The 62,945-nt window shown below is 37.7% G+C and overlaps 2 protein-coding genes and 1 non-coding gene across 6 annotated transcripts; 1 reads left to right on the plus strand and 2 right to left on the minus strand.

Moving 5' to 3' along the window:
• Positions 1 to 4,807: 4,807 nt before the first annotated feature.
• On the minus strand, positions 4,808 to 4,914 carry LOC131224552 (small nucleolar RNA R71). Its single transcript, XR_009161026.1, has one exon. It is a non-coding gene; the product is annotated as a small nucleolar RNA R71 (small nucleolar RNA).
• Positions 4,915 to 19,880: 14,966 nt separating this feature from the next.
• Positions 19,881 to 30,286, plus strand: LOC131223263 (uncharacterized). Of its 3 annotated transcripts, XM_058218605.1 has the most exons (7): positions 19,881 to 20,031; positions 21,270 to 21,462; positions 23,581 to 23,666; positions 24,850 to 24,996; positions 27,087 to 27,210; positions 28,024 to 28,310; positions 29,759 to 30,286. In XM_058218605.1, the coding sequence occupies exons 2-7, from the start codon at positions 21,279 to 21,281 to the stop codon at positions 29,849 to 29,851; spliced, it is 921 nt and encodes a 306-aa protein (XP_058074588.1). In that variant the 5' UTR covers positions 19,881 to 20,031; positions 21,270 to 21,278; the 3' UTR covers positions 29,852 to 30,286. The 3 variants fall into 3 exon arrangements, with proteins under 3 accessions (XP_058074588.1, XP_058074590.1, XP_058074589.1); XM_058218607.1 differs by lacking the exon at positions 24,850 to 24,996; XM_058218606.1 differs by lacking the exons at positions 19,881 to 20,031; positions 21,270 to 21,462; positions 23,581 to 23,666 and adding an exon at positions 21,882 to 22,666 and having other exon boundaries at positions 24,822 to 24,996.
• A 4,474-nt stretch (positions 30,287 to 34,760) lies between these two features.
• On the minus strand, positions 34,761 to 49,747 carry LOC131223264 (26S proteasome regulatory subunit 8 homolog A). Of its 2 annotated transcripts, XM_058218608.1 has the most exons (9): positions 49,470 to 49,740; positions 48,212 to 48,309; positions 38,725 to 38,949; positions 36,420 to 36,482; positions 36,123 to 36,286; positions 35,657 to 35,813; positions 35,459 to 35,557; positions 35,172 to 35,282; positions 34,761 to 35,035 (listed from the first exon to the last, which is right to left on the minus strand). In XM_058218608.1, the coding sequence occupies exons 1-9, from the start codon at positions 49,648 to 49,650 to the stop codon at positions 34,895 to 34,897; spliced, it is 1,239 nt and encodes a 412-aa protein (XP_058074591.1). In that variant the 5' UTR covers positions 49,651 to 49,740; the 3' UTR covers positions 34,761 to 34,894. The 2 variants fall into 2 exon arrangements, with proteins under 2 accessions (XP_058074591.1, XP_058074592.1); XM_058218609.1 differs by lacking the exon at positions 48,212 to 48,309 and having other exon boundaries at positions 38,725 to 38,984; positions 49,470 to 49,747.
• Between the last annotated feature and the right edge of the window lie 13,198 nt (positions 49,748 to 62,945).

Consider the following 62,945-nt stretch of genomic DNA (forward strand, 5'->3'; position numbering starts at 1 on the left):
AGTCGAGTCTGAGGGTCAAGTCAGGTCAACTTATTGGGTAACTCGAACTCGACTTGGTTCGAGTTCGGATTGGGCGAAGCCTACTCGGTTCGGACCAACTCACCCATTCGGTTCAGGTAAAGTCGAATTTGAACAAGTCAGACGAGTCAAGTTAGCCGGATTGGGTGGTCTCATGCCCACCTCTAGTTGTGAAAGGTTGTGTACGATGTCCCAACTAGTGCCTCAAGTTCTCCATCGATTGTTACTTATATAACCTTCTCAGATATGGTGGCCTTGCATAAGATTTCACATCATGAGATATTTGGATAATTGGTCATGTGAATCTCTTTGATTTTTCACATAAACGTAACCAATTAATCAAGTCACATGTATAGGAAAGATCCTATAAGCCTCCTGTTATTCTAGTTGTGTAACATTTGTAGGAAGCTTTACTAGAGTCTTGACATGACCGGACTCTTTTCTTTTGCATAGTTGATTTTTTTAGGACTCTTGCAATGTAGAGAGTTACTTTTCCTTGACTCCAGTCTTGTTCTTCTTAACAAAAACACACTACTAGCCTTTTGGCTTTGAAGTTTATCCTCACAACTTGTGGCATGGCTGCCACAAGGCATCTTTAGACTATCCAATTTGGTTGTGATTGACTGGGTGTAAATAATGACCCTCACATCTCTTTACATTCAGATAATGTGATTGGATAATGTGAAGAGGCGTTAAATGGCTTTTTGTCATCCAGTCAGTCGTCAAACCAACTATTTTAGTTGTAAAATTAGACTTTTCAACTGTTAAATTGACCATTTTGGTTAAATAAGTCGTGAAATCGAACATTCCATCTATTAAATTACCAATTCTAGTTAATCGGCCATAAAGTCGGTCGTTTCGGCTGTTGATTTGGCCATTTTAGTTGAATTGATCATTAGGTTATTCATTTCGAACATTGTTGACCATTTGAATTTTCTTTTGCCCATTATGGCTTGCTTGGAACGGTGCATCAGACTGTTACATAACTTTTATAACAACATCATTCATATAATACATGCCCAGGCGGCATATCTTTTAACGGATTGTCTTTATGAGGAATTAGCTTTTAATGCGAATGATGTGACCATCGTGGTTCATCACTTGGCTTGTCTGGAGCACTACGTCGGTCAATAGCATGACATTTTTGGTATCATAGTTCGCACAATACATGTCTTGCCAGCATTTCTTTTCATGAATTTTATTCATGAGGGATGAGTTTTCGTCCTTGTCCTAAGTGTCTTTAGATTCGATTTGTCCATTTTATTCGGTTTATTTCTCTGGAAGGCAATCTTTATATGTCGATCTGCTACTTGTTCTCTTTAATTGTTTTGATTTTTCTGGATTGGTCACGACAAAAGTGACGTCCGTTGAATGTCCGGTAATCCTCCAGTCATGAGATTGGTGAGTTATTTCTTATATTGAATTGATTAGATCTTTACGATCACAATTGTACTACGACCAGTAGACTTTGAGTCATTATGTTTACGATTGGTGGGGCCCATGGCATCAAAGGTTGCCCCCAAGTGGATTGGCCCTTGTATATTTTTGTGGTATTGTCGACATCATAGGAGGTTGCCCCCCAGGGTGCTTGACTTCAACATAGTAATTATGTTGCACCACTGGCACTAGCAGTTGTCCCTCAAGCTTATCGATGTCGGCATGAAATTACCTCCTAAGAATATGGATGTTTTGGGACTTTACATCATGTTAGTCATAAAAGACAGTTGTTTCTTTTCACAGCCACCTAAGTTGGTGGATGATGGTCTTATGGTTCCTCTAGCCGAATCTTATTAGAAGATTAGTTAGTCTCTCCACCTCTAAGTCTGTTAAGGACTTGTCAGTAGACTCAGTAAACTAGTGGTTTACCGTAGCGAAAACCTTTTGAAGAAGGTTTCGATTAATCAAGCAATTTTCTCTACTTTGACCCTATTGTCTTGTGCAATCAATCATATGTCTCTCTACATGTCACGAAGGTGGTTCACAATTCACTTAGCGTAACAGTCGATCGAAAAGAGAATCATGCCTTCACATAGAGTGGCTCTTCCATGACCCTAAAGGGATTACTAGCTTTTGCATTTGGTATACCAACCATATTGCTTTACTAAGAAACACCAAAGATAGCACATCAATAGTCCCACCGGGTGTACTAAAAATGTTGTTATTCAATTAAACACGAGGCCACACATGTTAATGAATATCTCATATTAAATCAAATATGTACAATTAGGATATTCTGGGCATGCCAGAGTCGTACTCAATTTGAGTTTGATTGAACGCTTATGACCTCAGGCGTTGTTAAGACTCAAATATTGCATAATTTTCCCATTTATATCTTGGTTTTATGAACATAAATCATCTTAATATTCTATTTTACTCATGTATGTGTTGCAAGGTGAATTTAGGAGCTTGAATTGAAAAATGGTGCTAAAAAGTAAGAATTTGATGCTCAAAAATCACCAAAGCAAGGGATGGATCTTAGGAGATCAAGATTGAAGAATTCACATGCCAAAGATCCAAGAAAACCAAACAAGGAATGAAGAGAATCGAAGATTTGAAGTGAAGAATCCTAAAATCGTCCTGAAAAAGTGTATTATGAAGCTGTAAAGTTTATTTTGAAAAACTGCGCAGCAGGAAGTCTGTTTTAAATGAACTATGCAGCGAGAAGTCTATTTTGAAAAAATACGTATATTTGAGGCGTTTTCTAGGGTTTTCAACTTTATACGAAAATTGGAGTTCCCTACTTATAAATAGGGTCTCCTAGGGTATTCTTAAACATCATTAAAAGCATTAAAGAGCAATATTTAGGGTTTTTAAAGAGTTTTTAGTTTTATTAAAGCTTTATAAGTTGTTTTTTTTATTTTAGATACTTTCTATTTGCATTTTTTTTCTTCTTTCTTTCTTGTTGCTTTTTATTTCTGCAATTTAATTATGTTTTTCTAAGTTCCTTCTAGCCCAAGTTAGAAGGGAAGCACATGGGTTTAATAATTTTTTAAGTTTATGATGATTGATTGTTTTAATGATGAGAATAATGGTGTATGCATATTATCTATTATTTAGGTTTTGTTTTTTATCCTCTTGTAAGATCCATATGTTTCCATCATATGAGATCTACATTGATGGATAGGCTTACCCTAGATCAATCAGATTTCCTAGATAGGAAAGGTTCTCAACCTGTTATATTTCTTTGATATTCATTATCCTATAGATATTGAATACTTAAAATCACTGGCGCTTGAGAATATATGTCAATGGTGCAAATTCATTATTTTTTAATCTTTTATATCATTTATTAAAATATTTAAAGTGTTTTATTTTCCGATTAGGCTGACCATACTGATCAGATCCTAATTGTGTTATCTAAGTCATCATGATTTTGGAACATTAACCTATGTGTGGAACTTTGAAGCTTGGGTGTTATTTTATTCAGTTGAATTACATCCATTCAAAAATCCCAAAATCAAATCATCAGTTTAGTTTTTATTACTTAGTTTGTTTTGCATTTGATTTTTTTCCTTCTCGCAATTCATCTCCCTGTGGGATCGACCCTGTATTCACAGGATATTACTTATGAACCTCTGCACTTGGAGGCAAGCAATCAAGTTTTTGGCGCCGTTGTCGGGGAGAGACTAAGATAGCTCAGATCTGTGCAAGATAGCGAAGGTAAGTTTTCTTCTAAACCCTCCAGATTTTCTGTAGATTTTTTTTATTTTTTTTATTTTCTTTTTTTAAAAAAAATAAATTCAGTTGGGTCTTTCAAGCACTAACTATGACATAAGGTTGCCCTGCTTGAGATTTTATCACCAAAGTGCTATGGTTGTCCTACAGTTGTTGTTTGATCACAAAGATCATCCGCTGAATCTATTTTCCAGATTAGCATAGTTTAATTTCTACATTAGTTTTACTTTTTTTTTTTTTTTTTTGTGGACTGAACCCTCATGGTCGGCTCTACCACTTGGGTTGTTGATTTATTTTGCTTTGTGGATTGAACCCTCATGGTTGGCCCTGCCACCTGAGTTCTTGATTTATTTTGCTTTGTGGACTGAACCCTCATGGTTGGCTCTGCCACCTGGGTTGTTGATTTATTTTGCTTTGTGGACTGAACCCTCATGGTTAGCCTTGTCACCTGGGTTGTTGATTTAAGTTTTTATTTTTATTTTAAGTATCATACTTGCTATTTGAATTAGTGGTATTTGTTGTGTGGTGTAAATGGTTTATGTCCCGTTGGAGTAGGGATCAAAACAATCGACTCTCCTCCGAATGGGGACTAGTTCCAGGCCTTGATCATTCACTTAGAAGAGGCACTCAACATCACTTGGATTCCATGGCAGACCCAGTTGATCATCCAAATCCAAATCTGCCAGATCCAACTATAAATCAAAATAATCCTCTTCTTGAGGATGAAAATGAAGTTCATAGGAATGTGTTAAACCAACCACGGACTTTACGTGAACATTTACACCTTGAGAGATCAACTTTACCATCTTGCATAGTGTTCCCTGCTCACACAGAGAACATTGATTTTAAACAAGGTATGATTCAATTAATTCCTAAATTTCATGGCTTAGATTCTGAAAGCCCCTACTTGCACCTCAAGGACTTTGAGGAAGTAATTGCAACGTTACAAGTAAACAATGGCAATAGGGATGTACTTAAGCTTAGGTTATTCTCATTTTCTCTAAAGGATCGGGCCAAAGCATGGCTCAACTCTCTAAGACCTAATACCATCACTTCATGGCAAGCCTTAAGTAGAGAATTTTTGAAAAAGTTCTTTCCCGAGCACAAAACAAATGCACTAAAATAAGAAATCATGTCATTCTCCCAAAAGAGGAATAAACTATTTTTTCAAGCTTGGGAGAGCTTCAAAGACATTCTAATTACTTGTCCACATCATGGTTATGAACCATGGCACGTGATTGATGCTTTTCGAAAGGGGCTCACCATGGATACCCGTCAGTTCATAGAGATGATGTGTGGTGGAACCTTTCTTGACAAAGATCATAATGAGGCTTGGGATTTTCTAGATATGTTAGCAGAGAATACTCAGACATGGGATGTCTCTGGTAAATCAGACCAAACTAGACCCATTCCTAGAGAGAAAACGGGAATGCATGTCCTAAGAGAGGAAGACGACCTTAATGCAAAATTCGCTGCATTGGCTAGAAAGGTCGAAGCCTTGGAAATTAGGAAGGTTGATATGGTTAAAACAAACACTTCCTTAGGTAATTTTTGTAGCATTTGTGGTGGTACAAACCATGACACAAAGGATTGTCCAATAATCTCAGTTGTACAAAATATCACGCATGAGCATGATCAAGCAAATGCTATAAATAATTACCAAAGGTCAGTTATGCAACCATTGGGAAACACGTACAATCCAAATTAGCATAACCATCCTAATCTTAGTTGGAGGAATGGACCACAAATTAATGTGCCCAATGCACCTCAAATGCCTCCACAAAATAACTTCTTTGGGGCACCTAACAATGCACCATATGTGCCCCCGCCAAAGCGATCATCTGTGGAGGATGCATTGACCACATTCATGAACTCTCAAGCTCAAATGAATCAGTCTCTAATCCAATCAAATCAGGAATTAAAGACAGTTGTGGCTAGGATTGAGACTCAACTAAATGCTAGGGAAAAAGGCACCCTTCCTTCTCAACCTGTGCCAAACCCTAGAAACACACATTTCAATAAGATAATGCAACCGGTAGAAATACCGGAAGATGAACCACTGTCTCAAGAAAATGATGAACCGACTATGGTTCAAGAGTCGCAACAGCAAAAGGATAAAGAGACTAAGTCATATGAGCCTCCAGTTCTGTTCCCATCTAAACTTCGGAATCCAACTGTCCCCATGAAATATCAAGAGGTGTTGGATGTGCTCCAAAAGGTTACTGTCAATATTCCTCTGTTTGATGCCATTAGACAAATTTCATCATATGCTAAATATCTCAAGGACTTGTGCACTGTAAAGAGGCAATTAAATGTGCACAAAAAGGTCTTCCTTACTGAGAAAGTGAGCGCTATCATTCAACAAAGGGTTGTACCCAAATACAAAGACCCGGGAAGTCCTACTATTTCTTGTATTATTGAAAATCTTCAAATTGAGCATGCTTTGCTAGATTTGGGTGCAAGTGTCAACTTAGTACCTTATTCAGTTTACAAACAAATGGGGTTAGGCGAGCTTAAACCAACCACGATTACACTCCAACTCGCTGACCGCTCTATTAAGGTACCAAGGAAAATTTTAGAGGATGTGCTAGTCCAAGTGGAGAAATTCTACTTCCCCGTGGATTTTATTGTACTAGACACTGAACCATGTGTAAATGCTAGCGCTCAAGTTCCCATCATTTTAAGCCGCCCATTCCTAGCAACTTCAAATGCAATCATAAATTGCAGGAATGGAATGATGAACTTGTCTTTTGTTAACATGACTCTAGAGCTAAATATTTTCAATCTATGTAAGCAGCCCATTGATAATAATGAGATCCATAAGTTGAATTTCATGGACTGCTTGATAGAAGAAGAGGAATTAGAACCTAGTCTGACTGAGGAATTGATTCAAGTCATTGGAGACTTGAAAATTTCTGATTTAGAAAAAGTGTTTGCTGAAATTTCTGATGATAATGAAAGCACTACCTCCCAGGACATTGGTATGTACCAATGGAAACCGCGCACTCAAATCCTATCTATCGAGGACTTGCGACCTCTGCCATCACCAACCAATGATCCAAAGCTTGATTTAAAATCACTACCAAATGAGCTTAAGTATGTATACTTAAGTGAAAATAAAACTTATCCTGTAGTGATCTCTTCATTTTTAGAGAAGGATCAAGAGATTAAATTGTTGAAAGTTCTAAGGGAACACAAAGGAGCCTTGGGTTGGACCATTTCTGACATTAAAGGTATAAGCCCTTCCATATGTACCCATCGGATCCACCTCGATGATGACGTCAAACCAATTAGACAACCTCAAAGGCATCTCAATCCAAACATGATGAAAGTTGTAAAAAATGAGGTGATCAAATTATTGGATGTGGGAATCATTTACCCAATATCCGATAGTGTTTGGGTGAGTCCAACTCAAGTAGTCCCAAAGAAATCTGGAATAACTATTGTGCAGAATTCTAATAATGAACTCATACCAACACATGTCACCACTAGTTGGCGTGTTTGCATTAACTATGGAAAATTGAACCAAGTCACAAAGAAGGACCATTTCCCTCTACCATTCATTGATCAAGTTTTAGAGAGGGTAGCAGGTCACTCCTTTTATAGTTTTCTTGATGGATATTTTGGATATAACCAAATAGAGATAGCCCTGGATGACCAAGAGAAAACCACATTCACTTGTCCATTTGGCACGTTTGCTTTCAAACGGATGCCATTTGGATTGTGTAACACCCCAGCAACTTTTCAACGGTGTATGTTAAGTATTTTTTAAAATATGGTTGGGAAGTTTCTTGAGGTTTTCATAGACGACTTCTCTGTATTTGGGAGTAGTCTTGAGGAATGCCTCAACAATTTATCTCTTGTCTTGTCTAGGTGTGAAGAGAAACACCTTGTCTTAAATTGGGAGAAATGTCATTTCATGGTTCAAAAGGGAATTGTTTTGGGCCATGTTATATCCAAAAATGGAATCGAAGTAGATCGCTCAAAACTTGATATTATAGCTAATCTACCTATCCCCCGAACTGTTAGAGATATTAGATCACTTATAGGGCATGCTGGTTTTTATAGAAGATTCATCAAGGATTTTAGTGTCATTACTAGACCCTTGACTAATCTTCTTCAAAAGAATGTTCCATTTAAGTGGACAGATGAGTGTGCAAGTGCCTTTAATAAAATTAAATCATCCCTTACCACTGCACCTATCATGCGTCCACCAGATTGGACACTTCCTTTTGAACTAATATGCGATGCAAGTGATTATGCCATAGGGGCTGTTTTGGGCCAAAGGAAAGATAAACGGCCCTACGTTATTCACTGTGCGAGTAAAACTCTAAACTCGGCCCAAGTGAACTACTCAACAACTGAAAAAGAGTTACTTGCAGTAGTTTTTGCTTTGGATAAGTTTGGGTCCTACTTACTGCGATCCAAAGTGGTCATTTTCACGGACCACTCTGCTTTGAAATATTTGTTATCTAAGAAAGATGCAAAGCTGAGACTTTTGAGATGGATCCTCGTACTCCAAGAATTTGAATTAGAGATAAAAGATAAGAAATGAGTAGAAAATGTAGTGGCCGATCACCTTTCTAGATTGATGTTAGATGATTCCACTGAAGAGATACATATCCAGGACACTTTTCCTGATGAACAATTATTTGCGATCTCCAAATTGCCTTGGTATGCGGATATAGTGAACTATCTTGTAACGGAAAAAATACCATATCATTAGAAGTCACAAGATAGGAAGCGTTTTGAAACCGAGGTTAGGAACTTCTTCTGGGATGACCCGTATTTATATAAATATGGGACTGATCAAATTTTTAGACGTTGTGTCCCAGAAGATGAAGTTCGAAGTGTTATTTCTTTTTGTTACATGGAAGTATGTGGTGGCCATTTTTCTGCTAAGAAAACTACTACAAAAATCCTACAGTATGGTTTTTAGTGGCCCACCATGTTTAAAGACACTCATGCTTTCTGTGTTGCTTGTGATAGATGTCAAAGGTTGGGAAGAGTGTCCCGGCGCAACATGATGCATTTATCCCCAATTTTACCATTGGAGATTTTTTATTATTGGGGTGTTGATTTTATGGGTCCATTTCCATCTTCTTTTAGATTTCTTTATATATTGATTGGTGTGGACTATGTTTCAAAGTAGATTGAAGCAGCTCCAAGTAGGACCAATGACAACAAAGTGGTCATACGATTCCTCAAGAAAAATATTTTTGCTAGATTTGGAACTCTAATGGCCATCATTAGTGATGGCGGATCTCACTTTTGCAATAGAACATTTGAGGCTTTAATGAAGAAATACGGCATCAAGCATAAAGTGAGCACCCCATACCACCCACAAACGAGTGGGCAAGCTGAGATTTCTAATCGGGAAATCAAACACATTTTAGAGAAAACTATAAGGCCAGATAGGAATGATTGGTCTCTCAGACTATCTTACGCTTTATGGGCTTATAGGACTGTTTATAAGACCCCGATTGGAATGTCTCCATACAGATTGGTGTATGGGAAGGCTTGCCACTTGCCTGTGGAATTGGAACATAGAGCCTACTGGGCAATAAAGAAATTAAACTTTGATATGGATCAAGCAAGTGGACAAAGAAAATTAGAGTTAAATGAATTAGAGGAGTTGAGGAGAGACTCCTATGAAAATTCTAAAATCTACAAAAAAAATGACCAAAGCTTTTCAGGACAAAAATGTCTTGAGGAAGAATTTTGAACCTCAGCAAAAGGTCTTATTGTACAATTCCCGTCTCCAGTTCTTTCCGGAAAAGTTAAGATCAAGATGGACAGGCCCCTTTCATTGTGAAGAATGTTTATACTCATGGGGCTATTGAAATTGAGAATCTACGTAATGGCAATGTGTACAAGGTTAATGGTCAGAGATTGAAGCCTTATGTGAAAAATTTTCATGTGGGAGAGGAGTCCTTCCTTCTTCATGAGCCAGAATATTCAGATTGATGCTCCTGATCTAACGGAGCATTTGTGTATGATTTATATCATATTTAATTTTTTTAGTGTCACATAGCAGATAAGTTGTTCATGGCAGGTATTATCCACCATTTCTTTTATTTTTATTGTTCTCTGCATTAAATTATCATTACATTGGGGACAATGTAGATTTTAGGTGGGGGTGTGGATAGTCATCCATGTGAAAGTTTTTTTTTTTGGGGTGGGGGGTGGTTTCAGTTTATTTTATTATTATTTTTATTATTTTTAAGTTTCAGTTAGGTTTAAGTTTATTTTTTTTTATATTTATGAAAAAAAATTCAAAATAATATTTTTATATATAAGAATGTGAACATGATATTATGCGAATTCCAAAGGCAAAGTTAATACTTAGTCTAGGTTGATAGTAGTCCGAATTCTGACAACTGAAAATTATAAACTTGAGTTTAATTATCTAATCACTAGTTTAGAGTGAGTTGTAATTTGATGTACTGAATTCACAATACACCTTAGCTAACTAAGTGAGGAATATGATATGTGAACTAGAATAATAATTTTTTATTCAAACAAGGTTGAATGAACTAGTACCATTGATATATGTTTAAAAGAGAGAATATTAAAGGGAAAAAAAAAGAGTGATGAAAAAAAAAAAAATTTATTATAGAGCATGAATGCAATGACCATAACAATCGTGTCAGTAATCCGGAGTAAGGATACCTAAGTATCCATTACTGTTACCATTACAAGTACAATACCTTAGGTTATGAAGCAAACCCGATGGGAATCTTCATCTAAGGGTGGTCTATAATATTGAGGATATAATGATAAAAGAAGAAATGTCATAAAAAAATGAGATGACTAGAGATTTCATATTCTTGGGATGATTGAAAAGAGTTAGGATAGGGAATATGCATATTTCTCAAAGTTAGAATAGTGTCACGGAGCACCTAAGTATATTGGATCACAACTATTCTAAATTTTGATTAGGTTTCTAAACTCAAGGATGTTATGGATTAAAAAATTAAGATTCTAGCTAACTTCAGACTTAGGGTAAGTATTGTTTTGTTTTGGAATTCATATGATGAATGGAGGCATAATTGTATAAATTTTTTAGTGTTGAAATATTTTTCTTATTTTTAATGTTTGTGGGTAACATTTCTGTAAACCCTCACGAGACTATAACTCGTCCACTAGGGGAAACCTAGGGGTTTAAAGGCTTGTTACATATGCTAAATGCAATCGAGATTACTTGCGAAAGTGGTGTAGTTAGAATTTTTTTTTTCGTTTTAATTTTATTTTTAAAATTAATTTTTATTTTTATTTTTATTTTTCTTCGCTTATTTTGCTCTAGACTAGCAAAATGCTGGTTGGGGGGTGTGTTGAGACTCAAATATTGCATAATTTTCTCATTTATATCTTGGTTTTATGAACATAAATCATCTTAATATTCTATTTTACTCATGTATGTGTTGCAGGGTGAATTTAAGAGCTTAGATTGAAAAATAGTGCTAAAAAGTAAGAATTTGATGCTCAAAAATCACCAAGGCAAGAGATGGATCTTAGGAGATTAAGATTGAAGAATTCACATGCCAAAGATCCAAGAAAACTAAGCGAAGAATGAAGAGAATCGAAGATTTGAAGTGAAGAATCCTGAAATCGTCCTGAAAAAGTGTATTATGAAGCTGTAAAGTTTATTTTGAAAAACTGCGCAGCAGGAAGTCTGTTTTAAAAGAACTATGCAGCGAGAAGTCTATTTTGAAAAAATACGTATATTTGAGGCGTTTTCTAAGGTTTTCAACTTTGTACGAAAATTGGAGTTCCCTACTTATAAATAGGGCCTCCTAGGGCATTCTTAAACATCATTAGAAGCATTCAAGAGCAATATTTAGGATTTTTAAGAAGTTTTTAGTTTTATTAAAGCTTTATAAGTTGTTTTTTTATTTTAGATCCTTTCTATTTGCATTTTTTTTTTTATTTCTTTCTTGTTGTTTTTTATTTCTGCAATTTAATTATGTTTTTCTAAGTTCTTTCTAGCCCAAGCTAGAAGGAAAGCACATGGGTTTAATAATTTTTTAAGATTATGATGATTGATTGTTTTAATGATGAGAATAATGGTATATGCATATTATCTATTATTTAGGTTTTATTTTTTATCCTCTTGTAAGATGTATATGTTTCCATCATATGAGATCTACATTGATGGATAGACTTACCCTAGATCAATCAGATTTCCTAGATAAGAGAGGTTCTCAACCTGTTATATTTCTTTGATATTCATTATCCTATAGATATTGAATACTTAAAATCACTGGCGCTTGAGAATATATGTCAATGGTGCAAATTCATTATTTTCTAATCTTTTATATCATTTATTAAAATATTTAAAGTGTTTTATTTTTCGATTAGGCTGACCATAGTGATTAGATCCTAGTTGTGTTATCCAAGTCATCATGATTTTGGAACATTAACCTATGTATGGAACTTTGAAGCTTGGGTGTTATTTTATTCAGTTGAATTACATCCATTCAAAAATTCCAAAATCAAATCATCAGTTTAGTTTTTATTACTTAGTTTGTTTTGCATTTGATTTTTTTCCTTCTCGCAATTCATCTCCCTGTGGGATCGACCCTGTATTCACAAGATATTACTTATGAACCTCTGCACTTGGAGGCAAGCAATCAGGCGTCAAATCATCCATAGGATCAGACTTGTGAAGGTTGATCTGACTATCCAACCAATAATATTATAGCAATTAGGAGATATATAATGGGAGGGTTGGTCCTTCTGAATGGATTCTTTTTTCTTGAGACAACTTTTCTTTCAATGGTAATCGTGAACTTTAGGTTTCTCAGTAATTTAGCAATGAATAAAAAGAATTAAAAGCTAAAAGCTAAATCATTGATTTTATTGATTTATAATGGAGTTTACTACAATTAGTGAATAAATAAAATAAAGATAAATAATTATTATTGCATGTATAGACAAACAATCAAGGCGGATGATCAACAAATGTGACCGAGGTGTGATCTTTCACCTAAAGATTCAATTAATCGGGATCCAACGATGGTAGGTTGTGGATATTTACACTACTCCTAAATGTATTGTAGCAATGGTGTTAGACAACACTGATCTAAGCTACCCTAAACTCTATGTGTTCTCTAGTAGGACTGAACAAAAGTAGAGGGTTCTAAGGCTAAAACTAAGATAAGACAGTATTGCAGTATGAGAGATTGTGTAATGGCTTAGTTGGTGCCTTGAGCTCTTCATTGATTGGTACTTATATAAGCTTCCGATAGATATAACCTTGCATAAGATTTTGCATCGTGAGAGATTTAGATGATCGATCGTCGAATCTCTTTAATTTTTCATATAAGCTTAGCTAATTATATCAGGCTATGTGTACAAGAAAGATCCCGTAGGCCTCACTTATTATTCTAGCCGTGCGACATTGGTAAGAATCTTTACTAGTCTTACCATGACTAGACTCTTTTCTTTTGCAAAGTTGCTTCTTTTGTAGGATTCTTGTTTTGCATAGAGTTACTTTTCATAGACTCTAGTTGTACTCTTCTCAACACATACACACCACTAGCCTTTTGGCTTGGCATCCTCCTAGACCATTTGATCTGACTGTGATCGGCCATGTGTAAACAATATCATTGACCAAAAATTAACCCATATTACCTAAATATATATGGGTGTGTTAGAGTAATATATCTCTTTCATTAAGAGTGATAGTAATATATATAAGAGATTGATAATCTTAACATACGTGTACACGCGCACACACACATATATAGGGAATGATACTATAAGGTCGACTTCATGGGAGCTTCCTGTGAGGCCAAGCTATGTGAGCCCCATTGTGATGTGTGATGGACATCTATGTTGTGCATTTGGTAAGTCCCCTCTGATTATGAGATGTACCAAAATTAGCGATATTAGATATTCAGGTGAGCCACACAATTTGAAATCATGGGCAAACATGACTAAAATATTTAAAAACACTTGAGAGGGTCCACCTAAATTTTGGAATGGCCTGAAATTTGGTGTGACCCCTCATCTAAGTGGAACACATATAATGGATGGGTTGGATGTTGAACCACATATTAATAAGTTCTATAAACGATCATGAATGTTTGAATAAGTCCGCATCCACTCTCAACTGTTGTCTAATGTGTGGCCCCCCTAAGTCATGGATTGGCCTGATTTTTAGGCCCATGGCTCACCATGGAAGAGTGCATCTGATTGATGAGAGATGGATGTCCGTCACACACACTCCTATTTGTAATGTGTACAATTATAAATACATGTCTTATACTTTAACAAAGATGATATTTGTTAGATGAAAAGCGTTTTTTTTTAATGGTCTTTTATTTTTTTTAATAAAAAAAAAAATCATAAATCAAAAGTTGGGATTGTTCACCAAATTGGATTTTGGAGTATAGTTCATCCAAAATGAGCCAATACATACCACATTTACTATCTAGAAGTTTCATTTTATCAAGATCCATTCACTATCAGAGTATAGCTCCCCAATAAGTTAAGGGTTCTGAGGGAGCTAATATAATGGAGTCGAAGTAATTAGAACATTGATAACCATCTCTCCATATGACATGTGGCAGGATTGGTATAGCCTAATTTCTAAACACAAAGTCCAAGTAAAATGACATTTATATCCATTACTTTGATACAACTTATCCGGCTATGTTCTTCACCATCACTTTCATGGCCACCTATAAGTTAATAGTATTGTCTAATAAGCTTGATTTTTCAAACATAAACCATTTACTCCACGCATACGAACTGACATAATTTGCACACATATATACTTAAAAGGATAATTTTATTAGAAAATAAATGATTTAAAAATAAGAAAAATAGTTTTGTCTTATTTTAAAGTGTTAATTATCTCCCCACATTAAAAAGGAGATGAGAAAGAAAAGTATTTATATTAAAAGCCTTCAAATATTATTTGCATTGGGAACCAAGGGTATGTCATGGGAGCAACCTCGCACACAAGCATAGGAGACAATGGCAAGTCATGGTACGGTACATGTTTTATTCTACCACCTATGTTTTCTCTTTATATGTGACATCATGTGTATGCGCACGTGAGTAGAGAGTCGTCATGCATTGATACAATAATAAATGAGTCATCATGCACCATCGTGTTATTAATGCGAAATTTCATTTTCTCGCTCCATACACAATAAAAATTTATCTTCTTTTTTTGTTTTTCTCACATCTTATTCTCTAGTTTATTATATGGGTTCTTTCTTTGGGCAAATCAAATGGAGAAACTTGGGTTCATGTGGCTGAAATCGTGCGTGCACCTTATCCAAGTCATTCATCTTAGAGAAAGGTTATCTTGAGGGACCGCGAAATCAAGTGAAGTAATCCAATCAAACCAAGCAAGCATTACACAAACACTCCGAATTTAATGTGAAAAAACCCTTGCATGAAAAAACCACTGCACAAAGCGACATATATCATTATGAATGTAGAAAATTACAAGAGTAGGGAGATTACCCGATCCATACAACCTCGAATCAATCCAAGCTATACCCTTGAAACCCTATAACAAATTAGAAAGCTCTGAATATCTTCCAATCCCGATTACACCCCAAGATATAGCCTTTGGAAGAATAACAATCAGAATATGAAACAAATCTTGTAAAATATCAACTTTGCATAAATCTACACAGATTCGTTCAATATTATCAAACACACTTCGATGTCATCGAAACTTATCATTTGATGGCATCGAAGCCATGCCGAACTAATACCCAATTAGTCCAGAAACAACACATGAAAATTTAATTTTCTTCAATGGCATCGAACTGATCTTCAATGTCATCGAACCATCATCGATGGCATCGAAAAAGTACCCAGTTAGTCCAATGACCAACTGAAGAAAATTCAAAATTTCTTAATGGGATCGAGCGCTATTTGATGGCATCGAACAGTTCTCGATGGCATCGAATGGTCTGTCAATTTCCTGTTTCCAAGTGATTTAAGACTTCAAAAACAACAATTTATTGTATCCTAAGGATCGAATTACTGAGACTCAGTGCATCGAGAATCTTCTTTATGGGGACAAATCTGTCTTTAAGACAATGACTGTAATGTACATCAGCTCTCTAGATAATATTTCTATTATTTATTGTTTGTTATATTCTAATTTTTTACTTTATTACTTTATTAGAACTAACAATTTAAATATAATTTTGTCTCAAAATCTTGACCTCTATAACAATCATTTCTGAAAATTCTAAAATTGAAATTTTTTATAAGAAGAACTTTAAGAGATGTCAATAGGAAATTGAGTTCTATCTTACTATCCTTGAGTTGTTCTATCTAATTAAAGATCATACTCCATTGCTTAAAGCAAATGAATCAGTGGCATCCTTTAAACAATCTGAATGAAAGAACGATACCTATATGTGACAAAATTACATTCTTGAATGTGATGGCAAATGATAACTATGATATCTATTGTCATCTCTCATTGACCAAAGGTCACGAGACCATCTTAAGAAGAAATTTAAAACAAAGGATACTGAAAACAATAAATATATTGTTAGTTATTATATTAATTTTAATATGTTAAACGATAAATTTATATTAGATTATGTGCATGATTTACATAATAATATTAAAAAAAAATGTGCTCAAGAAGTATCATATGAAAATATACTGATTAATGAGACCTTATAAATTACTATAATTATTTTTAAAAAATTCCACCATCTTATAGGGAATATAAAAATTCTCTAAAACACAAGAGAAAATATATAAGATTGGATGACCACATCCTCTATATATAAATTGAGGAAGATGTAAGAAATCGAAATAAACATTCCCTATAATTGGAATCTATAACAAAGGCGCATCTTTTTAAAAGTAATATGAATGGTCAATATAATCAAAAGTTTGGACCACCAAAGAAAAAGCAATTGCATGTCCAAAAGAATAAGTAAACAGATAATAAAATAAAAATAAAAATAAAAAGAGTGAAGTGTGCTATGTTTGTGAAAAAATTGGTCACTTTGCCAAATAATGTCCCTTCCACAAAGAAGATAAAAATGAAAAAACCAAGCATATTTTGCCAAGAAAACTATGAGGGCAATCACTGAAGTACTCATTGCTTAAAATGAACGGGTGACAAATTGACTTGAGAAATACTAAGCATCTATTCTATAAATAAAATGCTTTTTCCTCCTACGAGAAGGTAAATGATGAGATAAACATTTTCATTAAAAAAATTCATCCAAGGCAAGGAAAAACTAAGCTTGAAACTTACCTCTGATAAGGTGATGACTCTTTTGGACATTATACATGTACTGAACATTTAAAAAATTCTTATCTCTAGATTTACGCTCAATAAGAATGAATTTAAATTAGCTTTCGAATCTAAAAAATGTGTAACCTTAAAAAAATGATACCTTTGTAGTAAAGGTCATGTATGCGATTGGTTATTTAGCTTAGTATAGTCCTTCTGTTTACTTGATTGAGCCCCTATATATGTGGCATGCAAGATTAGGACAATGCCGATTATCATTTTCTTAAAAGTATGATTAATGTAGATCTTATTCCTAAAGTTGAAATGAAAAACCAAAATAAATGTGAAATATGTGTATAATTAAAACATTCTAGAAAATCATTCAAATGAGTTGAAAGAAACACTCCAAGTCATGAATTTGATTCATAACGATATATGTGATCTCTAAAATATTGTAACTGATGAAAGAAAGAAATATTTCATAACGTTTATAGATAATTACTTTAGATATATAAAGTTATATATAATTATAAGTAAAAATTAAATGAAAGATAAATTCAATGCCCATGCAAAGAGTTATAATTAAAAATAAAATTGAAGATTTTAAGATTATATAGAGTTGTATAATATCTTTCTCATGACTTTGCATCAAACCGTGATTCAAAATAGATTCTACATGAAATAACTGTTTCATATTCACCCCAACAAAATATCATAATTGAAAGGAAAAAATAGAACACTGATAAATATGGTAAATGTTATGTTTTTAAGTTATAGTTTACCCTTTAACCTATAGAGATAATCTCTTCTAAACTATATGGCATATCATTAACCATGTACCTCATAAGAATTTAAATAAGACCTCTTATAAACTATAGAGGAAGAAAACTTGTGATCTAAGGTATCTCAAAGTGTGTGAGATGCCTAGCCAAGATAGAATTATCTTTAACTAGGAAAATAAAATTAGGAAACAAAATAATTGATTATGTATTTATTGGCAATGCGCAAAATAACTAGACATATATATTCTTAATGTTAAAATCTCACAATCATGTTGATATCAACTCTATCATAAAATCTTTAAGTACTAAATTCTCAAAGATACCTTAATTCTATATATAATTACATGTGAAGAATTAAAATGATTGAATAATCTACTTTCATACATACCCATATAGGGTGAACTCACCGCATTAATTACACTATATTGTAATAACCAAACTACAGTAGCTAAGCAATTAATAGAAACTACAATGAAAATTCAAACATTTATATCCGAAACACTACTTAGTGTAACAATTAATATAAATGAAATAATTATAATTGACTTTATGAAATCCATGAATAATCTAGTTAATCTAATAACTAAAACGGTAACATAAAAGTTAGTGGTAATTATATGGGTTTTGGATCTGCCTCATTTTTTAGCTAACGTCCTCCAACTGAAACTCAGGGCAGGATCACAGGCAATTTGCGTCCATCCAAGCGGATGGCTCGGATCACCTGATTCTTTTTAGACCGTCTCGAACATTACACATGCCACGTCTTCGATGGGATAGTGTTAGGTAGCTTTGCGTTTGGGTAGTTATTGCATACTCTTGCAGTTTATAACGCTTTGATACACATGCACTTGAAAATGGTAAACATGGGAGATATTAGCTCAAGTTAAACGGACTAAATCGTGGAAATTACAGTAGCTAAGTTACAGCCAAAATCACATTAATTGAATATTCTTAACCTCTCATTTTTAGCCGTCCAACTAGTGTCCAGCAATCTAACAGCCAAATAATCGTATAGCATCAATTCCGGTTCATAATACATCTAAACTGGTACACGTAATTTGAACGGTTTAATTTGACTTATGATCCACTTCTTAAAATCTTTAAGTAATTTCTAAGCGCCTGCCTATCATCCATCACACTCTTACAGAGTATGAAATCCCTTTGGGTTTCACGCGTGAACTATGTGGGACCCAAGTTTCTGTAGACGCGCTTTTGGACGCGGATTGCATGTTGACACGAGCAGTAGAACGAAGGTTCTCTGTGGGCCCCAGAATGATGTATATGTTTGATCCACGCCGTCCATATATTTTGTATCATTATTTTACGTAGTGGTCCATAAATTTAGATAGATAAAAATCTTAGTGGACCACACCACAGGAAACAGTGGTGATCGAACGCCCACCATTTAAAACATCTTAGGGCCCAATGTAATGTTTATTTTCCATCCAACTTGTTATTAGTTTAAAAAAAGGTAAAACAAAAATATCAGATTGATACAAAACTTTTATGCCCTCAAGTTGGATGGCAAATAAACATTATATTGCCTAGGAAGTTTTTAATGGTAACCGTTCAATCACCACTTTTTCCTATGGTGTCGTCGTCCTGATATTTTAGTCTGTATCATTTTTGGGATGATACTATAAAATTACCTGAAAAAACGGATGGACGGAGTGGATAAAATATATACTTCTTAGTGGGCCCACATAGCACCGTCCAGTAACGAGTCACTACACGCCGGGGCAGTATGCAATCCGCGTCCGGCCTTTTTAGTGTATTTCCACCGTAGATCACACGGTGGGACCTACATGCAGCCATATTCGATGATCAGAACCATTCAACTGATAAAAACCATCTTGGATGGATTATGAAACAAAATACACATAGAACGGATGATCATAACCCAGGTGTTTATCAAATTTTCATGCTGATTTTGGACAGTTGAATTTTTTGTTGCAAACCATCCCTTTGAATTCAACCGATGTATTGTCGAAAAAGTGTTTCAGACTCAAAATTTTGGATCATGGCCCATCAAAAGAAATTATCAAAATAAGAACGGTTCCGATTATCTGGTCATGGTTGGATGTAGAACCATGCTGGATAGAGAATGTACCGCGAGACACGCAAAACCCAATTCGCGCGCAGGTTAGGTCGCCCTCGGCGAGGTGCGTATCACACACGCGGCGTAAGGTAGAACTTCAAGCCATCCAAAACCATTATTCGGATCCGCTTCTTTCCTCGTCTTGCAGCTGAAACGCGTTCGGCTTCTTCTCCTTCGAATTCTAGGGTTTCTCTCTCTCCATCTTTCTCTCCAAGTTTCAGGTAATTTCTCATTTCCTTCCCCCATTTTTCAATTACTGAGATTTTTTTTGCGATTTTTCATCATTTTTCTCTGTGAATTCACACCAATTCATGAGAAATTCTCTTTCTACGACACGGTATAGAAGAAATTTTCCATATTCCCTTTTTTAAATCTCTCTTTCGGATCTTCTAGGATTTCAACACCTATCGGGTCCTGAAATCCTCTCTATAGCGAGTTTCCGCTCTTGCTAGGATTTGTGAAGGTATCGGGGTTGTACTTGCTCGAATTCAGGGTTTTGACTGTCATTATTGCGGAATTCCTCGATTATTTGATGGTTTTGGATTTCTCATTAGGGTTGAGACGGTTAATTTTTTGTGATTTATTGACATTTCGAAGAGAAATTATAGGGTAATGATGCGCTCAATAATGTCCGGATGCATGCTTTCCGTGCCAGTGGGGCCCATGTTTGTAGATACAGAATGTTGATCTGATAAATCCCCACCCACCAGAACGGATGACCGTAGCCGTCGTGGGCCGTTTCTCCACCATTGGTATTTCTTTACCTTTGTGGACCGTCTATTTGCAGGCGATCAAAGCATTAGTATCTGTCGATATGAGAGGAGGTTTTGGAGGCATTCCATGTCCAAGGTGGGGCCCATTGTATTGACGGTGAAGCCCAATTCATGGGCCCCACAAACACTAACCCGAGCAATGGAATGCTATTCACATCCTGATGTATCAGTGCTCCATGATTTCTTATTTTGGGATCCTGTAGGGAGAAAGTTTGGGTAATCACTAGTGGGGTCCACCCTGCTTGTTCGTAACTGGTCAGCCAGTGGCTCCCCCAATGAATGGCCCTGATTGCGAGAATTACTATTGGACAATGCGGTGAGCCCCATTGTGGCCTGCAAAGTGGACTTTAAAACTAGAAGGTCAACGGCTGATATTCTACAAGCAAAATTCCATGAATTGGGATCCCTTAACCGGACTGAGTTTTGCATTTACTAAAGCTTTGAGTAAAAGTTCCATCGAGTAGATGATTGGGATCCCTTGCCATGAATGATGTGGTCCATATGAGTTGTCCTGACCAGTGAAGGTGGGCCCCTGCACTGTCAAGGAGCATACAGTTTTCTTGTGGACTGTCGGACCTTTCTGTGGGATAAATTTCCTCCCCATGATTTACAGATTTTCCTGGGTTTCAATATTCTTCCTCAGGTTTGAAATTTCTTTATTTGGTGATGTTTTTGGATTTCTCTAGGTTTTGCAAATGCCGATGAAAGGGGAATTGCAGCTTGAGCCCACCATAGAAACAAACCCAACAGACTCAGATCCCCTTCTTGAGAATCGTGCAGATTCGTCTCCGGTGAGTTCAGATGAGATTAGGGATGAGGAAATCGAGGCTGCTTCCGCTGCCTGCTGCCGTATCTGTCTTGAGTATGATGCTGAACCAGGTGATTTTTTCAATTAATTGAGTTATTATTATTATTTTAATTCAGGCTATGTAGATTAGATTGAAATTCACGTACACTGTTGGTGAGTTTTGTGGGATACTAGAGTCATTCTGTTAGTTGTCTGAGTAACACAAAGTACGTCAGATCATTTACTGTTCAGCCCAGCCATAGTTTTTGAAAGTGGGCACCTCACACCTAGATGCATATGCTTTGTGATTGTGAGGCAGAAGAAAGTTGCCTCAAGGCAGTTCTTTAAGGTTTGTTACGTTAGGCTTAAGTCTAATATACGCAAGACACAAGGTGCAGACATAAGCCTTACCCTCAAAGCATGTTGTGCCTCATGTTTTGGGCAAAGTGACCTTTGTACTTTGTTAATTCTTTGGATTTCTTTACGTCTTGGATAGTTTTTCCCTCAATTCCATTTATGGGGTGGCAATGAGCTTGGTCAGCCTTGGATGATCCATGTCATTTGTGAACCCCACCACGAGGGGCATGTACATCTGTAATCCCATGTTTGTTTTGGCCCACAACTTTTGTGAGTTATGGAGTTAGCAGTTCATTTGTGTATCTCACCATGAGGGCATGTATATGTGTGATCTGATTTTTGTTTTGGCCCAACATTTTTGTAAGCGATGGAACTAGGAGTTCATTGGGACACATTGATGGTCTGATTGATCAATTTGGACCACACTTCGTAGGCCATTAAGCATGGTTTTAAATGTCAGCCATATCGGCCGCCCCCTTTACGTGATACAGTGTGAACCAGTCTGTTAAGAAAAGAATGGGCCCCATATCAAACTGTATCGACCAATAAATGCCAATATGCCATGTGTTGGCATCAATTCAGGGCCGATGTGGCATAAAGGACCCATTCTGATTTATCAACCCTTCATTCACTAGCCTTTCGTGCATAGGGTGTGGGAGGGCTTCTTTGCAATCTTCAACATTCACTGGTTGATGCCGGAGTCGGTAGATGATTGCTTGCCGGCCTGGCATGGTAGAGGGTGCGAGAAGGAAAGGTCATATGATGACTAATCCTATTGGCTATGTTGTGGATCATTTATGGGGAGCGGAATAGTCCATGCTTTCAACCTAGGAGAGAGTCTGTGGAAGAGGTGGTGCAGAGGGTTGAGAGCAAAGTGGTGGATTGGGTGTCCAGCTCGAGAGCCGTGGATGTTTTTAATCTTTTGTCATTCTCTGGGATGTAAGTTTGGGCTGTATTCCATTCCTGCCAAGGCTTTTGCCTCAGTGGTCTTTCAATAAAAGTTTCATTATCCTTTTTTTTTTAAATCTTTCATTTTTCCACTTATTCATTTCAACCATGAAGGAGACTTTAGACTAATTGTAGACTTCATCTGCCTATTTTGAGTATCAGCTCACAAGATTTGAGTGGCATTTGATGAATTGAAGCCAAATGGACCATTTTTTGAAATATCGGAGAAGGGTTAAACCATCTTCATTTTTCTTCATCTTTTAGTTGTATTCATGTGTAGTGGGCCTTAATTCACTAAATCATTCTTTGTGTTTGATTAGGACCTATTTGGTTAACTTTCAGTGGATCAAGCTGACAGACAGCATTCTTACCATTGAATACACACACACACACACACACACACACACAGAGCTAATGATTGAGGCTTCTGTGATCAGGTTATATAAGCACATGACAGCCATTATAGCTTAAAAGCTTATTGACAAACATAACTGGAATTATGTTTTCCTGCACCTATGTTTGGACGGTTCTCAAATGTCACTGAGATTAGTCTAGCTACTACTTTTTTGTTGATCTTTTTGAAGTGTTCCCAAGTTCTTATGCTTAGGAGCATGGCTAAAATGTCATTTAGCCAATGGGGTTTCTACACTGTTGGTGAATGGTGACTAATTATTTTTTACTGGTAATTCTCCTACTGGACGTTTTGTGCTGGCGTCCCATTTTTTATATAGCTGCTGCTCTCATTCAAATCTTGTTGGCATTTCAAGTGCATGAGTTATTTGGCTTATGCCAAAATCCTACAGTAGACATGGCAGTCACAGCTAATTCAAAATTATCTAATATTTCTTTGACATGTACGCCCTAAATATTTTTTGCCCTAAATATTGACAATTCTTCTGGTGTAGGTGAAGAATTGATTTCTCCATGCATGTGCAAAGGCACCCAGCAATTTGTTCACCGCTCATGCCTTGATCATTGGCGCTCAGTAAAGGTGAATTTTCTTCTGTTGGTGATGCCAGTATTAGTGGGGATCCAGTGTCTTTGAAGGCATGGAATTTTCATGCCTCCATATCATGTGCTGTAAACGCTGTACCTGTCTATGATTTTCAAAATCATGCATCCAGCGGGCTCCTCTGATTGGCCATGAACCAAAATTGCCTTGATTGAACTATCCTAATCATCCAATGATGAAGTTTTATGACTGAATGTGAGTTGTTCTGAGTTTTACCCGTTAGGTTCCATTTGTACGCCATTGATTAGGGTTAGGATCATCTGAAAACTTTTGTGTTAATGGCCCATTCACAATTGGACATCCTAAATGAACTGTTCAATCTAATCCATCTTTGCTAGGTTTACAGCACTGCCAATTTAGCATGGAAGCATGGGTCCTCCCATGCCTCCAGAGGAACTACATCAGCTCCTATAGTCATTCTGATAAAGAATAGCAAAAATTTATGAATAGTTAATGATGTGGAAAGAGGGAGAGGATGCTAAAAGAGGAAAAAATATTGCAAGAACTATGAGGTAAGAAGAAAGTTACAAGCGCTCACTGCAAGGGTCATCACAAGGGAGCAAGCTTAACCAAAATGCAAACTTTTACTTGGCCAAATGAGGATTCAATGTCCAAATTCGTTTTCCCTTTTGAGCATATAGAACTACCCATAGATCCTCATTTACATCACATTATTTCCCAAGAATGCACGTTCCTGCAATAGCCACCTTGGGACCACATGAGATTACATTAAAACGACATGAAACTGAAGCAAATGACATCCACAGCTACCTACAAATTCAAAACAAACTTTTTTGAAAAATACCCATTAATAGAGTTCCTTAGCAAACACCCTTCCCCATGACACATTATAAAAGCTCCCAAGCTTCTCATCCTTTTCCATGAATCCTTTCTCATGCATGCTTAAGAAATGCAATGACATTTATTCTCAACAACTCTTTCCAAATGAAGAATGACTTGACCCTCATTAGAATCTTCAATTTTCCAACCACATGTCATTGTCAAGTCACACACATAGGGCCATGCCAATATATTGCACATGCGGCCCACTCGTAATAAAGGTATGCCCCAAAATGTGTGTCGCATCAGTTAAATTTAATGTTGTCCTATTAGGGAATCTGATCTACAAATCAGTTTATGTGACTGCTACATTTGGCTTCAGGAGGGATTTGCTTTTTCACACTGCACAACTTGCAAAGCACAATTCCATCTTCGAGTAGAGTTGCTAGAGGATTACTCCTGGCGGAAGATAAAATTCAGAATTTTTGTGGCTAGGGATGTGCTCCTTGTATTCTTAGCAGTACAAACTGTAAGGAAGTTGTTCCCTGTCCCTGTCTTTACATTACATTATTCTTATTTAAATGGCTTATCTTTGGTTATGTTAATAGTACATGCACATTTAGTTTGTGTGTGTTGGTTAAAATGCTATCTCTATATGATTCATCATGCTTCTCTTTTTTCTTGCCTGTGCCTTCTAAAATGCGCAAGTGTGTGTTGATTTATTTCTTCATGCAATTTCTAGGAATGAATACCATGATTCCTCTGGTCTTGTCAAAAAAGTTGTCTCTAGAGTCATTGTCCAGTAGATATCTGGTGAAAATTCTATGAAAAGATAGACTGGCAATGGAACAAAAGTTCTAATGTGCTTGAATTGTTAGGCGTCAGCTGTCAAGTCATAAATTGCCCTCTAGGGTTTGGACTGTCTTTTGCAAATCATCATATGGGGATCATTTGATTGATCCCAACATTGGGCCATTGCCGTCTCGAGCAATACCCCATTACCCCCAACACATGCAGGCCCTGGGTTCCCAGATGAACACCCATTGAAGTTGATTTTTACTGTTCCAACTGGAGGTGCTGTCCACCTTTGAATGATCTGCTTCAATATGTTGAGGTACAAGATTTCTCCCCAGCTAGTGTCGAATATGACCTGTGGAGTATGCTGGAGCCTTACATCTGCCTTAGCCTACAGATTAATCAGGTTGGTTATCATTTTAACAATAACCTCCACCTGATGCCTTTTACCTTTGAAGACCCTCCCATTAGGCTCCAACCAAATTGACCACAACGTTGCTCGAAGGATGTTATTCCACAGAATACACCCTGTGGCTGCCCAACCTGAATCAAGTTTCACACAGATTTTGGTAGAAGCCAGGCTATTCCGAACTTCCAGATCACCTCTGTGCAAATTTCTCTCGCACATAACCAATGGATAAGCAGCTGGTCAAAAGAGTCCTCACTAGAGCACCACATTGGACACCTATTTGGATCAATAGCTAGGATTTTGTTGAGACTTATGGTCCAAACAAATGCCTTCACCTCGAGAGGTATCCTGGCTGGCTGCCCAAACCTTAGAGAAAAGGCTTCCACCAGCTCTATTGTATTCAGAAGGAAAGGAATAAACCAATCTGACTGAGAGAATACTATCTGGCTTGAGAGTCCTAATGTTCCTGTCCACTCGCTCTCTAGGGATATAAACCCCTTCCAACAGTGTGAAGCAAATTATAGGGCTTGTGTATTTCCTGGTCCAGAAGATTCCTGGATTCCACATCACCTTATTGTTAATTCTCTGAAGGTAGGCATTAATAAACACACGTTTGTTATTACAAACAATTGTAATGAAAATGGAAGCAGGCACTATGAAAATGGACAATTACAAACAGCATTCCTCATTTAATGGGGAACAGTTCAAGCCGTGGGACTTGGGAATCTTTGGATCATCCAATGGAGAAGGTTATTGGAGTATCCCCCATCTACAATGGGCCCCACTATATAAACCCTTTTGATCACCAAAAAGGTGGACCCAATATGTACTTTCTTGGGCAGTGCAAAAGCTTAATGAATCATTGCATATTCCCCAATGAAGCGTTCTCCTTGTAATAAAATCCCAGTTATCTTTCAAACAAAAACGGTATATTCCTCTATTTGGAGATGCTTTTACTTAAACCATTTTGCGTGTGCCAAGTGACAATAAATGCCTTGAATGTTGAAATTTATAAGCTTGTCAGCTCGGAAAATAATTCCAGAAAGACTTTATTCTGTAACATCTATCAAAATATCAAACCATTATTCTGTGCATAGGGTGATTCACTTAATAGTTGAGTGGGCCTCTTCTGTCGAAAAGCTAAAGGGTTGTAATTTGCTCTTTTTGGGTGAATAGTTAGTTGGCTATCTCAGCAGTCCAGCTTTCCCCTTTGTTTCTGTTTTGTTCTTTTACTTCAATAAAGTTCTCGTTATCTTTCAAATATATATATATATATATATATATAAAACCATTAGGTGCAGAATGATGGCATTTTTTCTCTTGCACTTCTAATTTTGGATCAAAGTTTTACTACAACGTGCTCAGAAAATACTGAAAATGCCCTTTGTTGATCAACATGTCGCTTTGATTTGCAGGCAATCGCTGCAATGGGTGGCTTTGCGTACTTCATGGACAAAAATGGCAATTTCAGGAATTCTTTCAGTGATGGTTGGGACCATATATTGTCGAAGCATCCTATACCCTTCTACTATTGTGTAGGTATGTGTTTTCTCTTCCCACTCAGATGTCTCTATCTCGGTCCAGTTTGTTGTAATTATATTGCTTTCTCCTATGGATTCACAATCCAGCAATACATGCCTCTATGCCAAAACTCATACATAGGACATATTTTGTCTGAACTTGTATTTGAAATCGAGAATCACCAAAACACTATTGTGATCACTAGACCTTAGACCACCCTAGTATTTTAGATGAATTACCTTACTATATCTCTGCCTAAATTGAGTGTTCATTCTGTTGTTATAACCTTCTTCTTCTTATTTTTTCGCCAGAAACATTTTATTTCTCATTGAATTTCGCAAATTGCAGTCACAAATCATTGACGCTTGCAATCTGACCAAGTAGGCTACACTCAGGCAGCTGTAGGGTTGCAACTGGACCAGGATGTGCCAAAGCTTGTACAGGTCTGGTGCATGACCAGGCTGACCCCATCATCCATATATTTGTCCCCATCAATGTTAAAGAAGTCAAGCCAGGCTAGGCCTAGTTATTGGGTCTTTAAGCAGATGCAAGCCTAGGCCAGCCCAACTAGTTATCAGACCTAAAACACAGGCCCACTTCCCACTCATACACCGACTTCAGCCCAAAACCAACCCTAAGAAATCCAGCCCCAGTCCACCCAGACCAGTTGCAACCTTAGGTTGATGTATGAAGTTTCAAAAAAAATAAAAATCCCAGTTGACATGTATTGCAGAATTGTGCTTCAAATAAAAGGACTGATTTTCTGAGTCTTAGTTTCTGAACATTACTTAAAATTTATCCTACGATTTAACACCTGGGAAAGTTGCACAGGGGTATTGATCTTCTTTGTGCTGCTGGGGTTTTTTGGGCTGATACTACACTGCTCCTCGTTCAACCATACCGACCCATGCATGGCTGGATGCCGCAACTGCTGTTATGGATGGGGAATCTTGGACTGCTTTCCAGCATCCATGGAGCTATGCTTCGCGTTGCTTATCGTCTTCATTGTCATTTTCGCCATCCTTGGCATCGCGTATGGGTTTCTCGCTGCAACCATGGCAATCCAGAGGATCTGGCAAAGACATTACCACATCCTCACCAAGAGAGAGCTGACAAAGGCAAGCTTCCTGTCATTCCTTTGCTTTCTTCCTTTAATATTATCGGCTTGAAGCAACACAATGGCAGGCCCCCAATACATTAAACTCCCATTTATTAGTTGCATGATGCTTTGATGTTAGTCTTTTTTCTACACCTCTTTAAAAAAATAAAAAAATAAAAAAAGAAGAAGAAGAAGAAGTGAGAAGTGTGAAAAAATGGAATATTAATTCAAACGATGTTTAGGGCCTGTTTGATTTTTCGGCTCAAATGTAATTACCATGTAAATGGGTAATAATTATTTACCTAGGTAATCACCACATCTTTCCCAATGCAGATGTGACAACTTACTTTTTTAACACTTAAATCGAGAAATTTACAAAATCAATGTGGGGCCCATCGTGATGTATGTGACTTATCCACACCGCTCATTTGTTATGCCAGCTGAATTTAGGGCATGAGAGAAAAAATGAGGCAGATCCAAAGCTCAAGTGGACCACACCACAGGAAACAGCGGGAATCGAACACCTACCATTAAAAACTTCTTGGGGCCCTTAAAAGTTTAGAATCAAGTTGATATTTGTGTTTTCCCCTTATCCATGTCTGTGTGACCCTATGAACAGGTTAGATGATGAAAAAACCTCAACGTGGGCCCAGTGAAGGATACAACTTTCAATGGTGGATGAATTAAGGCCACTGTTTCCTTTCATGTGGGCCATTTTGAGTGTTGGATCTGCCTCATTTTTTGGCTCATGCCCCAAAATGTTATAATAAAATTGATGGACGGTGAGGATATATCATATGCATTACAGTGGGGTCTGCATATTTAAGTCAACACTTTTGTATTGATTTTCGAGGTTGAATTACTCTCACAATTTCAAATAAGGTGAAAAAGTAATAATTACTTATTTACCCGTCTCATGGAAAATCAAACAAGCCATTATTATATGTGATCAAATTAAAAACGTAAAGTGCATAAAAAGATGGGAGATTAAAAACATAAGATGCATGGAAAGATGATCTTGAAAAACATCAGGCACAAAGTGAAGTGTGAAAAAATGAATTATTAATTTAAACGACATTTAGGATATATTATCAAATTAAAAACATAAAATGCATAAAAAGCTGGGAGATTAAAAAACGTAAGATGCATGGAAAGATGATTTTGAAAAACATTAGGCACTCCTTTGATCCAAGTGTTGAGTGATATGGAATGTGGGGTTTGAGAGAAGAACATGAAATGAGAGCATGGTCAAATCTATTGTTCTGATATGCACTTGGTCTCCATCATATCAAGGGAGATGCCTATGTTCCGAAAGATGCGCATGCATGCATGGGCACAGGCACAGGCACTGCATGTGGACACAAGATTGCGAGAGGGTTGTGTTAAGCTATGATCCATCCTCTATTCTCTCCTCGGAGGGATGGTTGTATTTATGTTCCTTGTCTAAGCCATTGAGTGTTGATGCAGGAATATGTAGTGGAGGATCTCCAAGGGTGTTATACGCCACCAAAGCTGGATCCAGAACACGAGGGACGTCTGAAAATGCTCAAGCTTCTGTAGAGGCAGTGCCACAGATTGTTTTCTTTTTTCTATTATCAGAGAATTGGAATGCCCCGGTAATATGAGATAGCACCACTAGTTATTTTACAATAAAAATGTAGTGCTTTCTATTACTTGGCGGAGATAGGCAATCATTGTATGAGGCCACTGTTGCCTGGTCTTATGAAGGAACTTGTAATTGGCTGGGTGCCACTGCCATGGGGTAATCTAGCCAGCCTTTATTGAGCCTGATTGGGCGTATCTTGGTTATTGCAACGATGTTGGCCCCCCAGAACTGGCGTCATGTAAGGGGGTGGCTCCCCTGGAAGTCGCGATATTCTAGTATCTGCCTCAGTTTCTTAGTTTTGTTTTTGTGTAAATTACAGTGTAAACCCATAAAATTCTGTGAGATAGACTTCAGTGTTAAATGCATATATATTCAAGTTATTTGTGGTATTTGGATTTTGTGCATGTGGCACATGTATGAGGTCCAAAGTTTGTGCATGTGGCATGTGTACGAGGTCCTAGCTGATCACGTGAGAAATCGCACCTAAGATGAGCTGTAGACAAAATCACAGATTTTACAATGAGGGCCTGTTGGATGATGAGGATTCCATTTGTGGGGGGGTTGCAAGTAAAAACATGGATTGGTTGTAATGGGGGTGTTGTTGCAAGGAAAAACATGGATTCCACCAAGTTACCATTTAGCCTTATCCACATTTTTTTTTTCTGATATGAGATACAAGACCATTGTCTCGTTTGTATGGGATTTCATATAAGTTTTTCTTGCGAGTCAAACATAACCTAATTTTTGGAATCCAGTCTATCATGGTGACATACCATATGGGGAAGGGGGAGCAATTTTAAGACAGTTAGAGCCGATGTGGAATTCAAGGGTGCGCATTCCCCAGTTTCCCCTTGCTGTGGCCGACACAAGTTTTGGATCGGGCTGATTTTTGGGTGCTGGGTGTATCACTTGCCGCTGCTCTGCCATGCACATGCACTAAACCATCTCTCCACGACTCTTATTGCTATCTATTTGTTACCCACAACTTGGCCTTCTGATGAGGGACTGAACTGAAATCATTCCATGCATCAGGCCCACCTTATTGATGGCTCAGATGTTCATGCGCATGGAGTTAGTGGATCTTAAATTGATTTTAGGTAGTGCACAAACGATATCCTTGTAATCGTAGCACTCGTGATTTGATTTACTACAAAAATCTCTTATCCAAAAGTAGAGAAAATAGGGAAAATAAGGCCTGGTTTTCTTAGCGGAAAAGAGGTTTTTTTTTCTTTTTAATAACTTTGTGACTTTAATACTGAAAATTACTTTTGCGTGTTCAGTTAGCCAATTCGAATATATATATATATATATATAGTCCTAGTCTCCTGCGCACAAGGACGCACAGAGCTTTCATGCGAGCATTCATGTGAGCTGTCGGATTACAACCACGGCTGGGATTCAACGGCATTGAGAATAAGAGAGTCTCGAAAATTATGACTCACGCTGAGACTCTCGCACTCACAGAAATGGCATGATGTACAGAGTTAGGTAACTATTGGACAGTGCTTTATGGGCCTATCATGATGTATTTGTTTTATCCATGCCGTTCAGCTAATTTTTCAGATCATTTTTGAACGCTAGTATAAAAAAAAAGGTAGATCCAAATCTCAAATGGAGCACACCATAGGAAAACGGTGCTAATTAAACACCCATCGTTAAAAATTTCCTAGGGTCCATTGTAGGGTTTATTTGCCATCCAATCTGTTCGTTAGGTCACAAAGTCTTGGATGATGAGAAAAAAAAAAAATCAATTTCATCCAAAACTTGTGGCCCTTAAAGAAGTTTTTAACAGTGAGCGAATCACCATTGTTTCTTGTGGTGTGGTCCATTTGAGATTTGGATATACCTCGTTTTTAGGTTATGCATTAAAATAAGCATTCAAAATGAATGGACGACATGGATTAATCACGTACATCATGGTGAGGCCAGAGTACCCTATAGTAGTCATCTGGTGACGCTGCCTCAAAAGGCAATCCGTGTCCCCTGGATGCATGGGTACCATCCTCATGAGGACGGAAGCTCATTACGTAGTGAGTAACCAAGTAGGCTTACCGTACTGAGTAAACTCTGTCAGGCCTACTATAATTTACCTATTTTATCCACTTCGTTCACCAATTTACTAGATAAGATTACACAGACATGGATGAACTTAAATATCGGCTTGAGCCAAAACTTCTCTGGCCAAAGGAAGTTTTCAAAAGCGTACATTTAATTTACATTGTTTCCTGTGGTGTGCTCCACTTGAGCTTTGGATATGCTTCAATTTTGGGTTCAACCTACAAAATGAACTGGAAAAATGGATGGACGGCGTGGATAAACCAAACACATTGTGGTGGGCCCAACATAGTTTTGCTCAACATGATAAAAGCATACTCTGTGACTCAGTACGCAATTTGATTTCACAGGAAGCAGCTAGAAACGGACGGTTCTAGTGGTGCCTCTTTGGGGCCCACTGTGATCTATATGTTTTATCCGCCCCGTTTTTGGACAAATTATTGTAGTGCATGAGCCCAAAAATGAGCACATCTGATGCTCAAGTGGACCACACCACATGAAGCATGAACGCACGCAGCATTTATTTGCATTTGAATAAAAGTAATTGGATCACACCAATCGCTCCACCATCATTGTCATTGCGTGCAGTGGGGCCCACTGTGATCTATGTACGCTATCCACTTCGTACAACTATTTTAACAGATAATTTTAGGGCTTGAGACCAAAAGTAAAGTATGTCCAAACCTCAAGTGGACCACATCACAGAAACAGTGCAAATTAAATGAATACCATTGAAAAATACTTGGGGGCCATAGAAGTTATGTATCAAGCTAATATTTGTATTTTTCTCTTCATCCATATCTGTGTGATCTTATGAACAGGTTGGATGACAAGTAAATATTATTGTGGGCCCAAGAAAAGTTTCAACGGTGGAAATCATTATTTCCATTGTTTCCTGTGGAATGGTCCACTTGAGCTTTGAATATGCTTCAATTTTGGGCTCAACCCTTTAAATGAGATGAAAAAACAAATGGACGGCATGGATAAACCACATACATTTACAGTGGTCCCAAAAGAATCTACTTAAAATGATAAAAGCGTACTGAGTAATTCAATACGAAATCCAATTTCATCATGTGTGCGAAGGAAGGGATTGGTTGGTGTGTTGACATCACCAAGTTATGTGGGTCTATCATGAGGTATGAGTTATACCCAAACCGCCAGTCCACCTGGTGATCTACTCTTAATACTTGAGCCTAAAAATAAGACAGATCCAAAAACTAAGTGGACCACACTATAAAAAGCAGTGGGGAATTGAAGATCCGAAAACTAAGTAGACCACACTATAAAAAGCAGTGGGGGATTGAACACCTGGCATTGAAATCCTTTTCGAGTTCACAAAAATCATGGATTAATATGATATTTTTTCTTCTCTTCATCCAAGTCTGTGTAACCTAATGAACAAATTGGATGGAAAGTAAACGTTACAGTCGGCCCTACGAATGTTTTAACGATGAGAATCATTGGCCCACTGTTAAAAACTTTTTTGAGGGCCACAAGTTTAATTTGGATGAATTGTATATTTTTATTTTCTCATCATCCATGTTTGTGTGACCTAACGAACAGGTTGGATTGCAAATAAACATTATAGTGGGCCCTAGGAAGTTTTTGACGATGGGTGTTCAATCACAACTATTTTCCTATGGTGAGGTCCATTTGAGATTTGAATCTACTTTGTTTTTGGGCTCATGGTTGAAAATGATCTGAAAAATTAGATGAACCGTATGGATAAAACAGCTACATCATGATCGAACCAAAGAGCACCGTCCAATAGTTTTCGAGCCATACAGCATGCAATCCCATGAGAGTACAAAAGTATCTCCGCGGGTCATTATTTTGGAGGCTCTCTCGTTCTCACAGATGCTGAATCTCAGCCGTGAGTATAATCTAACAGCTCATATGAAAAGCTCGCATAAAATATCTATGCGGCCGCCTTGTGCGCAGGAGACCATTTCTCTCTTTGTGTGTGTGTGTGTGTGTATATATCCAACAATTTTCTTAATTTGCGCCACGCACTCCCTGCGAAATTGGGAAAAGCATTCATAAAATATCAAAGATCTCTTTTATTGGAAGGTTTGTTAATCGCATGTGTAGAGCCCTACACCACAAGTGCCATCATGACGATTGGGTATGAGAACTAATTTATTCACCATTTGGTCAGACCATGTTTTCCTCAAAATTAATCTGGTCCTCTCAGATGGTGGACTCAATATTGGAAACATGTGGATAGGTTAGAAAACTTCAGCCAAGTGTTTTAGAGCCATACATCTATTTTACACACGGTGGCCCACTTGACCACTGGATCCACTTGGGGCATCAATATAGTGGTGCCTTATAATGGATGGATTGGATCTCTAACCTACTTGCCTTGATGCCAAATGTGTGGCGTCTACACAGGTCATATATTGCACGCATGTGATGGCCATGCAACATCCACTGCGTCCATCCATTTCGCCATATCATGTCAGGGCATGACTCCAAAATGATGAAGATCCTAGACTTAAAAGTGGGCCATGCCACAGGCAACAGTACAGATTCAATGCTTACTTTGCAAATCGTTTTTCTTATATGCATGTTTACAAACAACACACTTTCTCACATAAGCAATAGTCTTTAAGAATCAATTCTGCAGTTTGCCAGAAGCAAATGCCAAAGAGGCCCTTAAGCATATTCTGCTTGTTGGGATAGACCAGCGGGTGATTTCGCGCACATGAAATCGAAACATTGTAGGGTACCCAACCCTTTGGGGGATTGATTTATAAGGTTAAGGGCACATCTAAACAACATGACTGCCATTTTCAAAAGAAGTAAGAAACCCAAGGGAGGGGGACCAATATGATTATGGGCCCTTCCTTTAGCAAAGAACTTTTTTAAATACAGAAACAAATGGAACTGATAACATTTGCAAGTCCAGATGGAAACATAAGAGGCAAATGTATCATCTACTTCCACAGCTTCCGCAGGGACATGTTCTTCTCATTCTCCTTCTTCATCACCTTTGCCACTGCCATCTCGAAATCCTCCTGTGTTACATGAACCCTCCTCTCCCTCAGAGCAAACATCCCTGCCTCCGTGCAAACAGCCTAAAAATAGAATATGCATGGAATAAGAATTTCTGTGGAACTGTTTACATTGTTCCTAGTGTGAATTGGTGTTTAGGGAACTCCGAACTCAGCAAACAGGCGATTGATTAGAGCAGGGATGAAGGATGACAGTTACCTTGAGTTCTGCACCAGATGCACCATTCATCTTCTCTGCGATCTTCTTCAGATCAATCCCACGCATCAAGTTCATCCTCCTCGAGTGTATTTTCAAGATATCGAAGCGGGACTGAAAAATAATCAAACAAATGAGATCAGGACGTCGAATGTATTGAGCAGAATTCCACACAGTAGCTAGTGAAATTAAAGCTGGCATTGGTGGAACTATTAGGAAAGATCCAAACGAGGACAGAAGATTCAACTAATAAGTTTCGTGTTCTGGGGAAGAACCAGAATGTAGCTTACCTCTTCGTTGGGATTTGGGAATTCAATCTTCCTATCAATCCGGCCAGGTCTGAGGAGGGCTTGATCTAGAATATCTATACGGTTGGTAGCCATCAAAACCTGGATAGAAGATAAATTTCTGTATGAGTATGACAGAGAGATAAAATAGAACTTTGATGGTTCCTAGCAATTCAGAAGCAAAAAAATAAATATATATACTTTGATCTTGTTGGATGCTTCAAATCCATCAAGTTGATTGAGAAGCTCAAGCATAGTGCGCTGAACTTCACTATCACCATTGCCAGTCCCCGATTCCATACGAGCAGATCCAATACTGTCAATCTCATCCATGAAGATGATTGAAGGGGCATGTTCCCTATAAAAACAGTAAGAAGCCACAATTCAGTATTCACCACGAATATAGAAGAAAATGGTAAAGATAAAATAGTAGTTCCACTTTGCAGTCTCTCAAACAGTGAGAAGAAAAAAAAAAATCAACTGGTAAGAAAATCATTTCTAGTAACCAATAGTATAATGCTACTAGTTAGGTTAATCAAAATATTTGGAAATATAAGTCATCGCATGCTTTTTTACAAGGTTGCTTGAGCGAAAACATCAAAATGGTTATAGGACTTGAAGCTATTAAACAGCTCAAGAGATAGAAAGAGAAGATACCAACACAAACCTGGCCATTACAAAGAGTTCTCGAACCATTCTAGAGCCCTCTCCAATGTATTTCTGAACCAACTCGGAACCGGAAACCCTAATAAACGTGCAATCGGTATGGTGAGCCACTGCTCTTGCTAGCAGTGTTTTCCCCGTACCAGGTGGCCCATAAAGCAAGACTCCCTGATTATATTCCAATAAAGAAAATAAATCCTCATTCCAAAGGCATGTTAACTCTCGCAATGTTTATCAGCTGGTGAAAAGGAAGACACATGAAAAGAGTAAAGGCATCGTTCGGCGGCACAGTCAGAAATACCTTTGGCTGAGCTATTCCAAGACTCTCAAACAATTCAGGGTGCTTGATTGGAAGCTCAATAACCTGAAAACAATGAGATGCTTAACTGGATCCATCTATACAAATTAAAAACCTAAAAGACATGGATCTTGAACTCGATGCTTTGTGAAGAATTGCCAGATCAAAGAAGAAAAGCAGATATATATCACTGGGATATGCTCTCCAACTGCAAAAATAAACCAAGGGCACGTTCGTTTTGCCAATTACCCCAGTAATATGAAGGAAATGTGTCATCGTTACAGTTTTACCACCGCCAAACCAAACACCAGAATCGTTGGTCAAACACGGGTGTACTTAGGAGACGAGTAAAGAAATTTATAATCATTGCACTTTTTCATGGTATTACAATGAAAATCTCTCATCCAAATAGCAACATTAGTTTAATTTGGTGATGATTTGACATTGAAGTAATGCATAAACACAATCATTATGATTTTACTATAGATAAACGAAACACAGGAATCGGTGGTCAAATGCAGCTGCTATTAGGAGGCAGGTAAAGTAATTTGTAATCATTGCCCATTTCCTTCAGGGGCTGTTTGGTTTACCATTTATGATGATAAATGGTGGTAAACATGCAATGATTACTTTTCATTGTTGTTTGGATTGGATGGAAAATACAGAGGTAATTATACCTCGATAACCGATATTACATTGGGCATTGGTGTCTATGCAAAATTCAAGGGTCCCACATGATATGTGTCTAATCCACACCATCCATCTATTTTAAAAGCTAATTTTAGGGCCTAAGCCAAAAAAAAAGGAGGCAGATTGTAAGCTCAGGTAGACCACATCATAGGAGACGGGATAATGATGTCCACCATTAAAAGTAGAAATTTGTGTAGAGCCCACAGTGATGTGTATGTATCTGGCATCCAACCTGTTCATAAGGTTAGAAAGGCATGGATGAACCAAAAAACACAAATAACATCTTGATCCAAAGCTTTTTTGGCCTGCAAGAAGTTTTCAATGGCAAGCATTTGATTCCCACTGTAGCCTCCGGTATGGTCCACATGCGATTTAGATTTGCCTCATTTCTTGGCTCATGCCCTAAAATGAGCTGATAAAACAGATGGATGGCATGGATCAGACAAATACATCATGGTGGGCCCAATAAATTTTATGTATCCCATTCTTCTTCACCTCAATTTTAGTGTAGATGTCAACGTCACAACAACCATGCAATGAATTTACCAATGTAAATAACCATTGCCCATTTACCGGACATTCCCATGGTAAATGGTTAACCAAACAGGCCCTAACCATAAATATGAATATCGATATCATATCGGCTGATATGACTGTATCATATCTGTATCGGCACCAGACGATACGCGATACATGGTCATATCGGCCCGATACGAAAATCTGACATAAAAGCTCAATTTTGATTTTCTTTTTTTTTTTCAAAATTTCACTCGTGTTTCCTCTTCTTTTTCATTGAAACCATGGAAGAAGCTTAAAAACTCATTTTAGGCTAGATCAAGACTTATTTTGGGATCAAAACAAATAATTTGAATGGGATTTGACAAATTGAAGCAAAGTGGATCATTGTAGAAAAAATCGGAAAGAAGGGTAAACCTTCACTTTCTTTTTTTATATTTTCATCTTCTTTTTGTTGCATTTCAATGTAATGGGCCCTGGTTCACCAAGTCATGTTTAATTTGTGTTCATCTAGGGCCATAGTGGACCTTCAACAAGTCAAATCGACAGACAACATTCTCATCAAAGAATGCCCGATACACCATTAAATACATGGTCAAAACACACACACACACACACACACACACACAAAAGATAGATTCTTGGATATCTCATTTTTCTTATTTTTCTAATATTTTTTCTTTTCTTTTTTTGCGTTAAAAAAATTCCGACCGATACACGACGCCGTATTGTATCATTTTTCTGCCTAGCCGATATGCCGACCAATACCAACATTTAGAACCATGGCCCTCACATTATTGTGGTAACTGGGTGAAACAAACAGGCCCTAAGGGTGCATTTGGATGTCTGCCTAATCTGTATTGAATCAGAGAATCAGTATGAAATGGATAAAAGGCATCTATCAGCTCAGCGTTTGAAATTTTACACTTTCTTGAATTAGAATCTGAAAAAAAAGTTGCTTTTCTGCCCCAAGTAAGACTTAAATTAAATGCACTCCCATTTTGATTAGAAAGAATCAGTTTCAACAGGTAAACCCCCTAATGCACCCTATGCTTTTCTACAACAATAAGTAAATAAAGAAGGCTTTTCAAGTCCTACTAACCTCTTTTATCTCTTTGATTTGCTGGTCAAGACCACCAATCATGTCATATGTTGAATCAGGAACCTTTTCAACCTTCATGAGATTCACCAGGGGATCTACTTTGCTGGGCAAGATCAAGTGAAGCACATAGCTATCGTTGCGAAGAGCAACTCTAGTGGACGGTGTGATCTTTGTTATATCTATGTTCTTGTCGATATCGACAACATACTTGCCTTCTGGATGGACCTGAATCCATGAGAGAATTGTATGATTTGCTGGAACTAGAATGAAATACAATATCAGGTTCCTTGCTTAGACTGAACTGCTTATCAGTAGAAATGATATAAAACTTGCCACTAATAACTCCAACATCAAACACAATGAGAATCACAAAAAAAAAAAAAAAAATCCAATGCGATACTCAACAGGGGAAGAGTACCATGCAAAAAAAAAAAATTCAATGGCGTCACAATGAATAAGAGAATCCCCATAAGAGATCTCAACATATGGAGCTCCCTAAAAGAACCTTGATCTCTCCTTCCGGAGAATGTTTGCATAAGATGGGAATCAACCATGCGATGCATTCACACAAGAGCACAACCAACACTAGAATACATCCTTCAGGAGAATGTTTGCATAAGATGGAAAAATTGGAAGCAAAATTTCACGTTGTTTCCTTGTTTGAGGAAAGGGTAAAATACACTGCTGGAGAGGAGGAAAAAGTTGGTGTCAGCATTTGTATGTATGCAAGAGAGAGAGATGGAGGGGATACACCATTCTCAAGAGTATTACAGTGGAAGGATTCCATTATTGATAGAAGTCCAAATCCAAAAGCTGCAAGTCACTGATCTACCAAGTCTCAAATTTGATTACACAAGAAAGAGATCAGCCTTTGCATTGATATAAAGACCTCAATGTAACCACCACGGAGATCTGCAAAATTATGGTAATACTTGCTGCTAGATATGTGCACCCTGGAAAGCCAATGATGCATATGATGATGGATTTCATCATTAATTTGTGTGTAGAACTTATGCATTGAACCTGTTTAGGGGTCACAAGATTCCTTATGAAATCTCTTTTGAGGTCCATGGGGAAGGAATGAATTGGACACACCGGCCATCATGATTAAGGGAGAGATTTTATTTATTTTTTTGAAAGATGAGAAACTTTATTAAAGCCAAAAAAAAACAAAAAAACAAAAAAACAAAAAAACAAAAAACAAAAAACAAAAAAACAAAAAAACAGAGAACAGAACGAAAGGACGGGGGGCAGCACAGTGCAGAGAATTGTGGTACCATAGTTCTCGAATATGCTAAAATTCGTAACCACTTCATCAGGTATGTGTGACCCGAGATTAGTTTTGTGGATATCATGTGTTACAAGGAACGAACAACGAGTTGGCATGGATTGAACCCCCAACATCAGGCATCTTGCTGCCTATGCCCTTCACCACACAAGAGTGTGAGTGTTCAATTGCTTACGGTGCTTGTACTAGCCTCAATTGGACATTAGCATTGATGGATCACATAAAGTTCCCTAACCAAGAGGTCCATCATGCTCAGATGTGACTTGATCGTGTGCTAGCTTGATTAATCCTTAGGCTTGAGGTCATGGAAGGACTTCGTTAATACACTTTTGGAAGGTTGGTGCATGTGAAGAATGTTCAGCCTCAATATTGGGTCAAATTCTAATATGCAGCACCAAGTAGTTCCGCTTTCTCGGCCACTGCGAATCTAAGCAAGAGGGAAACGGAAATGAGAGTAAGACAAAGCATGTGCATCTATGTTGGGTCAAGCTAGTTGTCGCTTTCTCCGCCTGGTCAAAAAGCAGGTACTAGGGGCCACCTCACCTCTCCCCTTCCTATGGCCACACAACGGGGTGATATAGCATATAATGGCAAAGCTTTTAAGATAGCCAAATGCTTTTATATGTGTGAATGACAGACAAGTTGCTTGATAGGTTTGAATCGAATTAGGTTACATTAGTAGCACATGGGCATTGTGAGGTGCTCACACTAAGATTCAATAGACGCCTTACATGCACCAACAAGGGATCCGCCAGTCTTATCGGGACTTAGTTGTCGATACATCTTATTGATGGCAGCTGTCCATCAAGTGTTTTAAAGCTGGAAAACGCTCTCGAATGTTTTTGAAAGGTTTCTTGAATGTTTTCAATAGTCATATTTCTTATTTCACCATTAGACATCTTACGGTTGGATCTTTTAGTGGTCCGCCTCTTGCGTGCTTGCAAGGAATTTTGGGCCAAGGATGGGCAAACACCACGGTCAACGGAAGTATTTGGTTAATTTGGGTACATGGATAGATATGATTTCAGACTTTCGAAGATGCAAAGCATACCCAAGTCTGTATGGTAAGAATGACCATGTGGCGGTACTGTCACGCCCTGAAATTCGTTACCCGAGTTGGTCAGGCCCAAACCCGAATTCCAGGACTGTGAGTTATACTTGAACAAAATATACCACGTAACCCACATTATAATCATGTATTTTCAAGGCAATCAGAGCAACTAAAAGAATAAAAATCATTCTCATTAAATAATGTCCACTAATCAATACTTGAAATTTTACTTACATTAATATTCAAAAATAAATAATAACAAAATGCATTAAATTTTAATTAATATTCAAATAAACAAAAGGAAAGGTCTTCAATCTTGTTCACTTGGTTCTTCATACATAAACCCTGCAAAAATCTATACGGGTGAGCGTGACGGCTCATAGGGTCAAATCATTCCCAAAAATGAAAATTTTACTTTAACACAAATACAACTCGATAAAATAAATATGATCAATTACGAGCATTGAATCGACATGTTACCTAACAATAATAACAATTTGTTTTTCATAATAACAAAATAAGATAATACAGTCATCTAAAATCCTTTTTTGGTTCAATCTAGGGCAAAGCACTCGCGTGTGTTGATCCTTTTAGGGAATGGCCCTCGGCAGAGTACCAGTGTTGATCCTTTTAGGGAATGACCCTCGGCAGAGCACCCGTGTGTGTTGATCGTTTTAGGGAATCGCCCAGGGCAGAGCACCTGTGTTGATCCTTTCGGGTAAGACCCTGGGCAGAGCACCCGTACCGTGCCAATCCTTTCGGGTATGACCCTGGGCAGAGCACCGATAAACAAATAACATGGTGATCCTTTTGGGGCAAAATACCCTTAAATTAAAATACATTCTTCATCATGTAATAATAAGGAAATAATTGTAATTTAAGCAGGTCATGATAAATAAAATGAAGTCAATTAACAATTCAAATAAATTATCTCTACAATATGCACCCAAGAAACCAAATAAAATAATATGCGACTAATGACAATAATCAAATAAATTTAATACATAATAAATAATCAAAGATATGTTAACCTAAAATTTTCAACAGGGAAGCTCACCTACCTGTTGTTATGTTAAAATACTCTAAAACATATATGTATATATATATGAATTTTCGTGGGATTATACTCTGGATAACAAGTCCGCTACAAATCTGATTCGATGTAATGATCACAAACAAAATTGGATTTGTATGCTAGGTTTGATCAGATAAGATTTACCTATGGTTCCAATACAATTCTCCCAATTAGGGTTTTTATCTGTACAACAACTTCTGAAAATAAATGAATAATTACAAGCTAATTGACTCAATGAGTTGGCTTATATTACAGTTATACATTGCTTTCAGATTAACTATCTGGGAAACAACTTACCTGTTACATGATGTAAATATATATATTAAGACCCTGAATATAAATTAATGGTCAAATCGATTTTTAATAGACCTCATGGAAAGATTTACTTACTGTAATATTGGTTTACATAAATCAGACAGTGGTGGTGTGATGAAGAAGACGATCATGTCAAAATCTGGATTGATGCATTTTGCAACACTGACAGCTGTAGATGGTTCTTACAGGCTGTACAAAGCTTGTGGACTCCACAGATTGAAGCTTGGATTGATTTTGTTGGTCGATTCTGAACTTGGAAAGTGCAGCAGCTAGTTGCATGAAATTGAGAAGTAGAAAGAAGAAGAGATTTTATTTTTTTTAGAGATCTCAATGGTAGGCTTTTCAATGGCTGTGAATTGATGAGTGAGCAGGCTGGTATTAATGAGGAGAATCTCCACTATCGTAAGAGAGGATATTTGTATATGAAGGAGTCTGAGAGAGGAAGGAACATGAGAGAGTGACTTCGTGCACAAGGCAGGTTTCTGCTTTCAGTTGTTGTAACCGTGAGGAGTGAGTAGTGATGTAGGGTCCACCATAATGGCTGAGAGAAATCAGGCCATCAATCAGGTTCCATAGGTCCTGGTGCTAAAAAAAATTAGTTCAAATCAAGCTTCAAGGTGAGCCACATAAAATGTTTTTAGGTAAAAGATTTCAAAGGCTAAAGTTAATCGAGGGTCCAAGTTCCTTGGATGGTTTAGATTGAGGAGTGGGTCCCACCATGATGATGGCATGAATGGTTAGATGGGTTTACTAGTGCAACTGTACCGCGAAGAAGGAATGAGAGAGAGAGTCGTGGAGGAGATTCAGTTGTGGGGTGACGTGCGTCAGCACATCACTTGTTGTTTTATTTTTGTTTTTTTGTTTTTTTAAGAAAATGGGCCCCACGGGAATGATGTGACAAATCCACACCGTTCATCAGTTTTGTCCATCAAAGTTAGGGCATGTGCCCAAAAATGAGGGCCATCCATAGCTCATGTGGGCCACACCATATGTAACAATGGAACCCACCATTTAAAAAAGGACAGAGTATTACATTCTACCCACCTTAACAAAAATTTCGTCCCTGAAATTTACTATGCTAATGCCTAAACTAAAATCGCATGGGGGGGTCTGCGAATGACGTAGTTTGCGCTAACATTTACTTTAGTTGTGGTGTCTCTTGAGGTGGTGTTATGAAATTGTTGGTAGAAACCTACTCTCTTCTGATAGTGCGAGAACACATCTAAGGGCTGACGTCAACATCATGGAGGTATTTGATTTTATTGTTGTCATTGATGCGGTGGAGGTAGTTATTGAGATTGTCGAAGTTGTCCTTGACATGGCTACAATATAACAGATACAGTGAATGTTGTTGCTAAGATGCTTGGTGTGGCCATTGAGAAATCTAGCGTTACAGTTGAGTCTTTAAGTGTTGTTATTGTGATTCCGAACGTTGTGGTTACCAGTGCGGGGGTCGGTGATATCCACTACCTCTTCACTTGATCTGTTGTGGAATGGTTGGCGTGATCTAGCTTCGGATTGAATCTCAGTGCTTTGTTGTGGAATTCTTTTCATTGGTGCATCGAGTCCTTGCATTATAGTGTAGTGACATTCAATGTTGTCAAATCGCATATGTGATTGCATTCTTTAAAATAAAATAAATAAATAAAAAGAGGGAAAAACTCGTCTAATTAGTACACATTATTGGATTGGGTATTTTACTTATTTCATTATAGTTTGAGTGTTTCGTTAAGTGATATATTTAATTACTTATATTATATTATATAAATTTTAACAAAACAATCAACAAGCTACATTAAAAGATAACTAATTATTATAAACTTTGAACAAAGAAATTTTAATGATAAATGGATAACTTGAAACAACTTACAAGTTATAACTTACAACTTAATTTACAAAAAGTAAGAATAACTTCTAAAATACAAAAAATAAACATAATTGAAATAATTGTAGAGAGATTAGAGTAAGAAAGAAAGAGGTGTAAGAGAGAGAGTAAGAGATTTAGAGCTTTGGAGTAAAGAATAGTGAAAATGGAGGGGATATGAGTGCCTAATTATAGGCAAAAGTTCTCCAATTTGAAAAAATAAAAAATAAAAATAAAAATCTTCCGCTCTTGGCTATTGGGAAATATGCGATCGCATATTTATCGCATATAAAAGTATGTCATGGCATACTTGCCATTATCACGTATGCCATCATGGCATATGTGATTTGATCAATAGTATGCGCATATGCAATCGCATGCGTATATGCGATCACATTCGATAACAATAGTGACATTGCACTCCTGCATCACGTCGTTCTGTGGTGGCGTTGAGTCATCATAACCTCGAGATGCATCTTTGTATCGTTGAGGTGTGTCCCTGTAAGGTTGAATTATATTGTCCAAGAGTGGTGTCATGGCTAGGTGTATCCATGAGCTTGAAGTCGTGGCGCATGGCTCCTTGGACATGTCTGTTGATACCGGGTGGTCTAACTTGTCAATGTGGCTGCTGAGGTGGCCCTAATGTAATACTCCGTCTTTTTTTAAACGGTGGGTTCCGCTGTTACATATGGTGTGGCCCACAAAAACTATGGATGGCCCTCATTTTCGGGCACCTGCCCTAACTTTGAAGGGCAAAACTGATGAACGGTGTGGATTTGTCACATCATTCCTATGGGGCCCATTTTCTTTAAAAAAATAAAAAAACAAAAATAAAACAACAAGTGACGTGCTGACGCATGTCACCCCACAACCGAATCTCCTCCACGACTCTCTCTCACATTCCTTCTTCTTCGCGGTATAGTTGCACTAGTAAACCCATCTAACCATTCATGCCATCATCATGGTGGGACCCACTCCTCAATCTAAACCATCCAATGAACTTGGACCCTCGATTAACCTTAGCCTTTGAAATCTTTTACCTAAAAACATTTTATGTGGCTCACCTTGAAGCTTGATTTGAACTAATTTTTTTTAGCACCAGCACCTGTGGAACCTGATTAATGGCTTAATTTCTCTCAGCCATTATGGTGGACCCTACATCACTACTTACTCCTCACAGTTACAACAACCGAAAGCAGAAACCTGCCTTGTGCACGAAGTAACTCTCTCACGTTGCTTCCTCTCTCAGACTCCTTCATATACGAATCTCCTCTCTTACGATAGTGGAGAGTCTCCTCATTAATACCAGTCTGCTCTCTCATCAATTCACAGCCATTGAAAAGCCTACCATTGAGATCTCTAAAAAAAAAAAATCTCTTCTTCTTTCTACTTCTCAATTTCATGCAACTAGCTGCTGCACTTTTCAAGTTCAGAATCGACCAACAAAATCAATCCAAGCTTCAATCTGTGGAGCCCACAAGCTTTGTACGGCCTGTAAGAACCATCTACAGCTGTCAGTGTTGCAAAATGCATCAATCCAGATTTTGACATGATCGTCTTCTTCATCTACACCACCACCGTCTGATCTATGTAAACTAGCATTACAGTAAGTAAATCTTTCCGTGAGGTCTATGAAAAATCGATTTGACCATTAATTTATATCCAGGGTCTTAGTATATATATTTACATCCTGTAATAGGTAAGTTGTTTCTCAGATAGTTAATCTGAAAGCAATATATAGTTGTAATATAAGCCAACTCATTGAGTCAATCAACTTGTAATTATTCATTTATTTTCAGAAGTTGTTGTACAAATAAAAACCCTAATTGTGAGAATTGTATTGGAACCATAGGTAAATCTTATCTAATCGGACCTAGCATACAAATCCAATTTTGTTCGTGATCGTTATATCGAATCAGATTTGTAACGGACTTGTTATCCAAAGTATAATCTCCCGAAAATTCATATCATCTCCCGAAAATTCATATCTATATCAGAGTATTTTAACATCACAACAGGTAGGTGATCTTCCCTGTTGAAAATTTTAGGTTAACATGTCTTTGATTATTTATTATGTATTAAATTTATTTGATCATTGTCATTAGTTGCATATTATTTTATTTGATTTCTTAGTTGCATATTGTAGAGATAATTTATTTGAGTTGTTAATTGACTTCATTTTATTTATCGTGACGTGCTTAAATTATAATTACTTCCTTATTATTATATGATGAAGAATATATTTTATTTTACGGGTGCTCTGCCCCAAAAGGATCACCATGTTATTTGTTTATGGGTGATCTGCCCAAGGTCATACTAGAAAGAATCAGCACGGTAAGGATGCTCTGCCCAGGGTCATACCCGAAAGGATCAACACTGGTGCTCTGCCCTATGTGATTCTCTAAAACAATCAACACACACGGGTGCTCTGCCCTGAGTATTTACACTAAAAGTTTATTCACCAAGTGCTCTGCCGAGGGTCATTCCCTAAAAGGATCAACACCGATGTTCTGCTGAGGGTCATTCCCTAAAAAGATCAACACACACAGGTGCTCTGCCCTAGATTGAACCAAAAAAAGGATTTTAGATTACTGTATTATCTTATTTTGTTATTATGAAAAATGAATTGTTATTGTTATCAGGTAACATGTCGATTCAATACTCGTAATTGATCCTATTTATTTTATTGAGTTGTATTGGTGTTAAAGTAAAATTTTCATTTTTGGGAATGATTTGACCCTATGAGCCGTCGCGCTCATACCCGTATAGATTTTTGCAGGGTTTATGTATGAAGAACCAATTGAATAAGATCGAAGACCTTTCCTTTTGTTTATTTGAATATTACTTAAATTTCAATGCATTTTGTTATTATTTATTTTTGAATATTAATGCAAGGAAAATTTCAAGGATTAATTAGTGAACATTATTTAATGAGAATGATTTTTATTCTTTTAATTGCTCTGATTGCCTTGAAAATACATGATTATATTGTGGGTTACGTGGTATATTTTGTTTAAGTACAACTCTCAATCCTGGAATTTGGGTTCAGGCCTGGCCAACTCGGGTAACGAATTTCGGGGCGTGACAGGTACTCCCTTAAAACCCTAATGAACATCTTGATAGACATAAAATGGTTGGATATTTAAAAAGTTCTACAATTCCATCTTTCGAGAGACAGCGACATTTGTAATCTCACTAAGAGACTTCTAATTGACTTACCCATGAAGAAACCTCCAAAAAGGGAACCAATGACCCACCAAATCTAGAACTTTAAGTGTCAACTTAGGAGATAACAGTCAACTAATCACCCAAGAAACAGTTGATATCATAATTAGATGAGAAACAAGGAAATCTCTGATACTAACACAACCCCCAGATGCAGAATTTTGATAGTAGCATCAAGAAGAAAAACATAATATAAAATGCTGGGGGCAAGAGGTCATAAAGTATGTTTGGTTTTTCAGTTTGTACAAGTGAGGCCCATAGTAAAGTGATCAACACCATAGATATGATGAGCATTTCCATGGATGATCATTGCACCAAAAACAGCCAGAATTGGAAGATCCAAAGCTTCCAAGCCATTGAATATTCAGCCTTTTTTTGGCTGAATGTGTAATGATGTTGTATTATCTTAACAGTTTATTCATTTGTCCACCTATTGAAAGGTTTACATCTTATAAGTTATCCATCTGGGATACTATTGGTGCACGGCCATCCAAAGTGGAGGCCATAATAGCAATAGTTTGGATCACTGAACCATGAACCCCAAATGTACAAAATGAAAAGCTTTATGCCTGAGCATTGTGGAACACCTCAGGAGTATGACAATACAACCCAGAAAAGGACATATCTGCAATCTGTGAATTTCAATAGCAACAAAATCCACCTTCGTACCTTGACCAAAACCTTTGACTTCCCCATAACTTTCACCACTTCCCCAACGTACGATCCAGGCTCCTGAAGCAGCTGCAGTTCCTCTCTGAGCATCCTCACTGTCCAATGAGGAAAACCATACTGATCAGGAACTCACTACCATTTTTTTTTTGGACAGATAACGAGAAATTTTATAGATAGAGAAAAAGAGAAAAACAAAAGGGGAGTGACCGGCTGAGATAGCCGATCAGAAACTCCCTAGAAAAACCAAATTACAACCCTTTAACTTATCCACAACAGAAGCCCATTCAACTATAAAGCGAAAAGCCCTACTGATAGTATCCTCTATTGACTTGGAAGTGTCATTGAAGCAGCTCCCATTTCTTTCTTCCCACACAGCCCAAGGAACTCCACTACCATTATCATCAAATTTCAAGAAAATGAATTATTTTATAGTGCAAACAGATGGCAGCATTCTCACAGGCCGTTTCCAGTCTATTTAATTCCAAAAGGAACCAGTTATCATAATTCAAAGAAACTAGATGAAGAATGGACAAACATTTAGCCATCTTAAGCAAGCAGTTCTCTCTTCCTCTCTAGTCTCTACCGACTCACATATCTAGGCTGATTGAAACCATTGATTTTGTATATGACCATAGCCCAAAAATGGCAGTGATTACATAATCTAGCAGTCTGATTGGTGAAATTTCCGTTCAACTTCTTCAACCCCCGTTTGCAGACAACAAATGCGACAACAAAAACAGTTCCAACACCGTCACAATTCCCGCAATGTCTCACCTACCCCATTGCCCACTAGATCAATGGTCTCGATCCCCCTGGCACATGCCATCTGTACAGCAGAGATGTGACTTTTATATTTATATATATATATAGAGAGAGAGAGAGAGAGAGAGAGAGAGCGAGCGAGAGAGAGAGAGAGAGAGAACAGAATTCGTCATAAATCTCAGGAAAAGAAAACTAAATTTTAAAAAAAAAAAAGATTATCAATCAGCGCAATTCATCATCATTTCGAAAATCCTTTTCTTCCTCTGCAAGCAAGCCCTAGATGAACAAGAGAAAACTAAAAATGACAATCTTTTCTTCCTCTAGAATCAAAATTCACATAAATCAAAACCCAAACTCTAATCCAACAACCAAATCAGATCGAATCTCATAAAAATCAAACAAAATATCAAAAAAAAAAAAAAAAAAAAAGGAAGAACGAAATGCAACATAACGCAAATCCAGGGTTAGAGTTAGGGTTGAGAAAGAGAGAGACCTTTGGAGTTGAGATCATTGCGCTGGGCTTCCAGGCGATTGAGATTATGAGTCTTTTGGCGGACTTGGAGCTGTAGATCGTGAATGTTTTGAAGGTAATACTGCCTCAGCCCTTCTCCTTGCTTCACCATCTTCCCCTTCGTCGTCGCAATGGCAATCTCTTCTACTGCTGAAGCTGCCATTCTCTCTCTTTCCCCTTCTCCGTATATTTATAGGGGAGAGCTCTGCGGTGTCCTTGTATTGTTACGCTCCTCGACCCGGGAAATTGTCCTTGGGTTTTTTTGTTTCGAGGTGAAGCAGATTGGACCCGGACGCGGATTGCGTACTACCGCCGCCCGTCCCTAGCTCCGAACGGGCAGTTCTGTGGGCGGGCCCACCGTGATGTATCTGTACATCTAAATCGCCTATCCCTTTTCTCATATTATTTTACCGTATAAACACAAAATGAGGCACATCCAACGCTCAGGTGGACCACACCAAATAATAAGCTTGGTTGCATTAAAATTCACATAGCATTAAATGTAAGATGCATTAAATGCAAGAGTCATCTGTGATGTGGTCCATTTGATCGTTAGATCTGCTCCATTTTTATTTTTATACCTTAAAATAATTTGAGAAAAGGAATAGACAGTTTGGATGTCCAAATACATCACGGTAGGCCCGCCTACAAAACTGCCCGTTCAGAGCTAGAGACGAGGCGGAGGTAGTACGCAATTCGGTTGGACCAAGCTACACTGATCCAGCCTGTTGGGTCGATACTTGTTAGAGGTAAAATCAGCCTACCCCAACGATCAATGGTAACAAAGATGGATAATTGAAACCCAGTGGAAGTGGAAGCGCGAGTGTTGCCTCTACGTGAGGTACAATGGGTACCATCCTTGGCCTGGAGGACAACCTCGACCATTAGCTTTGACGACCATACTCAACTATATACCTGGACCTTAGAGGTCGGCCTTAACTATAGGCTTCGACTTCAGAGGTCAGCCTTCGATACTGTGACATCGGCCTTATAATGGAAAGAATAATCATTTCTGTAGGATTACCTTCTGAGTTCTCTGCTGAAAATCATGCTAATCGGAATAAAGTCGGATATATTCTTAGAATTAGAGTCTGACTTCAATACAGGCCCCTCAAACCGCCTACAAATCCTATAAACACACCACATGTCATAGGTAAAGGCATGCAAATATATCGATTTTACTATATTTATTGTGAGTCTATATGCCTAACTAAAGCATCGGATGATCCCTGGCCTTAACCGGCGCTCCCAGTGCACTCTCTTGTACCTCCATTAAATTGTAAGTACTTAGCGACTCGCAGAAAGTGAGACAAAACTTCTCTTGTTCTCCATTAAATTACAAGTGAAAGATAGGCTAACAAGGATCGATCAAATTTAAGCATCAACAATACTGATTACAGTTGATGGACGGCACATGAAGAAAACTCTATTATGAAGAGTTCATGACCTTTTCATATGTGGTCAGAAAATAGACGGTTGAGAAGGGAGTAGAGAACGGGACGAAAGGCACGTGTCGGTGGTTTATCCAATTTAAGATGTCTTGGACGGACAAGGCTGGTAGACCATCTAAGGGCTTGTTCAGATACACCCCACATTAGTTGGGTTGCAATTGGCTACTACGTCAACATGGACAGACACAATCCAAGTTTAGGTTGATTTGGGTCGATGTTTCAAGTTCATGTCAAGCAAATTCAGCTAAGGTTACATTGGGTTACGTTCCCAGACATAACCTCCTTTTAACACCTCATAGCCTAAGAATTTCACTTTTCAGCAAAACTAGCATTTCCTTATACCCGTTTAAAATTTAAATCACGGTGCTTACGCTGTTACTCATGTTCTTTCAAGCCTTTAAATATATGAAAATATCATCAATAAACACTACTACAAACTAATTCAAATATGGCTTAAATATTCTATTCATTAAGTTCATAAATACTATATGTATATTGTTTAAACTAAACAGCATTATTAAAATTTCATAATGTCCATAGCAAGTTCTCACAACAACCTAAGGGTCTACTTGTGTGAGCGTAGAGGTATTCAGGTGTGTTCAAGTTAGACACCTCATTTTGGAATTCAATTTTGAATGGGTTGAACACCTCGAGTTACCTGTGGGTCCTCTTGTGGCCATTTGGGCTTGAGTGGATTCTCAAACCATTCCAACCTAACCCAACCCAACCCAACCCAACCCACCTGAGTTGCAACCCTACTCAAGTGGGGTGCATAATTAATTTTTTCAGCCAAACTCAAGTTTGAATCGTGTCATGTGTTTTTACAAAACTCTTATTATCCCTACCAGGCAAAGTAGGCATGAAAGCCGACTTGACAAGTAACCCTTCTTTGGAAACCCATTTATAAAGGGTCCAATTGGACCCTACGAAGGCTGTCATTGGACTGACTCGTGTGCATATTCACGCCCCCATAAGCTAAAACTTAAGGGACAAGTCAAAACCAACAAGCCCAACCCAATGCGAGTGTATTTGGCTAGAGCTCTTGAGCTTGCCCAAGCGCAACCCGACTCACTCATTTTCATGCTAGATCGGGGTGAATTATTAGGTGTGCCCTACCATGCATGTACAAATGGCCCAAAAATCAGTTTAACATGATCACAAGTTGGGCTCAGCATTTTATGATGGATATGTGTCGTATCTCGCATATCATATAAATATTGGGAAAATGTCGCCTGTGCCTTTAAATACATATTGAGCTTGGTCTGGTTGATAAACAAGCTTGAATTTTTGATACATACCGCTCTCGGGTCTTTTTATTCCAATCAAAGATCATCCTAAAGCAATTGAGCCAGAAAGCTTGACCGGCTAGCCCAGTGCATTTATAGCCCTACAATTAGGCTCCAATGGACCATGCATGGGTCATAACTAGTATATATGACACTAGGTTAAGCTGAAGGTGAGCCTATCATGGATATTGTCCCAGTAGGTGAAATGTATTTCTTAATGCAAATTATTTTGAGAATCAAGAGAAGTATGAACAATAAAATCACAACTTTGGTAATGACAATGGAAATGATTTTTTTTTTTTCTTTTTAGAATTGATTGAAATACCAGGTCGACCTTTTACCCCTTCTTTTGTACAAAACACCTTAACCAATAATCATTTATGCTAACTTTTCTTCTTCGAAAATAAAACATTTTATGGAATACTTGAATAATGGGAAATTATGAAAATTCCTGAAATCCAACAATAATTCCATTCAACAGTCAAAAATTGAAAGTTGTCTCTCACATTTATGATCGTGTTTTAGGAAAAATAAGAAAAAAGGTAATGATTTTCTCCTCTTTCTTGATTTCTCGAGCAAGGAAAACTATCACCTCATTATAAATTATATTCTTTTTATAGTTTTTAAGTTTTCTAGTTGTAAAAGCAAATAATAGTTTTACTCATTTTTTGAGGAAAAATTAGAAAAAAATTAATTTCTTCTTCTTCTTTCTGATTGGATAAATGAAACTATCACATCAGAGGAATTCATATTCTCTTCCATGGTTTATCACAGATTTTTATTTTATTTTTTTTCTAGGTAAATAAGTCACACTATTTCATATTTTGGGATTATAACTACTATTCTTGTCGAACTAATGGGTGGCAATTGGTCGAGATCAGGATTGGGTGGGCTATCAGCCTGACTTTTAAGTGTTGGGGTTGTATGCCCTGAAAAGCTAATGATAATTGATACACACACGCACACACACACACATGTGTGTGTGTGATTTATACCACAGGTGTTATAATTAATGTGTGGAAAACTTTTGCTAATTGTAAATTTATGAAATGGTTATAAGGAGGGATTTCTGTCGTTGTTATAGGAAAATGTGAGTTTGAAGATAACGGCATTGCTTGAGGATGAATTACGCTTAATAGATCTCAGTACCTTAGGGCATGTTTTGAATCAAGGATTCCACTGTAATAGAAATGCAATATCCATTCCATCACTTACATCAATAGGGTGTTGATTGAATATTGACCATAAAAGGCCTAATGCACCACCCCTTTTGACTGCAATGTTGTCAAAAGTAGTTATATGTAATCTCTATAAATCTATCAATGGAGTCATATGAATTTATCTGCTTATTTGGACAAATGTTTATCTCTACACATATATCGTTCCCTTACCCCTCCTTATACACCTTGCCTTCCACAAATATTTAGTATACTTATCCATCTCGACCAAGAAGCTGTAAAATCTTATGACTATGGTAATGGATTGGATAGTCCTTAAAAGGTTAATTGATCATCCCATGTGATGGAACCAAGGATGAGTTGAGATGAAATTTCTCTACCATAACAATAATTATGCCATAGCCTACCCAATACGTGAATGTATATGAAATGCAGGTTATGGTGTTTGGGTCTAGTTAAACACTTACATTAGTAGAGTATACCAAGTCTTTGGTATAGGAGATATATTATACATGGACCGGACCAAATTAATTATGTATTAGCTTTGATGGATCCTTAGACCTGAGGTCACGTGGAAAGTATGAGCTCCATGTGTTTTATGTTTGAGTCGGGATCCTCTGTTATCTGGTCAATAGGGATTTCCTGTTACCCTAATCCTCACTGGTCCACGTCACCACTCACTTATAAAAAATAAAAAAAAAAAAACCAAAATAAAGCTTCGGACGCCAAACCATTAGGGTAACAGGAAATCCCCGTTGACCAGATAACAGAGGATCCGGACTCTTTGTGTTTTATGTACCATGCAAGGTCACATTAGTTGTTGATATATGGGTATAGTTGGGTGCTTACATCAAGAATTCAGTCGTATTACATATGTTCCAATATGGGATCCACTAGTTACCCCAATGAAGTTATTAGTTGATTAAATCTTAGTGATCAAACTGTCCATTAAGAGATTTTCTAGTTAGGCCCAATACTCAAAAGGATTTTTAAAAAAATATTTAAGTAAATGCTTTTTAACCATTGATCTTTTGTTTTAACCACCAATAGTATTTTATCGTCCTTAATTGACATCTAATAATCAGGATCTCGTAGTATAGTCTACCTTTTAGACCGGCGTCATGTTATGGTTAAGAGTGGATATTACTTTATAGTGGAGAGATTGTGTTAGTCTTAGTGCATGGATAAGGCAGGTATATAGACTTTTGAAGTTATAGGGCATAAGAAAGTCCATAGGGGTGACGAATGTTAGCTTTTTGAAATAGAAAGGAAAAAAATAAAAGTTCTAAAAGCCTATATTTAATTTTAATTAAACTAAAAATCTCCATTTAGATATCATGAGTTTTTATGAGGAAAAAAAAAAACCAAATCTTATAGTTAGGATTATCTTGATTAATATTGGCGAAAGTAAATAATGCCAATGTCGATCCTTTATACTGGAAAACATCTCCTCAATCTATCTCAAATAAAAGAGGAGGAGAGTCACACGTCAATATTAGAGTAGAGTTGAGCTTACGCATAAGAGTCATTTAGTTGTGGACCCCACACATCTCACACATGTGATGGGAACGAGGAAGTGAGATGTGACTCTCTCTCTCTCTCTCTCTCTCTCAGTGATCCCAAAGGAGCTCTAAAGCTCTCTCTCCTTAATCATCTCCTTTTAAAATAAAACGTGTAAAAAAAAAAAAAAAAGAGTTAGGGTTTTCAAAGAGATTGGTAATAGTACTCTGTTACTCTACAGATTTCAATATACCCCACCACGTCAAAAGTCCATGATCTTACCTTAACCACGCAACTAATTGACCAAATTCTTCCACTCACCATGGCCACCATCCTTGCTAATATCCCATGTCATTCTTACGTACGAATGACTATATTTTAACTATTAGATGTTCATCGTGCTCAATTTTGAACAAATCAGCGGTCAAAGCTAAAAGTTGAGGATTGCAAAAAAAAAGTTAATTTACTAATATAAAACATTTGATGTGTTCACCAACCTTATAAACACTTGATAAACGATTCAAACCACAAGAATAGTCTATGAGTAATGTCTTAGGCAACTAAGCATAACCATCATTGAATCATGAGAGCTTTAATGGACCTTGATATATGTGTCCAACTCTACCTACTTTTATTATGATGATCTTGTAAAGCAAGTTAAGGTACATGTTATCAGGACTTTCATCCCATATGATAAACACTTGATAAACGATTCAAACCACAAGAACGGTCCATGAGTAATGTCTTAGGTAACTAAGCATAACCATCATTGAATCATGAGAGCGTTAATGGACCTTGATATATATGTTCAACTCTACCTACTTTTATTATGATGATCTTGTAAAGCGAGTTAAGGTACGTGTTATCGGGAATTTCATCCCACATGTTCTTAGGTCTAATGATTAGTCAAAGTTAGTGCACTTGCAAGTCAATCTAGTCCAGGCATGATGGGTCTCTCAGTTTAGAGAGCTATACTTAATCCGGCAATATAAGTGCCCAATATGCTCAACCCAAGAGCCTATATCCATGTCACATTGACACTTTTATGTGAGTTCAAGATAAGACATGTTAACTTGTCGCCATGCCCAACACTGGAGACTTTACATCTTGACTCATCAACAATCTCCTCAAACATAATGACTAAAACAAGAATAACCATAGATTTGTCTTCTAACTTGCTAAGTGGTTATATCGAACATGGTATTAAGACCCATGACCCAAAACTCTCCCATGCCTAGTGTCTGTTTTGTCAAATCTCAAATTCTCAAGGACAACCAAAAGAATTCATCTTGTCAACTTATTCATATAAGTATGATTACGATGTTTTACGTGCATTAATGGGGTTGTGGACACCCCGCCTGAAATGAGAATAAAATGATTATTTAAGCATCAGCTCGGCTTTGATAATACTTTTTATAAGTAACTCGAGAAGCAAAGAAACTCCAAACCAATTAAAGGGCGAGACCCTCGACACATTACGGGAATTACCGATGATCTTGATCAACAAATTCAAAATATGCTAAACCAAATCCTAAATGATAAATCTCAATTCCCCATAAACCATAACCACATATCCCTTTGAGATAATTGATCATAATCAATCCGAGAGACATTGAGGGTCCGAACGGGAGATGATGAATGGAGCCCCGATGCCTCCTAAAGGCATCCAGTATAGTAAATAGACTGATCTTAGTTGGAGGTGATCAAAACTAAAGGGAGACTAAACTCTCCAAAGACTTGTGTGCCCCTTACACAAGGCAGAAAATGTGTAAAGTTAGATAAAATAAACCATCGCCCCACCACACGATGACAACCATCTAACATACTTCATACCTAACCAAGATCTTTCTTAACTTTACAAACGACGAAATCTTGAAGGATAGGTGTCAACACCACTAGCTCGCCAAAGGATGCACGATTTTGGTCTTAAATTCAACGTTATAGCTGCCATTTCAGGAATAGGATGGATGAGCCAGAGACAAATAAAGTTAGTGAGAGGTTGAGAGAGACGTTAAAGTGGGTCCTCTTCTCCAAAGACTTCAGAGATTACTTTTTGACATTGAGGTCTTATACAACTCGAGAGGTCAGCCTTTAAAAAAAATATATACTAAATAAGCCAACAAAGTCAAGAGTAAGATTAGAACCGGGGATATTTAACCATTCCTTTTGCATTAAAAAAAGTATCCAATTCTCCATCTTCTTTCTTATATTTCAGTGAGACTCATAACACATTGTACTCCTCACATTCTTTACACATTTACAATATTAACTCACACTTTTGCTCTTCTTTGCTTAGCATCTCTTTTTTTATTTACATTTACCTACTTAGGGTTGTAGACCCTATGTTGTAAGGTTATGGTTGCAATCCATCAACTACATTTTTTATTTTACTTATCATTACCTGCTCAGAGCCATCCAACTTTGCAAAGAAATATTATGATTCTTTTACTTTTTGTCTAACCCCTTCTATGTTATGTGAAGCATGGATAGGTATATAATACCGATATTATGTTGAATTTCCTTAATAATCATAGAACCCCGTAAAGTAGATACCGCATGTTGTGCAGGTAGAAGAGTGTACCTAACCCATTATTCTTCTATCACCGAGATCCTTACCCAGATTTAATGGTTACAGATCAACCATAGGAATCACTTAAATTATAAAATCTTACGATCCCTCACTTTATAAGTGATTCTATGGTTTCTAGCTGACCGTAGAAATAAAAACTTCATTCGCTAGTGGTGACTTCAAAATCTAAAACATATCCTATGCATCTAAGTTATACCCCAATATACTATACAACTAAAGAAACAAAATGAATTTAATTCAAGCTAGAAGTTGAAGGGCATGGGCGTTCCCACATGGGTGATGTTCATAAGGGCTAATGTGTGAAAGTATCACTATTAAGCAAGGCGTAAAAGAGTATAAACATTCATTTTTTAGGGCAGAGTAACATCAAGCAATACCATCATATGCACCTTCTAAAACATGACTCCTTACAACTAGATCATAACCCAATGAGGATAAAGCAAAAAAAAAAAGAGCTTCAGACATCTATTTCCCTTGAACATCTAGTTTGGAGAGAGAAAAGGAGGTAAATGATGGGAAGAGAGAGAGAGAGAGAGAGAGAGAGAGAGAGAACGCACATGCTCTTTCCTCCGTTCATTGCATGTATGAATGTGTGGGGTTTACTTGAAATGACTCCCTATATCATGCACTCAAGCATATATTAGGAATGCAACATTGGCCCTTTGCTCCACTTTATTTGGATAGATCGAGGAGAAACTTCTTACATTAGAAGATTGGCATCTAACTCTTTGTAATGATGCCATGACATAATTTCGAAGTAACATGATGATCATTAGTTTGCGTAATTTTAAAATTTGTTATATTTAGATGTGGATATTTAATTAATTTTAAATATAAGTTTTTTAAAAGTTTTATGCTTTTATGATATTTCTTAAAAATTTTGTCAACATTAAAGCCCAAGGCTATAACCCTATCCAATCTCAATATGAAACTAACACATAAAAGCCCGAGTTAATAAAATTTTGGTTAAACATGAGGTCTGCTTGATCCAACCCAACAAGAAAATTAATGAAATCATTATCACTCGCTTGAATATTGCTAATCCATCTATTAATCTCTAAGAAGGAGATGTAAATGTTTAAACCACAATGGTCTACATTCAAGATGCACAAGTTGCCTAATGGAATATTTAAATGATATATGTATATGTACATAATATATATATGAAGTTGAGCTAGTTCGGAGCAGACTTGGATGGGTTATGTAACAACCCGTCCAACCAGTACAGTATCCTGGGGCGTCCACGTAGGACTTTCCGTAGGACCGATCGTTTAAAACATATGCGGTAGGGTACCATAAGCTAATTAACCTAGGATTAGCCCATTTGAATAAACCAGACAGGCCATGACAAGACCAAGTGTGGGCCGCCAATCCGGATGACCATTTACACTGAGCAACAGCCCGTACGGGCTATACCACGACGCGGGAAGGTCAGAAAAATCTAAAAATTTAGGGAACCATAGAGCTCACTGGGCTTGTGGACCATCATAGACCGTGGACCCAACAGATACCCAGAAGTGAGATCTGGCACTGACTAAACGCACCTCACCAATGCCAGGACCGGAATCTGGCGCTTGCAAATGAAACCGAGATACCAGGTTATTCAACCGTCGGATCTCTTCCACATTTACAGTGGAGGTCTAATGAATTTTCCTACACCCGTCCACAAACTCTGGGACCCAATCGTGGAACGGTGACCGTCGATCACAAATCGGACCCGTACGACCAAACCCCAGATCCGATCGTCCCCAAATTTTGGAAGGCCCTTCATCGGGCCATGAAGCAACTATCCTAGGAATTTCATAGCCAGAGGGCCACCAGGACCACTCCAATCACTAGAATGGACCCCTCAGGGCTGTTTAAAGATCAGAACCGTTGACCCAAACCCCACAACCGTCCATCCGTTTGCTCCCAAATTTTACACGGGCTCTAATCAGGCCATAGGCCACCTACCCACCAAATTTGGTAGCCAAAGGGGTGTCAGGGTTGTACCAACTCCAAAAATGAGTCCTAGTAGGCTATTTTGGAAATTTGGGGAAACTTAAGGCCAAAGGGCCCAAGTCTAGGGAATAAACTCTAGCTCTCATAACTCTCTCTCAATTGCAACAACCACCAAGTGAGAAAGAGAGTGAAGGAGAGAAAAAAAGGGAAGAAAGAGAGAGGGAGAGAGATTCAAGGTCGACCCTATATCGAGGTGGGAACCAAGGAAGCTGATCTTGCATCTCCCTATCCTTTTCCCAAAGGGAAAACCCAACGCCACAACCCCAAGGATCGTCCGTTGATCGTCTAGGTAAGATCTTTCATCCCTTTTTACTTGAAACCCTTGTGTAGAGGAGAGGCTTACATGAGATTCTAACATACAATGTATGCTTTAGGGATTCCGGCAATTCGATCCAAAAAATCCACGCTCCTAGGTCATTCCCAAGCCTTCAACGAATCCGAAGGTGCGGACTATTATCCTTAGATGGCCTAGCACCAATTATAATAGGAGTTTAATGATTTTGTTTGGTTGGAATGTTGTATTAAAGAACCTAGAGGAAACCTAGGAATGACATGTCGTTGGAATTGTATGGATTTGCATGCTTGGTGCTTATTTGATGATTGATATTGCCTCTCACATGATTTGGTATATGGATGATTTCATGCTCATGTTTGGTTGAATTCCCTCACATGTGTTTGCTACCTAGTGTGTAGGATCCATTGCTCATGTGTATTGATCCCTTGAGGCGTAGGAAGTGCTCCACTTCCTCCCTAATCCACACTACTCACTTGCACCTTATTCATGATATTGTAGCTTGCTCGATATGAGTATTTGAATCATATGCTGCGATATATGTGAACATGATACTGTTATGCTTGTTGATAACCTTGATGTTGGTATATAATGATCTATTCCCAAATCCTTGGGTTGGTTAGGAACTATGAGGAGAGACGGTAGCCTCATTGGTAGGGCTACCCTAAGGCTAAACCGGTGGATTTAGGCGAGGGTACATGGGTGGCAGTAGTTCGACTACATGAGCCTCTTGCGCTCGATGTCGTCCGTTGCGCGCTTGCCTGACTCGTGCGGTCTAACCTACTCACTAGCCAATCGTGATTGTTAACCATGTTTGCTCACACTTGTATGAAACCTGGGACACCCTATAACCGTTGTAGCTCATCAATAAGCCACTTGGAATTGGTCCACAGTCTCGTGAGCCGGGCATGGTGGAATGAGACACTGTGTTCGAGCTAGCGGCCTATGCTGGGGTATCGCGCCTCCCCGTAGTGACCGCGAGCGATCCCTTTCTCTCGGCACTCCTCATGTACTTAAAGTCGGGGATGAGAAACCCGACGGGATCACGGACCGCGGGGTCTCGGCCTCACGCATTGGGGGGTCTTGGCCTCGCAACTCGTTTAGGGCGTTGATACGTGGGGTGTACCAGATTCCCCAATCGGCTAGATGAATGGACCTAACTAATAACTCGGATAACACGATCGCATTGCATCACACTAGTTAGGGTAGCGACTCAACAGTCGAGGTCGCACTGAGGGAGTGTTGTCATTTGCGATTGTTAGATGTTGTCGCTCAAGGGAGCGTTATGGCGAGGGCATGCATCATATCATCCTGCATGCATGCGCATTAATAAGACTAGCTAGATGTTTATGATTGACTATTTTTCATTAAGATCATATTATAATTGTTATTTGTGATAACTTGAGACTAATAGTACCTACTGAGTTGATCACTCACTCCCACTCTGGGACGGTGTTTTAAAACACCAACCAGATCCGTTTATATATGCAGGTGACTCAGGACTGGAGGAGCCTGGCGAGGCGAGCCTCGACGAGGAGGACGAGCTATCTTATTTCCAGTTGATGGACGGCTCTCCATCGGCTTTATGGGCAGGATCGGGATTGCTGGGCTGTGGGCTTAGCCTTATTATTTTTTTGGCACAGTATTCTTTTGTTGTTTTGGTTGGGCAACGCTTTGTGCGACCCATTTATGTTTTGGACCTGTATATATGATAGATCTCTTTCATTTCAGTAGACTCGTGTGGTTATGTTCATGTTTCAGGAAATTCCAGGCTGCGCAAACTAAACTGGATTAAATGCTCATTAATGAAAGTCGGTTGTAAGTGACTCTGGGGAGTTGAGCGCATGCGCAACCCCCGAATTCCAGGGTGTTACAGGTTAGGTTAAATTGATTAAACAATCAGACTTATGGAGGATGATCTAATTGTCCAGCCACCAATGTTGCATCGATCAATATATTTTAAAAAATGAGGGTTAGTCCTTAATTATGATCTTTTTGCCTTGTGTTAAGAACTTTTCTCTCAACCGTGATCAGGGTTCTCATGTTCCTTAATAATATAACAATAGATAAATAAAATTTAAAATAATGGCTAATTGTCGATTTTATTATCTTGTAAATGAGATCAGTACAATCAACTAAGAAAACTAAACCAAGCAAAGAAAATAAAGAGAAATTACCTACGAATGCTTATGCAGACAACACAATCGTAACATACAACTTGCATGAATAACTAGTGTAATCTACCAAGTATGAACTCGATGATCGATGAGATCCGACGACGGAGGTCGTGTATATTTAATATACTCCTAATGTGTACTACAACGATGGATTGGTGCTGGATATAGCAAACTGAGCTATGTTAAACTTCGAACTTGTTACGGTGAAGCTGGACAAAAGTCAATGAACTAAGGATAAAACTAAGATAAACAATATTGTACTATGTAGAGATGTGTATATGTTGGTGAGAGCATGGAGCTCTTCCTCGAGTGTTGCTTTTATAGGCTTCTAAGAGGCGATGACCATGTTATAATTTTGTATGAATCTTTGATTGCACATTGGCCATGCAAATCTCTTATATTTTCCACAAACGTAACTTATTACACCAAGCCGCGTGTATATGAAAGATCCTATAAGTCTCTTGCTACTTCGGTCTTGCAATATCCATAGGAGGTTTTGTTAGAGAGCTTTTGTAGTTGAACTCCTCCCATTGTAGAGACATACTATTACTAGACTCATTGCTTTGTAGAGACTTGATTTTTTTTACTCTAGCATTTAATGTTCAATAACGAATTTCTCTTGTAGAACTTTTTCTTTGCAAAGAGTTACTTCCCAGCATGAACATATTCTTGCCATGTGGCATCTTAGATGTGATTGTGATTGGCGGGGTGTAAAAAAATTCTATTACAACAGCTGTGCAAATATACTAGTTCCGCACAACTCTTATATCCTTATTACTTATATGGCAAGGTTCTCAATAGTGTCTATCAAATTTAAAAATCCCAATTAATTAATAATGTTTTTTCTATATGATTAAGAATCTACATTTCTAATGAACTTTCGTTATCATCACATCATGCGTCTTTTCATGCTATGAAGAAGACAAGCCATCTACTGACATTCAAGGTAAATTTCATTTATTCATGAAAAGTTTTCGATAGGC

Source organism: Magnolia sinica, chromosome 13 (genome assembly GCF_029962835.1).
Source record: "Magnolia sinica isolate HGM2019 chromosome 13, MsV1, whole genome shotgun sequence".
In the NCBI taxonomy this organism is placed as follows: domain Eukaryota; kingdom Viridiplantae; phylum Streptophyta; class Magnoliopsida; order Magnoliales; family Magnoliaceae; genus Magnolia; species Magnolia sinica.

What these genes read in the sequence shown, in the direction of transcription:
- LOC131223264 (XM_058218608.1), bottom strand. Translation starts at nt 49,650, where the DNA reads ATGGCAGCTTCAGCAGTAGAAGAGATTGCCATTGCGACGACGAAGGGG. An exon ending in AGTCAAAGGTTTTGGTCAAG is followed by an intron (nt 38,950 to 48,211) that starts GTACGAAGGTGG and finishes TCATGGATTCAG; the next exon opens with GTCCATCCAGAAGGCAAGTA. An exon ending in CATCTGGTGCAGAACTCAAG is followed by an intron (nt 35,036 to 35,171) that starts GTAACTGTCATC and finishes TTCTATTTTTAG; the next exon opens with GCTGTTTGCACGGAGGCAGG.
- LOC131223263 (XM_058218605.1), top strand. Translation starts at nt 21,279, where the DNA reads ATGCCGATGAAAGGGGAATTGCAGCTTGAGCCCACCATAGAAACAAAC. An exon ending in ATCATTGGCGCTCAGTAAAG is followed by an intron (nt 23,667 to 24,849) that starts GTGAATTTTCTT and finishes ATTTGGCTTCAG; the next exon opens with GAGGGATTTGCTTTTTCACA. An exon ending in ACCCTTCTACTATTGTGTAG is followed by an intron (nt 27,211 to 28,023) that starts GTATGTGTTTTC and finishes AAAGTTGCACAG; the next exon opens with GGGTATTGATCTTCTTTGTG.